The 72,089-nt window shown below is 43.6% G+C and overlaps 1 protein-coding gene and 1 long non-coding RNA gene across 4 annotated transcripts; both read right to left on the reverse strand.

The window, feature by feature from the left end:
• Positions 1 to 2,283: 2,283 nt before the first annotated feature.
• Positions 2,284 to 44,824, reverse strand: DOK5 (docking protein 5). 3 transcript variants are annotated; one of them, XM_064674172.1, is made up of 9 exons: positions 44,650 to 44,824; positions 25,213 to 25,320; positions 14,446 to 14,560; positions 14,226 to 14,345; positions 13,325 to 13,475; positions 11,869 to 12,004; positions 6,001 to 6,063; positions 5,658 to 5,778; positions 2,284 to 2,931 (listed from the first exon to the last, which is right to left on the reverse strand). In XM_064674172.1, the coding sequence occupies exons 1-9, from the start codon at positions 44,713 to 44,715 to the stop codon at positions 2,864 to 2,866; spliced, it is 948 nt and encodes a 315-aa protein (XP_064530242.1). In that variant the 5' UTR covers positions 44,716 to 44,824; the 3' UTR covers positions 2,284 to 2,863. The 3 variants fall into 3 exon arrangements, with proteins under 3 accessions (XP_064530242.1, XP_064530241.1, XP_064530243.1); XM_064674171.1 differs by having other exon boundaries at positions 13,325 to 13,514; positions 44,650 to 44,820; XM_064674173.1 differs by lacking the exon at positions 6,001 to 6,063 and having other exon boundaries at positions 13,325 to 13,514; positions 44,650 to 44,816.
• Positions 6,828 to 11,862, reverse strand: LOC135423681 (uncharacterized). Its single transcript, XR_010434882.1, has 2 exons — positions 10,623 to 11,862; positions 6,828 to 10,592 (listed from the first exon to the last, which is right to left on the reverse strand). It is a non-coding gene; the product is annotated as an uncharacterized LOC135423681 (long non-coding RNA).
• Positions 44,825 to 72,089: the final 27,265 nt, after the last annotated feature.

Raw genomic sequence — 72,089 nt, forward strand, 5'->3', positions numbered from 1 at the left:
CCAAACTCTCTCACTTCCTTCAGCCAGTGACCTTGCTAACTGAGCCAGCAGTGATGCAAAGAGAAATTAAATCTATTAGTATCAAAAATTAAAACAAAGCAGCTTCTTGATATCGTGTCATACACAAAGTAATTCAAAGCAAAGTTACTTTTAGGCCGTTTTTCCATCTTTCACCGACAGTTTCACTAGAAAAAATAATATCAGAGCTAGTTGATTTAATGACCCTTCATTTAAAGGACAAGGTTGGGGTGGCTTTTTTTGTCCTCTTTGTAATTGAACTGTTCAAGCACAGATAGTCCTGCTATATCAATCACTGCATGAGTGAAAGGTGAATAAAAGCATTTACTGAACTGTCATATCCATGACAAAACAGCAGATGCTGCCAGCTCCAAAGGGAACACACTAGCAGAAGTGAGCCTGAAAGATAAAGGCCTATTAGTCATAACATGTCTTTCAATCACTTATGTATGTTAGCAGTTCAGCTTGGAAATAAGGTGAACATAGTGCTTACTTACAATAAATTAAGTTTAACTTTGCACTATGGTGTTCCTTAAACAATAATGGCACACTGATTTTTTTCCTTCAGAAACACATTTACCTTCACCACACTCAGGGTTTGATTTCCTGAGAGCCTCTCTCACCTCTAGTTCTGTTACTACAACCCTCCTGGATGTAGAAACCCAACATCTTACCTTTTTTCCAGTGTTTTACTCCACAATTGATAACATGTTTATTAAACTGGTAGATCATAAGTCTAAAACCAGATCTTGCTGGAGTGACTGGTTACTTCAGGATGCTGCAACAAACAGAAAGGCTGGACTGGCTTGGAAACATCTGCTTCTTCCCTATTCCTGGTGAGGAATTCTGTTTAGTAGAGGAAGGTAAAGACATGAGAGAGCACACAGGGCACTTCAGGAGCTGGAGTATCCCACGGTGTCAGCTGTGACCAGGCACAGCTCTGAGCACATCCTGACTCCAGCCAAGACCTTGCCAGCCTAAAGCAGAGCAGAATTGTATCAGCTGCCTTGAAAGCCAAACCCTTTTACCTTCCCTTATGACACTTAAGTTGTTTAGCAGCAACACAGCCTTGTTGCCTCATGTTCCACTTGCAAACTGCTACAGCCCCTACATCCCTTCCAAAGAGCTGCTCTCTTGTTCCCCTTCCCATCAGGTGTTTGGGTAGTCAGTTAAGCCTTGCTTAGAACCACTTGTCCCTATTGAATTTCTTTGAATTTACCCAGTTAATTTGGCATTCTAATCTTGTGGTCCCCTATCTTTCCTTCCCATGTTATAGATCTGCAGCTTTAATAAGCACACTGCCCACTGCTCCCTCCCACAGTAACCACAGCTGGGAGCAGACACTGGTTACCCTAATCCAGCAGGAACACTGACATCACCTCTGAGCACAGCCCACTGTGGAAGCAGAGTTTGGAGATCTACTTTTAGTCATCATGTGGGTCACGATCAACACCACATCCTCCTAGTCTGCTCTAAAACTTCATATTCATATTAAAAGCCAAGTTATTTGTATTTTTCACTCCAAGACCATTACCTCTGTCCTCTGAGAAAATTAGCCTGTGCCAACTCATTCTCCATAAACGTGAACAAATGAGGCTCATTCTCTACAAACCTACTCTGGGCCACTGCGTTCTTTTACTTCTCTTCTGGGATATCTGCTGAAAAATGAGCTGCTGACATTACACATGCCTGGATAAATGCAATTACCATTAGGTTTTTTGGTATCCCATATTTTAACAATTAAAAATATGCAGAGCCCATACTCCCCCTTAGTCCTTAAGCTTCTTAGGTGAGCAGGAATGAGGGGGTTAGGGATGATCAGTCTGATCTAACCTGATCAGGCCTTCTTACCCAGAGCTTGTTAACGAGCTGATTTACCTACACCTCACTCATTCACTAGCATTTAAGATAATCACAATTTTCTGTCCACAGCTGTTCTCCAAGTCTGACCATTTGGCACAGCAACAGCAATCAAATGTGCTATTTCTGAAAGTCTGTTTGCTGTTAAACTGAGACGAAGCTATGAAAGCAGTGTCTAACATGGATGCTGTCACAAAACAGAAAAAATCATCTTTCTGCCACAAAACGTTTGTGGCATTGTGAGATTCCTGTTGAATCTCCTACTCTGCTTCCCCAGAAATCCCAACAAGTGGTTGTGTGGCTTGGATGTCAAGGAAACCACTGTCCTTCCTTCTAGTGCCCTAATGCCTCCACAAGAGCTGTTTGTGATACTGCCAGTGATGACAAAAAGCACTGCACCGCAAATTCAGTGGGACTTTTTTATTTTAAACGTTTACAGAGATGGAAATAAATACAGGAAAGAGAAGATAGAGAGGGTCCTTTTAAAAGAAATCAATCAAGTCTTCATCAGGCTTCAAACAGGAAAAATTGTATCCGAGAGCTGCTTAAAACTGGCCACCATTCCAAAGGGCAGGGATTAGGTTAACAATAATGTAAATAACTAAAGATAAGCATTGCCACAAACAAGGGTGACACAGCAGTGAACACACAGCTGTAAGAGACAAAAATGGGACCACACTACCACAGGAGAGTCTCATATATTTACAACATACCTATCATACAAAATCATTTGGAAGTATTTAGGGAGTGGTTTCTTCTCTGTCCAACTGTAAGATATAAAAGATACACCAGAGGGTTTGTTGGGTTTGTTCCTCTCCCCAGTAATAGTTTCCGCTTTTGTCAAAGTTTAGAAAATCCTTGGTATTGCAAGAATCTCTCATCCATCCTGGACTTCTCCACATTTCCATCCTTATCATCATCATCACTGTCATCCACTGGGGCAGTTGGTCAGGAGACAAGAGTTTGTGAAGTTCTTTACAGTCTTTTATCGATGGTCTGACCTGTAGGTTGGAAAAGTGTCCGTGCGATGAAGCTTCACTGGGCTGGAAACATCTTCACCAAGTCAGATGTGAAAAAACAGAAGAACCCTCAGTAAGACACAGGCACCTCAGTCAGTGTTTTACACAGGACTACGTGAACTTCACAGAATTTTAATTAAACCTATCCCTGCTTCATCTGCTGCTCCATCTCAGAAACATCTGCACTCAGGTTTTCTTTACCATTTCTTTCAGAACAGAAATTTGTACAAAGCAAATTAAGTTTTTTAAAGCTCTGAATTTGCATTTTTAAATGAAAAATGCACATTAGAAAAGAGGACAAGAACCAATTCAGAAATCACTAGACCAGGTTGCTCCAAGCCCCATCCAACCTGCCTTGGACACTTCCAGGGATGGGGCAGCCACAGCTTCTCTGGGCCACCTGTGCCAGGGCCTCCCCATCCTCACAGGGAAGAACTGCTTCCCAATATCCCATCTAACCCTGCCCTCTGTCAGTGTGAAGCCATTCCCCCTTGTCCTGTCACTCCAGGTCTCCATCTTTCTTGTAGCTCCTTCAGGCACTGGAAGGCCACAATCAGGTCACCCCAGAGCCTTCTCTTCTGTAGGCTGAACAATCCCAATTCCCTCAGCCTTTCCCCATAGCAGAGGTGCTCCATCCCTCTGATCAACTTGGTGGCCCAGAATTTGGGAACCTGATCTAATTAGATACCACTGAAGAAGGAGCCCTGACTGCTGAGTAACATGAGGCCTTTAGTGTCTCTCTTAATTCCAACACTAGCTGCCTGACTGACTTATTCCACAAAGACTTTGACCCCCTTCTCATGACAACAGACTCTCCTAAGGATCCTTTTTTCCCAGTTTAGCAAGCAAAGCTAATTTTCTAAATATAAACCAAGTGGTTTGTGCCCATACAGTCTATTTGTCTTGTGTCAACTCTGAATTACTGTTTTAATAAAGGTCTCCACAGTAAGGCACGGCAAGCCCAGTGCACTGCCTGTGTGCCACAGGCTGCCACCAGCAGCTCATCTTCCCGTGCCCTGATTTATTGAACAAATCTGAACAGCCACGTAAATGCTGCTTTTTTATTCATCCCTCCTCTGGTTAACTGAGGCTTTCCACGTGCTGCCTGCCCCCTCTAGTGTTGGAAAAAAGGAACAAGGAAAAATATCGCCTTTCAGGGTTTTTTTGTTTGTTTGTTGTTTTGGTTTTTTGGGTTTTTTTTAGTTTTTTTTTTCCTGAAAGCCAGAGGACCAGACTAGAATATGGCTACATGTGTCAGGGCTGTAATTTTTAATCACAGGTGGTGACATTCCATGTCGTGGAGGTGTTAAACTCCACAGGATTTATTTAAAAAAATAAAATAAGTATTTATCACCCATTATTCCTTGAGAAATTCCTGGAATATGAGAGGAGGGGAAAAAAGAAAGTTCTGGCAGGTTCTTGCTCCCTCCACTCAATACTCCAGGCTGCTGCATTCAATTGTTTAGCCTGTTTTCTGCTGGCTTTTCCAACACCCTGATCCTGACCCACAACTCACTGATACCAACTGCAGCACCAACACGAACTCAGCCAATCCATGGAGCTGACAGTGGAAGAGTGTGCTTGAAATACAAATGGGGTTTTGGTTGGAGTTTTTAATTCTAAAAACACACAGAACCATACAATGCTAACTTTGGTCTGAGCACCAGCACCTCCTACTCCAGGTGCCTCTGGGGAAACCAGCACAAAGTATCAGTTACACACGAGGTGCTGTGGTTTCCACTCTCTCAGGAGACTGAAGTTCAGATTCTAAACACTCTCTGAAACACTTGGAGGGTAGAGATGCTTCCCTGACAACCTTCCTGCCTGCAGGAGCAGTGGGGTCCCTCCCACCCCATCCAGGCACTCAGGAACCACTAGATGTCCCTTGGTGACAGCGGAGGGACCACTGGGAGCATCCCTCCCTCTCTGCAGACCCAGGGGGTGCTCAGGCATGAGGGGACTGAACTGTGCTGCCCCTTGGACTGGCAGCAAGGAGGGGATTTGGAGAAGACACCTGCCCACCCCTGGGCCACACTGCAGAGCACTGCAGCTGCTCAAAAAACAGTTTTCTAGAATTACTTATCATGGCCATTTCCTTTTACTTTCCCTATTCCAGCTATTTTTGAGGATATGGCTGCATCACTCTTAGCACGAGGCAGCCACCCAAAGGGGAGGGGAGCCAAATGGGTTTAAGTCTGGCAAAAAATCAGGTGCAGCTAAGGGTTTGGTAGCAGAAAGGATTAGGCACATTTGGTAACTGGCCATCCTGTAGAAATGGTCAGAAAACCTGTCAAATGAAGGATCCCACTCCAACAGGAAGTAAGAAGAGGAGAACATACTGATGACAACCCCTGTGCCAAACTGTCCATCCCAACAAGGTTCTCTGAGTTCTCTATATATGTAAAACTCTCACATCAGCCTAGTTGTTGGTATTTCTCTCTCTGAGGGGAAAATGGGAGCACTTGCAGGGGGACAGGGTGAGGGGCACAGTGTGACTTCCCACAGCACTGAGCCTCGTGCCCCAGCTCAGAGCAGCATCACAGAGCCTCTGAGCACAATCCCTTGGGTTTACACCCCCTGTCTGCCTGTCCTGTCCTGCCCAGGCTTCAGCAGAGCCTTCCTGACCCCGAGCTGAGGGAACGTGCCTTCTCTCCCTCAGCCCGACAGCACCGGCTCAGCCTGGACGTCACCCTGCAGTGGGATGGACAGACAGGGCAGTGCCCCAGCAGTGCCAGGAGCTGTGCCCTGACCCCCCCTTACCTTGCAGGCCGTAGAGCTGCCCCGTGCTGTGCTGCCGGGTGATGTGGTGCCAGTAGGCGCTGCGGGGCAGGGGCACCATGGCACTGAGGGACACGGCGCGCTCGCTCAGCTTCAGCTGCAGCTGCAAAGGGACACGAAGGACACGGTCTGAAACAGCACCACCTCTGCCTGCAAGAAGTTCTAACAAAACAACCAGCACAGCCTCTCACTCCCTCCCTCCCTCTGCCCCCTGCACAGCAGCAATGACTAACTGGTTAGTCTCCACAGCAGCAAGGACTAACTGGTTAGTCTCTAACACACCATGGGTTAGGAGGCCACGCTGCTGTTTCACACCACAGCTCACCTTGGTGCTCCCCTGGTCCTGGGCAAGCCCTGCTTCCCCCGAGGGGAGTCCTAACCCAAGCAGCTGAAAGAGAAACTGGGGATCAGCAGAAGGCAGGGCAGTGCTGGTGTGTTCCCCCTTTGGCAGCACAGCCAGCAGAGGGTCTTCCCAGCTACACAAGCAACTTCCCAAAGCTAAATACAGCCTCAGCACACTGAGAACCCGACTGGATACGTCCCATGTGTGAGGACAAGTTGTTCTCGTTTGTTTTGAGGCATTTTCTATTCATCTCCCCTCTCCTACAGCCGAGGACCTTGCCAGCTGGATGGCACAGGAGTCCAACAGGAGATGGATAACTGCATCCTTCACCAAGATTCCTCAAATGAACAGCACATCCAAGTGTGCTCAGGAGGGCACGTGGGCTGCAGTGCACTGCTGGGAACCCCATCCCACACTTCCCCCTGCATACAGGGCCCTTCAGCTACATTTTCTTACATAATCACAGCCCCCTGTTATTTATACTGGATTTAACACAAAAATACATGAGAACTGACTACTTCAAGGCATTCTTACATAAATTCAATAAGATATATGTGCAAGCTGATAAAAATATTTGGATTTTATCATAAGCTTCAGAATAACCCTGAGATAAGCTCAGTTAAAGCCTGGTGCAAATAAAGCCAAGGTTGTGGGTTCGATCCCTGTGTGAGCCATTCACTTAAGAGCTGGACTTGATGATCCTTGTGGGCCCCTTCCAACTCAGAAAATCTGTGAACCCTCTGAGAATACAGGTAAAATTCTCCTCCCAAAGCTCAAGGAAACACCATTCAAACATACCAAGGCTCAACTAGACTTTTCTAATTTATGAAGGCAGTTTTTTACAAAAGAGTAAGTTTTACATTTTAGTTTCACAAAACCAGAGGTGACAGCACCTTTTACAAGAAAATTAGTATATTTTGGAGCAAAAGCAAACAGGCAAAGCAAGCACAGAAAAGGGGTGAGGGCTGAGTGTATCCGAAGAGACCAATTTCCAAGTTATTCCGAAGTGCTTTCTACCTTCAACCTCCTCTCTGTGCAGTGGACACCTGTGATGTGAAGGTAAAACTAAACCAAATCAAGCCCAGCTCTGAAAACACCCACCTCCACATCAGCTGGATGTGAGTCACTGCACCAGGACCCACCTACACCATGTTCATCACAGTTCCCTTGCAGTGCCACCACACACACACCTTGGCACCATGGAAACAACCAACCAGGGATCTTGTACAGGGAATACCAATCAGGGATGATGGCATTTCTCAGCTGTAGGTATCTCTTGTGGAGGTTTCATTTACTGGTGAGTTGGACAGCGAGCTAAGGCAGTTCAAGCAATAGTTCAGCTGTCAGCAGGAGTACAAAAATCAACAGGCTGGCTTGGGAGACAAAAAACCAGAGACACAGCCAGGGAAAGACTAAATAATGACACAGAAAAGGGCCTGAACTCAATCAGCAGGGGAAGAAGTTAAGAAGTCCAGAGTTGAAGATAAGAATTACTGTGTTCTGTGCTGAATGCACAGCGTCTCATCAAACCACCTCAGCCTGCGAGCACCGGCAGCTTTAATGGTGATTGATTCCATTCCCACAATTAACCTACTGCATCTCTGTGGCAACACAACGAGGAGGGACAAGTTGCTAACGCCCTGGCTCTGTGCCACAGGAGCACCCAGAGCTGGGAGCAGGTCCCACAGCCAGCATTGACATGCTGGAGCACGTCTGGGCACAGGCTGGAGCCAGGCGGGACGTGCGGTTCCACACATCATTAACACGGTTAATAAACTGATAACCAGAGGGCACCAAATCTCCACCCTCACCCATTTCTGCTCAGAGGAGGAGGAGAACGAAGCTGAGCAGGGATCAGGATCCCCAGAGAGACTCAAACACAGCACCCTGCACATAAAGCAGGCAGCAAGTGATGCTCGGTCACGCTTAAACCCACACGGCAAAGATGGGAGGAGCTGCGAGGGACAACCCAAAGCCACCCCACATCTCTGGATGCTGCAAGAGACCCATGGAGGAAGGGGATGGAGCAGCTCCCAGCCACTGTCAGGAGCAGCTGGGGAGCTGCTGCCCCACCTCTTGACTTCTTGTCACCTGGATGGTGACACCAGCTCTGGGCCAAACCCAGGGTGTTGGGTCTCAGAAGTCCTGGGGCTTGCAGAGGAAAGATTAAGTATTTTCTTTCTTGGATCCCACCTTAACAAATCGGCAAAATTGCATTAAAAATTACAAAAATTTAGAAAAAGTACTGAAAAAAAAAAAACACAAAATCAGAAAAAAACCCCAAACAAACAAAAAACCCCAAAAGCAAAGAAAAAAAAAACTAATAAAAAACCTCTGCACACCAGTGTTCTCTCAGGTTAGCTGTAAACATGGCTCCAAAGGGAAAGAAAATAAAGATGATTTAAAGTTTGTTAGGTTTGGTTGGTTTCCTCAGGCTGGACAACCTAATTTTCAAAGGTTTTGCAGGACAACTAGCACTTGAGGCAAACCTTCCTCTTGAAACCTCCCCCTGGAGAAGACTGCACTTGCTGTGGTTTTGGGGGGGATTTTCTTCCCAGCAAATCGATCAAAATCAATTTGAACAATAATTGTTTAAGAAACATTTGCAACTTCATTATAGGAAAACTACAGACTGATCAAGTAATAGCAACAACTTCAGGTATTAAGGGGCATCAACATATTGCTGCTGTTTTGGCTGCTCTCTGTCTTGCACTAATGGTAAATATTCTAGAAGTTAACTCTGAGTTAATTCTGAGTTAATTCTGAATTTCTGTGGAAGTGGCCAGAGCTAACAGAAGCTCCAGCCTGGACAGGGACACATCAGATGGAACAAGTGCAAAGTGCCCACTTCAAGAGGGAAGAAGAGTCAGGGAAGGCTGCAGGAAACTGGCTGATAATCTGTTTCCATGAAGCACTGAGCTTTAGCTGCCAAGACTGGGAGCTTCACAGTTATTATTTCTTAGTGAGGTGTCAGGTTCTAATGTCTTTTTTAAAGCAACTTGAAGGGAGAGCAGTGAAGTCACAGCACTTGCTCCCATCAGTTTTCATGGCAACCAAATCCTCACGAAAATATAACCTGAAGAGGTATTTTCTTTCCATTGCCTGGCAAGGCCAAAGTGAAAGGAAAGAAACATTTGGATGGGATGGGTTACCAAATGACCAGAATGATTTCATGCATCACTAAGCATAGCCAGCTCATTCTTGCCTTTAGAAGAGAAAAGGGAGAGAGCTGTGGATACACCCAGAAGGAAAACAAGCGACCTGCAGTTGTGGAAGTGTCCCAGGCTGGTGAGCACGTGCTCAGACCCGGGCATGAAGCAGCAGCAGCAGCACGTGTGAGGGTGAGGTTCTATCCCAGGAACTGCTTTGCACCCACTTCCCATCTCGGGAGCCAGAGCCAGCTCCAGTCATGCTCTGAACCACGTACTGGGTGTGCAGGAGTGACTGCCAGGGAGGTGACAGACACATCAGAGCCCACGTTCTCAGCAGAACTTGGCAGCTTTATTTCACTCTGTCAGCATGGGATATTCAACTCTCTTTTTTCCTTTTTCTTGCACAGGCTGCAGGAGCCCTCAGGTAGATTAATAAAGCCTTCCCCTCAGCCTTGGATAATCACTCCAGTGATATGGCAGTGGTCAGGATTCCAGGAGCAAACAGAACACACTCAGCATAGACTTCATTTCTCACCACCACATCTCCTACTTTCTTCTTTTACTTACCCTTTCTGTAAATAACAACTCAAGCTTCACTAATACAAAGAATCCACACAGAGTAAGTAAGTCTTGGAGACAGAAACAATACAGAAAGCTGAGGATGAGATGCAAGCCCCTGAAATAAAGTCCTCGTTGAGGTGTTCAAAAGCAGAAGAAAAATACAGGGGAAATCAATCAATTTGAACAAAGAGGTACTTTACAAATATTTTGTAATCAGCAAAGTAAGCCATGGAGTTCTACACTGATATAACAGCCCTCTGCCTAAATTTTTAAATCTGAATCCCAGATTTAGAATCTTGAACCTGAGAGAAGCCACTGAGCCTTAGTGAGTATTTTGGAACCAGGCAACATTCCTATGGCAGGCTTGGGAAACTCATATTCAGGGGCACATGGACTCCTCTGAAACAATCGTATTCTGCTACTAAATTACAAGACTTTCAGCTCATCAGGAATATGTTGTTATTCCCTACTTAGGAATCTAGGATCTATAAAATTAGATTTAGGGATTGTGGTCATTCACTGAAAAAGCTTTGAGAGGTTGTGCAGCTGCTGCCTATTGAAATCTACAGCAGCTCTGCATCTGTGCAGTCTGTTGGCATTTCTAAGATGGGAACTTTACAGTGCAGCATCAGACATCATCTATTAAAGATGCTATTTCATAAATGCAAAGCCAACAAATATGAAATTGCCTTTAAAACTATTCACTGTTGCTTCAGAACTGATCCCTGCTGCTTGAAAATGAAGTTGTGCTCTCAACAGGTTACTCCATCACTTCTGATCCTGGTGGATACAAATGTTAGTTAGTTACACTGACCTAGCCTAGGTTAATTTTAATCTGCTTAATTTAGTCACTGTTGAGCACTTATCTATCTCAGTTTTGGATATGCTCACTGTTGAGCACAATCTATCTCAGTTTTGGATATTTTTCAACTAGAACTCCTTTCGTTAATTAGAACTAAAAAGTTCTTGGTTTTAAACAAAAGCCAAACCCAGCAAAGATTGTGGAAGAACAAAAGAACACCAAGTACTTAAGACAGTTTGTTCCCTTCTCCATCCCCTCAACATCCACTCTCATCTTTACTAAAATTTTCACAGTAATAATGGCATTTTCTGTTTCATCCCAGCTGGTTCATCCAGTTAATACTGGGATAATTCATTACTACAACTTATCCCTGAAACTAAGACAGTAGAATTACTGAAAGGATTAGACATGGATAACAGCAGTGCTTATGTTTACAGCAAAGGAAAGAAGAAAGACTTGTTGCAGATTACTACTGCTTGGAATAGAGATGTTGTTTATAGCCAAGTTCTTCCACAGCTGTCCTTTCTGTGCATTCTATATATTGCAGAAAACCTCTTATCTTCAGGATACTAATTTTGCTGCCAGAGTCACCCTGTGAGTCCTGCAGTGCAGAGACCAATTGAGAAATGAGATAAACAAAACACTCCTTCTCACTCTACAGGCTTCATAAGCAAACAAAAAAATTAAATTAGAAGTTAATAAGACCCTGAAACACATTTGTGCAAGTGCCACAAAACTGCCTTCCTTAGACATAAAGCTTTTGGAGATCCTTCACTATTTTTTTTGTTAGTTTTGCATCTTCCACTTCTATATTTCCTACCAGCCATGTGTGTCATAAACCAAGTTTTAGATACAAAAAGCACTTGTGGAAAACAGATATTCACTGAGAGATCAGGCAAACACCTAGTCCTCTCCATGGTTTAATGTGAACCATATGACTCTTCCCAAATCTTCAGTATAGACACTGATTAGGAAATGGAAAATTGAGCACGAGCCACAACATTTTGCAAATGAACTGATAAGAAATGCTTCCAACCAAACTCATGATGCTGATTCATCAAAGGAAACTAATGAGAATGTGCATTTATCTCTGCATCAATTCACACTTATTGACAGCTTTGCAAACATGAAGATCGAGGACTGAAAGTTTCCCTCTTGTTTTGATTCCTGAAAAGGAATTGCAGTTATACATATTACCCTACAGTTTATAACCAAGCAGAATTTAATAAGAGCAATAATCAGAATCCTTATATCAAAACTTAAAATTCCACCGAAGACACACATTGGTGGTTGGATATTCCAGCCTGGAACACCAGGCCTAACAAGCAGCCGTACCATGGAATTTTTCACACTCTGCAGCAAACGCTCGTGTTGTTCTGCTATGGCCAAAGCAGCTGAGTGAACCTTCTGATAGATTGCTTCCCCATCCCTGGTCTGAAAGATGAACAGTCCTTCTCCTGTGTCACACATCCTGCCAAAGCAAGAGCAGAAGGGATCCAGGTGTGAGATGGAAGTTTACAGGTCGCCACGAAAAAAGCAAAACTTTCCCGTGCTGCTCTAGAAGTGTCACTGCACAGGCAGTGAGAAACAACGGTGGTTGAAATAGGGAATAAAGTTATTTGAAAGTCTTTGCCCCTGGTTCTTAGCAGCCCTGGTCCAATCTCACTGTTTCAGGCCATATTTGTGTTGTCCCAGCCAGGGACTCAGCTCAGCACTGCTGATCTATCACAGGCTCTGGAGAGTTCACACACCAGACCCAGATTTTTTATATTTAGACTCCATCTAGAATCTGTGCCAGGTAAGATTAATTTGTCTTTCCCCTTCAGACTTTTAACATTGCCAGTAATGAGTTTTGCACAGCTTTATCTTCCACTTGAAACAATAAATACAAATCCTCTGTGTTCCAATTGCATTGTCCTGATGCATTATCAGCTAAATGAAAACGTATTCCTTCCCCTCCCCAAGAGGGCTAAATCCTGCATAATATGGAGGATGGAAATCCAAATGCCTTTTCCCTGCCCAGATAAGTTAATTGTATGATCTGTTTCTCTTTTACTATTGTAATTCTTTAATGTGCTGATCTAAAATAAAGCATCCATATCCCCTGAGAATTATTTGATAGTTGAGTTCAACAACCCCAGTGCTCCAGCTCCAGCCAAAGTCTTCAGCTCATTACAACAGAGCTGCAGGAGCAATACAGAACATCTCTAAACCAAGGAATTGCATTTCACATTTCATATAAATCCATTTGTTGAAAAACAAACAAACAAACAAAAAATCAGTGGAAAACAGGAGTTCCTTCTCCTTTAGTTTGCTTTTGGGAAACAACTTGGCACTCACTGCCCTCAAGACCAAACTCCACTTCTCCTGATACAGACCCCATAACTCTCTGCCCAAAGGTGAACATTGTACAAATTCTGGAATGACATTCACCTCTTCTTCCCAGATCTGTCCCTCCGGTTCTCTGGCTCATATACTGCTTTATTTAAGTATAACTCTATACAGTAACATCCAGCACTGTCCCCCTCCACCCTGCCATCCCCTGGGATACCTCAGCTCTCCCACACCCACCCTCAGGCACATTTATTTGGCAGCTGCTTCCATCCAACTGGGATTAAGATGGTTTTTGTTTGGTTTTATATTTGTTTCAATATTTTTTTGGGTTTTTTAGGAGCGTGTCCAGACTGGCCTCTGGCTGAAGGTCAACACCTTTCAGAAGTGGCCCAGAGCACCACCCAGCAGCACCAGGAAATAAAAGCAATATATAATAATAAAATAAACCCAGACCTACCTCCCTGCTTCAAAGGTGAACCACGAGGGGTCCCGCCCGTAGCGTCGGAGGGCACTTAATGGCCAAGAGACGAGTTTAACTCTGGGATTCTGGATGTCCCAAAGACAGATATTCTCAAATGTTATCTGCAAGGTACATTCCCCATGCACATCTAAATTAGGGGATGGCATCAAATACACATTGAATCTCTCTGGGAGAAAAACAAAAGGTTAGTCTAAAATCCCTGCCCGTTACATGTGCAAGTCATTCAAGGAATTTCCTATTTTCCAGCTCTAATACATGATATTATTTCCACTTAGAACAACTAATTCAGAAACAAAGACTCAGTTCCTTCCAGTACTCAATGAACTGCAGGCTTGGGGCAGTCAGAATGCTGCACTCAAACATTTGTGCTTTCAGAGCCCGAAGAGATCTGCACCAGCACAATCCTGATATTTGCAAACAACTACTAAAATTGTGTGCAATAATAAATACATTGCTTGTGCAGGTAATTAGTTAATTTGCATAGGAAAGTGAAGTAGCCATGGGCTCAAGTTTTGCATGCAATTACTATTATTTATTACTTTCTTTACAATGTTGCCAAAGTGCCTCCATCACTGACATCATACAAGAAAACACACAACAAAAGACAGTTCCCATCTCCAAGAGCAACTAACTTGTCTGAGAAAGAAAAGTGCTGCTCCAAAATAATTCTAGTTACCTTACTTATTATCTCTGGCAGCAATTAAAAACAGTAGTCAAAAAATAACCCCTCAGACAAACAAAACCAACCCCCCCCAAAAACAGAAGGAGGGCTTGGAAAAGCAATTTGTTCCTATTTATTTCTAATATCCACATGTACAGTTCAAAACTTTAAAACAATGCCATTAAAAGGTGAAAAGGTCAACATTTATGTACCTACCACTCTGCTCCCTCTCTACTCCAGATGCCAACAAGTCAGGCTCTCCAAGGCTAATGTCATTAATCCGTGTTCCAAGACACTCCATCTGCAGCACCTTGCACCACTCATCTGCCTCAAGTTCTGTATAAATGCCCAAAAATCTGCGTGTAGGTATATAATAATTTATAATTCCACGATTAACGCTCTTATGTTTTCTAATGTGTGTTACCATTTCACCCACCTGACTCACAAGCAAAGGTTTTGGAGGTGTCATCACTGAAATAAATCCCCACAGCGTGTTTCTTTGTGCTTTTTGGCATCCTTAATATATTCTTCACATTGTTGAGCTCTGTGACCTGAAAAAGCACAATTTGGAATTTTAATTAGGAGCTTGAAAAGAGATATATCCATTCCTGACTGGGCAAGGAGAGGAGAGAATTATATCGTGATGGAAAGGAGAGAGAAAAGGTGAGACAGCACGAACAGGCCTGTGATTGCTCTTAAAGAAAGGCAGCCTTGGCAGGAATCACCTCAGACATTCCCCCTGAAGACCCTGGAATATGAAGTAGCCACGTCCTGCAGCCTCTCCTGTCTGCATATAAGCTTCAGTGTGACACCATCCCCGCAGAATTTTAGCCAAGAGGTGGAATCAAAGCTCCCTCCAGTCTGAGAAGTATTGACATGAAGGGCATGAGAAAGACCAGCCTGATGCAGCAGAAGCAAAGAGAGGTGAAGATGAAAATCCAAAGGATTCACCCATTTGGAGGAGCAAGTTCTAGTACAGCTTTCATCGTGGGGGACAAAGCTGTAGAATGGTGAAAGCTGCTCTCTAAATTATTGTTTGATGGAAAGTTGAGGATTTGTTAGAATGGTCCATTTAAAACAACAAAAAAAATCAGTTTTAGTTATTAGAAAGTGGTTCAGATTTAAAGATTCGGACTTGTAAACAAAGACTTCTGTTGCCAAATACTGTTTGGAAAAACAGCTTTCATACCTCAAATAAATAAACATGGATCTGTTACCTTGTATACAGCTTTGGTAAATACACACCAGGTGCCTTTATATTCGTAACATGCACTTTTCACCCTCCCAACCCAAAAACAATGCTCTTAAATTTGACTGAGGAGGAATTCTTCATTATTTAAAATAATTTTAATGTAAGGGCTAACTCTCAACAAGGGAATCAGGAAGTTTCATTTAAATAGTCATTATCAGAAAATATTTCACTGATTCTTTTACACAGTAAGGGTTGGGGGGAGAGAGAGAAAGGGGGATAATTTAGCAGAGCTGTGCAACCCAACAACTTCACTCCTTTGGTTTGTTGGTTCTGTGGACTAGTTTCATATCCAGTTGTAACTCTAAACAAAGAAACCACAGCAATTGTCTTATAAATAAGACACAGGAATTATAAAGAGTTATCAGTGCTGAAGGTTTCAGCAACAAAAAACCCTCCTCTAGAGCATCCTGGGGTCAATCAGCATTTCATCCTAAGGCACTTTCTTCTTGGAGTCACTTTATATGCCCAGCCCCTTCGAGCAGCAGAGAACTGACAGCCAAAAATCACACTTCCAAGCAAGACCCCTGAAAAAGGGGTTCTTACTGGGAATGGAAGGAACAAAGAGCAGCTCATGGGCAACATTTCTCCAAAATAAAAATAAATGACAGATCCAATGGCAGGAAACTCATTTTATGGGCAGAAGCAGAAGGACATAATGGAAGGAACAGCCCATGGGGAACACACCAAACCTTCTGCAGAGCTGCCAAATTTAGAACTCAGGTTTTTATAGCCTCCAGGTTGAAGATTTTGAGAAGTGTCAAAAGGGAGACTTCCTAATTGTGCTTAATTTTGCAAGAGGATTTTTTGCTCTTCCAGAAAATCCTGTGATGGGAGCACATCCCCCAGTGCTAACCAGACACCAACAAATTCCTTGCTAAATATGATAAATCTGTCATAACCTATTCCCACCGTGCTCAGTACATGACAGGTCAAGCACAAATTGCCAGCTGCCAGGCTCCAATATATTTTTCTCAGATGCCAAGAAAGGATTCAAATGCAAGAGGAAATAAAGAACCAGACTTTTTCATTCAGGACAGCAACTACCTTGACATTTAGACTGAGCACATTTACATTTCCTGCAAGGGAATGTGCTAATGAAGCTTTGTACCTTCAACTATCAAAGTCAGCAGAATGTAGTCTTACATTTTGGAAATGAATCATTTACCTACCTTGGATTTTAGCTAATGGAAAGCTCCATTCTGAAAATTAGGCACATCACACTCCTACTGCTGGATATCCCACTGTCTCCAGCACGATGAATCCTGAGGATGCTGACAGGGCTCAGTGTGATCAGGAAAGGTTTGCACTGGTCAGAAAATAGGGAATTGCCTCTCTGTGCTGGCTCAGGAGCCAAAAGCACTTTCAGCAGTGTCAGAGGCACCAAGTGAACCCCATCAGCCCTGGGCTGGGAGATATCCCACATCCACAGTGAGGGAGGTGGGATAATGAAGGGACTTAGGACAGAGCTTTAAAAACACAATAAATAAAATAATTCATAAAGAGGCTCCTGCACAGGGGTGGGAAAGGAAAATAACCCACCCAAACAGAATCACTGCTGCCCCTGTGTGCAGCCTGAGTCAGGCACCTCCAGCCCACATGGGAGCACATTCATCCCGCTGGGAGTGAGAGAAAGACAAGATTAAAGCATTTGCTTTGTCTGCCCTGCACTACAGACACTCCTGATCACTGTTTCTCTTACTGTGACTCCAGCCTCATACCTTTTCCCTTCACCACTCCCAGCATCCCTAAGATCACAACCCCCAAGTTGACGTGTTTTATTCTCCCTAAGGCTGTGAGCTGCAATTCCTGCCCTATCTCCTTACATGAGCCCTGGTACAGAGCATCCACCACCCATTTTCTCTCATTTCTGTACCACTGGAGACATTCTGGACTTTCCAGTCCCTGCACTCCAACCTCCAGCTCACCCCTGCCCACCCAGAGGCTCCCAGCCTTGCACACTGCACGTGTCACATCCACCTTGCAGCTCTCCCAGGACTGTGTCAGCTCTGAATCCAGCCATGGGGAACGAGATTTGCTCTTGCCATACCTCAGATACCAGGATCTCCCTCCAAGAGAGCAAAAGCCCTGGCTTACAGCCTGGTCAAAGGAAAGGGCACATGATTTCACCCCCTGGGTGACGTCTGAAATCAACAGTATTATGTCATTAATGTCACTGATCATCAAATCCTTTGCAATTCATGTTTTAGCTGTGAACTGGGGGAGAAAAAGAAAGGGTATTTATATTTGGAGAAATCTAGCTACACAATTTGGCAGCTCCTGAGTTATTTTGTGCTGCACTGACTGCCTGAGAGCTCTTGTATAATGGCATTTCACAGGGCACAGCCTCAAAGCCTTCACATGCATCTCAAGGCTTCCTGGTGGCTTCTGTTGAGCTGCACAAGATGCCACCAAAGCATCTCCCTTTGGAGGGTGACAGCCAGGCAGCCCCTGTTCTGACCCCTGACCCAGGTCCAAACGTCTGCACCAAAATGCACATACTCTGGGCTCCTCCCAGAGAGTTCCAGACTAAGGCTTCCTTCAGCACCAGGCACAGATGGACAAAACCTGGCACTCTGGGGCTCTCTCTGAGGCCGGTGGCACAAGTGGTACCCTGCACAAGAGTCCCCAGAACCCAGCTTTCATACCTTCTGTCCTGGGCACAACCTTGTGGCACCTGATTTTTATGTCTGGCAAAACAACACTCAAGCACCTGCCCTTTCTTCCTTTGGGGGCTGAAGTTGCCTTCACCTCTCAGAGGCCCAGAGATGCTCTCCACTTTGCTAATGGCTCTTCTGGCAAGATCCAGCTTTAGCCAAGAAGCGATTCCTGCAGGAAGGCTCCATGTCACACCTGCACCCCTGAGGGAGATGTCACCTAAAGATCACAATATTTGACCTGCTGTGTCACCCACAAGGGGCTCCAAAACACCCTTGTTATCCCAGATGACTAAACAGCCTCCCTGTTGCTCACCCTTGAGCAACAGATGGTTCCAATTGTCTGGCACATTCGCACCCAATTCACACCGAGGAAGTGACAGGCTGCAAACACCCCCTCACCAGCTCTTGGAAAGGAGTCAGGAGCAGGCATCAAACACCTGCAAATATCTCAGGCTCGAGTTTTCTTTTTTTTTTTTTTTTTTTTTTGCATTTTTAAATAACTCTCCTCCTGCCAGGCTCTTGCAAAAGAAGTGTTTTCATGATTAGTTCAATTCATGTAGGTTTTATTTATAAGAGATTAGCAAATAATGTATATTTATCAACATAATTCTAAAATTCTAAACCACAAATATCAGATCTAAGACCTTGTTAACAGAGAAATCACAAGAAGAATGTTTTGTAAGGGGTTAAAGACCTCCCTTTGCATACTTGCCCCCTCCTCTTTACTCTCAAGCCTCCTTTACATTAGGATGACAATCCATATAATTGAAATACATTTCATTAGATTAAAAACTAAAACGCTTGCAGAGATGTGTGGTAAGAGAGTTCTGAACCAGGAACAGGGATTCATCATTCTCTTCCCAGCTGACAGAACAAGCAGACAGAGCTTCACCCTGACAGATGCACTCAGACAGAATTCTTCCATCTCTCCCATTCCCTTCAAAAACATGCCAAACACACAGTTTACTAAAAACGATCTTTAGCATTCAAGCTATTGTTTGAATTAGTGCATAATTCTCAAATATGGGGAGCCTTTCAGAACACAACACAAGGGAGTATATTTATTGCCTACACACCTGTCATACTACTGGTTCTCACGTACCCTGGGTTTTAATCTTAATTAAGGACTCTGGTTCTGCCTTGGCTTACTGAAAATTGCCCCCATGATGAGTATACATCTAACATTTCCCAGGACACCCCAGGGGAACATTTAATGCAAAATGCTACTGCTCAGTTCTGCTTATAAGATTTGCCTGCACATATCTAACTTACTAATATAAATACCATGCTAAAATTTTATATTGAATCACAGAATGGTTTGTGGAAGTGATCTTAAAGATCATCTCATTCCACCCTCTGCCATGGGCAGGGACACCTTCCACTAGCCCAGGTTGCTCCAAGCACCGTCCAACCTGGCCTTGAATGCTTGCAGGGATGGGGCAGCCACAGCTTCTCTGGGCAACCTGTGCCAGGGCCTCCCCACCCTCACAGCCAAGAATTCCTTCCCAATATCCCATCTAACCCTACTCTGTGGCAGTGTGAAGCCATTCCCTCTTGTCCTGTCACTCCAGGCCCTTGGAAATAGTCCCTCTCCATCTTTCCTGGAGCTCCCTCAGGCACTGGAAGGCCACCATTAGGTCACCCCAGAGACTTCTCTCCAGGCTGACCAATCCCAATTCTCTCAGCCTTCCCTCCCAGCAGAGCTGCTCCATCCCTCTGATCATCTTGGTGCCTCCTCTGCACTCGCTCCAACAGCTCCACATCCTTTCCCAGAGCTGGAGGTAGCTCTGCAGGAGGGGTCTCACCTGAGCGAGGCAGAGGGGCTCAATCACCTCCCTTGACCTGTTGGCTTTAATATATTTATTAAAACATATATATATGTGTGTGTACTTGTGTATATATATATATATATATATAAATATAAATAAAATGTACAACCATACCTATATCTCCATTTTTTCAGTGGGAAAAACCATCAGCTGTGAGTTCTCCCTTGCTCACACACAGAACTGCACACACTGCCCAGAACCCCAACACTGGCTTGGAAATGAAAGAAAACTCCAAGAAATCAATGCCAGGAACAACCACCAGATTTAGAGATTCAGTTTTTCCACCACTCTCAGAGGCTGCTCCTTCCCTCACAGGAACAAGGTTTGTCCTTCCATATGGAAGGACATGAACCTGCCCCACAGCCTTGCCATGAACCTCATGGCATTAGAGTGAAGACACCAAAATCTCCTGACAAGTTACTTTAACTCTTTTAAAGCCTTGAACTTGACACTTCATTCATAGCTAAGCTGTGGTATTCATTAAAAGAAATGTTTAACAGCCAGTTATTAGCAGAGTGGTCATACTTTAAACACTTCGTTTGCTGCTGATACAGTTTTGCCTGGAAAACAGTTACAAATTACAGAATTCAATTTTCCAAATGGATTATTCCATAACTAGACAGAAAGACTGGTTAAATTACTTCTGCTGTTTCAAGGCAAGATTAATACAATCGGATTAAAACTTAGATCCCCTCAAGGAACTGGTGTATTCCTGTCAGCACTACACAATTAGTTGGGTTTGTATTGGAATATTAAGGATTCTTCTGGTACATTGCAAAGTCAAAAAAGTAACCTGGAGACATTAGAATTTCTTCCTTTCTCCAGTATTGTTAAAGCATGTGGCAATATATGGTTGCTTATTTACATTTAACAAGTGAAAACTAGAGAGTTACCTGAAAGGCAACTCTCTGCATAGAATTTGTAGCCTGGGTTCTAATTATTTTCTCTCCCTTGTGGGACCCAATGAATTAAGTGGGCAATTTGCTTTGTGTATGCAAATTCCCAGTTCTCCTCATAAGCTACAGATGACTGTTCTCAGACAACCTGTATTTTAGGACACGGCAATCTTTCCACTTTTAAAAAAAAACAGAACAAAATTAGAAAGTATTTAAAGGTCAATATTACACCAAAAAAAAAAAAAAAGGTACTTTTTTTCTGTTTTAACTCTTCCAGTGGTGAGGATGTCCAAGTTCAGGCCCTGGTGCAGGGCTGCAGACAAGGATACATCCATCAAATGCAAACCAACTGGACTCTCCAAAATACCACTGAGACGCCTCAGAAACACTTCTGGGGATCCAGAATTCAGATGGATAAAGACAAGACCTTGATGGATCGAGGTGCCAAGGAGCTGCTGGATAATCTTAGCCCAGTGACTGGTACCCCAGTGCTCCACTCAGCCTCTTTCTACTGATAAATCAGAGGAACATTTGCACTTTAATCCATCATAAGAAAAAAAAAAATAGTAACAGAATGAAACACTTCAGTGAAGGAGGCAGGTGCTACTGAAAAATTAGCTCCATTCATCATTTTCCTTTTTCTACCCTTTACAGTTTTATGATGGATTAAACCTCTCCCGAGATCGATGGGGTGAGCAGGGGCTCCTCAGTCTTCCATATTTGATGCTGCTTTCAACAGCATTTGAGAATCACTTCAGAACCCAGGTAGGAAGTTAATGACCATTATTTCTGAAACACTGGTAATCTGTAGGTGAGGTTTTCCTCCTGCAGCATCATCTTTCAGAACTGAACCACGTTCGCCCTCAGTTTCATTAGCACAAGTTTATGGCACAGTGACACTTGACACGTTAACAGGACTGGCTGGGCCTCTCATTTGCAGGATTAACTTCATTGTCACAGACAGTGACAGCAGTCTCTGTCCAGGAGTGACAAAATGAGAGTTGTCACAGCAAAGCCTCTCCACACCATGGAGCTGTTATCACAACAGCTGCTCTTGCTGACAAAATGTGTATCAAAAGAGCAGTGACTATCCCAGACCTGTGGATGATGCCTTGATACCATCAAAAGCAGGTGACAAGTAGTGATAGTTGAAGGCTCTGCCATATTCAGTTATTTGTTGGAGGTTTTATTAATAATTAACTATGGTTTTTATCAGAGGGGTACAGAGCAGCACTGACATGTTCTCTTTTTTCAGCAGCTCATATTTAACACTGTTAGAAGCTGTATCATTCACCACCTTAGAATTTCACACGTTTACAAGGCTTATTTTAAAAAGAAACTCATTTTTATCCACCTGTGCTCTTTGTAAGTGAAGATATTTTGCCCAGAAAATGCTGTTTAATATTCATTAGCTCCCTTTCAGCGAGGTTTGTTAAAAATAAACGGGGACCTGTCTGCTTGGAGAGCTGATGATTTTACAACCAGAAAGCAGTCTTTCCATCACAGGGAACAAATGGGGACACTGCAGAGCCCCAGAGTCACTGCAGAAGGGACACCCCACTGCCCTGGGAAATCCCATCTCAACCTCCCCACAGCACTGAGGCATCATTCCAGTGTGGCCAAGAGGGGCAATAAACATGGAGAACAAATGCCAGTGGCAACATTCCCAGGGCAGAGATCGCTGTTCAGCCTCTCAAGCACATCCACAGCATCCAGGCCACCTGGATGCTGGGAAGAGAGATCCCTCTGGATTACACAGCAGGATTACAGGCTCCCCTGGCAGAAACCTCAGCAATTACCCTGTAGTTTGGGTCTATGTACCTGGGCCCTGAAGCAGAGAGAGGTTCAGGGGAAGGGGTGATTGGAGTTGGCAGCTCAGCCAGACACCAAAAAGCATCAAAGCTCAGACTGATCATCTGGGGTATATCCAGCTCTAGACTCAGACCCCAGTTGCCTCACATGAGCCCCCAAAGGAGATTTAGGATCCAATCTACCAGTTCCCCCTGCTGGAACCAGCGCTGTCAGGAACACTCGCTCCATGCTGTGCTTTACTCCCTCCAAAAGGTAAACATTTCTCTGCCCACTTCCCCTCGAGACATTTGGGTTCAGACCTTCTTCCTGCCTGAAATAACCCCTAGATTTTGGTGAGTCACTGCCACAGGTTTGCCCAGAGAAGCTGTGGCTGCCCCATCCCTGGAAGTGTCCAAGGCCAGGTTGGATGGGGCTTGGAGCAACCTGGGATAGTGGAAGGTGTTTCTGCCCATGGCAGGGGGTGGCACTGGATGATCTGTGTATTTGGGCTTAATTACATGCTGCTATTTTTTGGTCTGTGTTTGGCACAGCCACTTGTGAGAATCTGTTCTTTTCCTGCCAAGTTATAAGGAAACAAGCACTGATAAACGAGAACTTAGTCCTTGAAGGAAGCATTTTGTATGAACTATAATTAATTAGTACCTCACTATTGGCTGATGGCCCTTCAAGGGCATTTGAAGGAGAAAGTGAAGAGGAGGAGGATGAAGTAAGCCCCCAGACTCATTCAGGAAAGACCCCCTGAGGTGCAGCACGTGGGCACAGGGACATCCCAGGGTACCCACGTGTGTGCAGAAGAGATGCCACCTGCATAACAGGGGGAGGGACTGAAGGCCTCTGGCTGGGCAGTGCTGGCCACACCTGCCCAGGCAGACATCACCAATTAATTGTATAAAAAGCAGATGGCTGGTGCTGGGAGTGGGACTCAAGCTTCACAGGAAGGACAACGTTGCCTTTCACGGGGACGGCCGCTATCGTGTGAGCCTGCCAACACTCCGAGGGGAATTCTAGGCACTCATAAGTACAGCACCTGAGTGACTGGGGTGTTGTATTTAGGGCTTATTTCCCTCCTTTTCTCTCTCTCTCTCGGGTTCCTGTTTACTTGGCCACTTCTTTGTAATAAATACTGTTTGTGTTAAGCTTTCATCAGTGCACTGGTTTTTCAGGTTTGCCATCCTTCCCCGCTACAATCTGCAAAGTCCCTTCCCACCCAAACCATTCTATGATTCTATGACTGACACAATTCCTACAAAAAACAGATACAATATGTGCATAAGATGTCTTACTGCTCTGACAGTGTTTCCCAAGACTTCAGCCAAGACTAGGGTTTGCTTTAATGTCTATAACTATTAATATCCCAGCTGTGATTACACACTGTTACAGCTTTCAGAGGAAGAAACCATGATCTGTGCAGCCACTAAGGCAAAGAGTCGATTCCCAGTGACTGACTGTGGAGTCTGACCATCATTTACTCCTGTCAAATAAGCTACCTGAGAAACCCAGAAACTAAATTCATAGAAGAAGCAATAATCTCAAATTAAATAACTGTTAAATATAGACTAAGCTTGACTTATAACTGAAAATCCCTCTAAGCCAATGAGACTTTCCATGGTGCTTTAGTCTGCAGGCCCAGGCTGCTGGTGGGTTATATACATGCAAATATGTGTTAACCTATAGAATTCTTTGAAAGAAGAGAAGAAAGTTCAGCCTCTTTTAGATTCCTCTTGGATTTCATATCCATTACCCAGTGTGAACTCCAAGTCAGTGTGTGCTGCTAAAATATTGCATTAATACAATGGAAGAAACAGAGATTTGCAGCAATAATTGACAGAGTCAATGCTGGAAATTCTCTCACACACTGTGCAGCCCTCACACACATCAGGTGGAAAATCACCACTCATTACTTGTGCAAGTTGCTTAATGTAAATGTGAATGAACTATTTCTGGGCCTGACTTGTTAGAAATAGCCACAGGTTTTATGACCAATCAATTACACATTCCATGCCATGTAGACAGACAAGTCTGAATTCAGATTCACTATTCTCTCAAGATTTCCTCTTAAATGTATGTCAAAGTGAAGCACAGATCACCCTCAAGCTGAGCTTGCACATAATTCCTAATCTTCCAATATATTAAACTTTTGCCAGCAATGATTATAAATTAAAGGCTTTCTTATTTTCATCTCCATGCCCAGGAGAGTTACACATGTAAATTCTCAGGTGAATATGAAATATGAAAGGTGCACAAAATTCTAGAGAAGTGACTGGAGGGAAAAACTTCATTCTTTTAACACCAATTAATTTAAGAAAGGCTTTCACATCATTATTACAAGAAAAATGTGCATGTTGTCTTTCATGTCTGTAGCTGGTACTGTCTTCCAACAGATGCAAAATCCTAGTAAAATGGGAACCTTAAAGTGCCCAGCTTTTTGAATTCACATGTTCCTTTGGATCATTGTTACTGTAAATATGAAGAGCAGCAGCCATTGCAAAATATTTCAGATCTGGGTTTAAAGGCCTGAGGAAAGGACAGCTGCTTTAAAAATACAGGTATTTTCCACTTAGCGAGATGTTTGTACAAAGCAGAAAATAGAATACTTACTCTGCCTCTAGTTCACTGAGTGAAGGAACATACAAATGGGTTTAGGACCTTGAGAGTAAAAACAGTTCCAATTTTCAGCCCAATTAATGCATGTAATCTTGAGGTTTTATTCTTGATATTACATCAAATAACAAACTGAGAAACAACCTCGTGTCTTACCTTGTGGTAGCATCTGAAGTAAGCAGCTCGTTCATCTGAGAACTTCTCCAGCCTCTTTGGCCCTTTGCTTGAAGCTTTTTTGAATACCAACCAGCATCTCTGGTAAATCTGGAAACACAAGAGAGTACACTTGGCATCTGCAATGGCTTGAATATCACCAGTATTCATACAGGAGTTAAACTCATAAATCAGCTGTAGCTCTGGAGCTACAATTAATAACTCAGTAGCTTAGAGCAAACATAAAACTAAGCTAATGGGGAGTTACATCCTATTTCTTTGGAATTATAATGCAACCAGAAATTCTTAGGAAGGTGCTTGGAAGGAAGAGCTGTAATTGTGCTTGCAAATGAATGCAGGGCTTTCTAGGAAACAGTGGCACACTTTTCCATGTGGATTTGCTCCTGCTTCCTGTCTTGCATGCCTAAGGGAGATGTGAGGAAAGCTTGAGCAGACAGGTAGGAATGGACCTTCCATCACACAGGCATGAGAGGTGACACTGTGTGTTTTCTGTGTATAAGGGAAACTGAGGATACAAAAGGGAGAAGGAACTGAATTACTGGTAATGAAGAAGCAGATCGTTTATCTGCAGAACCAAGGACCATTCTGACACCTGGAATTTTGCTTCCAGGGTCTGGCTGAATTTATATTCAAGTCATTTGGAGCAGACTCTGTGCAGAGTGGTTGAAAAAACACCTTTCCATCTACAGCATTAAGTCACTTCATCTCTCCAACTTCTGTCACCATTTCTTGCAATCTTCCCACCCATTCTTTAACTGTGGTGCACTTTCTACCATCCTCTTACATTCAAACCATGGCTCTCAGCTCTGCTAACATGCTGCCTGTATAGAAGGAAAGAATTATAAGCCTTGCCAACTGTTCACAGCCCACACTTAATCAGTAATTCCAAAGTAACACCTGGTAAGTTAGAAATAAATCAAAACTGCCACCAAAAATCAGTGTGATTTCAAAGAAAAAAATCAGACCAGCCATTATCAAGTAGTTCACAGCACAAATCCACTGCAGTGATAAGTGATGAAGACCCATCAACACATCTCACTGCCCCAGCTAAGCCAGCACCTGACAGGTAACTCCCAGACAAGGCAGCTCATCCTCTGAACCCCTGATGGGTTCTAATCAACGTATTCAGCACAATTATGTTCATAAAAAGTGGCTATAATTTCATTTCTGCGCCCAAAAAGCTGACTAGCTGTGCTTCTCTCACCAGTTTTTAGCTGTTTTTCCCAGCTGTATCATTCTCCCCCAGCTTTTCCATCCTGCCTCACACGTGGGCACTCACACTCCTGGCCCACTTGGCTGCACCAACATTTAACATATGGACAGGCTGCTCCCATGCCAGGCACCAGCTGAACCTATCAAGCTTTTCTTCCAGTTTTCCAGCTTATTGGCCACTCAACCTGTTATTTTTCATGCAAGGGTCTGAATTGAATTGTTCAAAAATGACTAGACACTGACCACAATGACAGCTTACACCAAAAGCACAATTTAAAAATGCACCTACTTCTCCTGAAAGAGTCTTTCTGCAATTGCCTTCAGAGGATTTTGTTCCCCACAGCTGAGGAAAAAAAAAAAAAGGCAAAACAAAGCATCCCCCCCCCAAAAAAAAAACCTGGCACATGTAAGTACTTCCAAGGATGCAAAAGTCAAATCAGTCCACAGCAGAAACAGCAGTCTTTGAGTTTTGGTTCCAATCCCACACTGCAACAATTCTCTAAGAGAAGAGTCCCAGGGTTGAAATATTATGTCAGAGCCTGAGGAAAACATCATCACAACCCAAGTAACCAAACCTATAAAGGACAAATGGCCTTTTTTTGCCAATGAGCAAACTGGAAGAAAGGCAGGTCAGGGAGGTCCCTCCCCTGAGCTTCCTCCTCCCTCTGTAGGAGCTGGTCAGCTCTCTCCTCTTAGGGAATCTCTGGGCAGAGAGATCCTACCACAACGGCAGTTTAAAGTAGAACAAAGTGTTTTGATTTGAGATAATTAACGATTTTTTGTCTGAACACACAATTAGGAATCCCATTAATGTTTGTGAGGTGATGTTAACTCCTCTCTGCTGAGTTTCTATAAACAAACTTAAAAGAATAGAAACCCCCTCACTGGAAACCCACTTAGCACCCTCAAAAATGAAGCAGTGGAGCCCTCAAGAATGGGTGCTATTAGCACAGTCCCATTTCTGTGCTCCCACAGGTGAACAGCCAGCACCATCTCAACAGAGCATAAACTACATGATGCTTTAAACCTCCAGAAATAAAACAGCGAGAAAGGGGATTGGACTGAGTGGCCTTTAATGGTCCCTTCCAATCCAAACCAATCCATGATTCTGTGAATAACCAATTTGGCAGCATCTGCCCAGAAGCCCTGAAAGCCCTCCAGTCAATGCACAGGAGAGATGATGCTGTGCCCAAGACAGGGAGCTCATCACGACCCCGTTATGAGCTACAAAACAGAGCCAATAATTAGGTCCTTGATGCCACCACGGTCTAGCACGTGCCTGAGACTTGTCAGTGTTTCCTCGAGTTGAAGACAGCACGTGAACTGTTTATGTTGCTAATGCTGTTTTGACAGCAGCAACAAGAACCAGCCCCAAATGCTCTTAGGTGCCTTTTCCATCATGAATAGGGAGCTCACTTATCCCTCAAATCAACACTTTCACTACTTTCACTACTCCATGAATAGGAATTAGTTGAAAGTACTGCTGTAATTGCCTCCACTGCAACCACTCGGGCTGACAGTGATTAGATAATTCAAACAGCAACTCAGGATCTGATGCGCTGAGAGAGAACAGTAATAGCTGTCATTTACATAACACCTAAAACTTACCAAGTTTTCCCCTCGAGATCTTCTGAAAAAGTCTAACTCGGGATTTGGGTATAAAAAATTAGCATCTACTCCCTGTGGTCTCTCCTGAAAATTCCAGATTCTTACAGAGCAGGTGACAAAGCAAAACTTGAGGGAAATAATGTGACTGTTCATGAAGTGCAATACCCCAAATCCAGGGAGGTGATCCAATATCCATGTCCGAGGTCAGGCCAAGACAGTTCTATTTTTGGCTCTAAAGATCATCTGCTATAAATCATTACCACAACTGAAGTCAAAGGAGTGACTCCAAAGGAATGATGCAATCTGAGTATCTGGATTCCTGCCCCTCATTCCCAGGTTCCTTCTGGTGCTGGAAAGACACCATGCAGCAAAGGAGCTACTGACCTCAGCTGGAACTGGTCAGCATGGAATCATGGAATGGTTTGGGTTGGAAAGGGCCTTAAAGACCATCCAGTTCCACCCCCACCATGGGCAGGGACACCTTCCACCAGACCAGGTTGATCAGAGCTCTGTCCAGCCTGGCCTTGGACACTTCCAGGGGTGGCATCTGGCTGAGTAAAGTGGAAAAATTTCTTCTGGCTTTCTGGGCTTCATGGTTCAGTTGGGGTTTGAGAATATTCTCATGCAAAGAGGGAAACTGAAACCAGAGTCTTGCTGTCCTACATGATGACCCAAACCCTGGAGTGTCCTGGAAACTGGGGTGGGGAGGGAGACCTGTCAGTCCTCACCACCTCCCATCTGAGCAAGATCACCAAGAGCTGGATTTCTTTTTACATGAAGCACAAATTATTCCGGCCAAGAAACAAAACATTTGAATTTAGAGACTAAAATCTGCATTTCAGCCCAAAGCAAGTTTACCCCACCCCTCAGTACTTTTGTTCAGGAACCAATCTAAAAAAGTATCTGGAAATAGCCAAATATTTCGAAATTGGATGGGGGGAGGCTACTTTTCAGATTATGAGGCAGGGGGTTTAAAACTGGCTGTTTTTAAAAACTAAGATATGTGGCTTCCACCACATTAGGGCAAAGCAAACCTATTTTACTTCAGAACCAAACAATCCCTTTTATTTGGTTTTTTAAGAGGGATCTAGAGGTCAGAAACAGCAGCACAAAGTCTCATCTGGCAAATTTGTCCTCTGTGAACAAGTGAACCTTCAGGGAAAGCTGCCCTGCTTTATTCCTGTGTTGTGTTTTTCTGCACTTTGCCCTAAAACAAAGAATTCCAATGAGCTGCATTTACAGGGACACTGAACTTGCTGTCAAATAAAAACAAACTTTGCTTTTTTAAAAGCAGTCGCTGCAAGTTCTCTCATGCAGCTTGGGATGCCTTCCAGAAACACTGGGCTACTGCCAGGAACCTTTTTGTGACTCTGATGAGTTCTAGAAACAGATAATCCAGTAAAGGCACAGCACAACAGCTTAAGAAATTTCTCAGTCTCTTCTGAACTTGGGGGTTTTTTGTAGTAAAAGAATACTGCACTTTACCCAAGGCTGGTAGGAAGCTCACACACTGAAGGACCTCGGTTGCACATGCAAAATTATTTGAGTGTTTTGTTGGACTTTCAGGGAGTCTCCAGTGGGCTGGAGCTCCAGGTACAACGTCCTTCCAACAGGGAGTTGTTCACACAGGCAACCAGCCAACATATGCCAAAGGTTTGGGTCTTAATTCTTCTATTTTAAAAATGCCTTAACATCTCACTTCTGAGTCAAAAGTTAAAAGAGCCCTGAAATAGAACTTTCAATTCAAAGGAAATCTGTGAGGAGACTGGATCTGGAATTTTGCTTTGCTTCTAGAAAAATGAAAGAGTGCCAACAAAGGCAGATTGCAGCTCATATATTTAATTACATTCCCCCCTCAGACACGTCTGAAGCAGCAGATCTCCATCAGGGAGCTGTTTCCTCACAAAATGCTGGAGTACTGCTTTCTAGTAAAGAGGTCTAGGCATCAACAGGTATGATGCTGAATGGGACTGTGTGGCCCTAGGGAAGACCCCACAATCTTTCCACGAGTTCACAAACAAGAGCTACTTAATCTGAATCTATTTCTTCCATAAGATTATGACTTTTCTCTGTTTTTCCAGCCCAGTTTTGCTCCATACCCACTTCATCCCCATATTGACAGCAGAGTTCAGCTGTATTTCATTCTGACAAAACCACAATGTAAGTCTAAAAGTGAAACTATTACAAGTAGACAGATCACTAGAAAGAATCACATCCCTACCTTGTACTGAGCTGTGTTCAGCAGGACTTACACAATGCATGTAGACTGGATCACTGGCTTTGTAAAATCAGCAGCAAAATTGTCCAAGTGTTGTCTGTAAAGATATCTCTGCACTTGGCAACAAGACAATTTCCCTTTCCCTGAATACCCATTTAATGTGTGTTATGAGTAAGCAATATTGCATTATTCATTGTGATCAGCTTATAATGACTACATAAATCAAGGTTGGTTTACATCAAGCTGTTCTCTTCTCCAGGGCACTAAAGAAAATCATCTAGATTTCTCCTTCCCCCAAGAAACACATTTGTGGAGAGATAAAACTCACTCCTTCCCCTCATTCAGTCTTCACAAACAATATTTTCCACTAGGAAGTCATCCACAGCTGCTAATAGGGAATGAGGCTGTAATCTTGTCTCCCTGATTACATTCAGAATGTTCACAATGCACAATATTGCTTACTATTGCAAAGTTTTCTCATCAAGTTATAAAATCCAGCTTTGGGACTGGCCAGAACTTGCTATAAGCCCAGAGCACAAAAAAAAAAAATGCCTGGCAGATCTTTATGAATCTACACACCTTTCACTCTTGTTAATGCAGGTCAAAACAGATGCCTGCTGCTCTCAAATATGAGGCATTTTAATCAGCCTTTCTTCTTCAAAAACTCTACCCTCCCACCTGGAATTGCATCAACCAGAAGTGGGATTTTTGTTAAAAGCTCAAGGCTTAGAACTCAAAGCCATTCCACCAACCTTGGTTTAAAACACCAAACAGCTGGATGGGAGCCTACAGATGCATTCCCACTTGGCACACTGCTTAGAAGGCAACTTTGTTCTAAATCTTCACTTATTTATTTTTTTTTTTTAGTCCTCCATGATTACATGAGATTCACTCCACAGACAAGATTTACTGCCAAAATATCCTCAAGAGAGGGAAGTCTGTGTGCTGTGATCTGAGGCACATTGTCCAAGCCATGCAGGGTGCTGAGGAGCAGCATCTCAGCACAGCGAGCAGAACAGCTCACCCAGGATTATCTGACAGCTCAGTAATGCAGTCTGGGCTTTATTTCGTGTCCATGCTGTGCCCTGTGACAAGGGACAGTGACAGGGAAACACAAGCAGCATTGTACAGGTTTTGCTTGTAACTGGTACACATTAGTCACTGGTTTAGACAAAAGGGGGAAAAACGCTCAACAAAACTGCTGCTGGCATCTTGGGCAGATCTGAGAATGGAAAAGAAAGACAAGAAGGAATTTGCTGATATATTCCAGCCTGCTGGAGGATTATTCACTATAAAAAAATAATTTTAAAGGGAGCTTATGAGAGCCCTTTAGAGTGAATCAGTGCAACTGTCAATACTGCAGTTTAGAAGCAATGCACCCCTTCAAATTTCTGATGCACTCAGCAGCTGGAGGGCTGGAGTTCAGAGACATCTTAATTACAGATCCTGGCCAGGTGATGAATCACTTTACCAGTGAAATCTCTCTGATATACAATCTTTTTTTGAGTGCTTTGGAAGGACTCTATGGTTCAGTCCAGACAGGGCAGGGGAGACAACTGCAAACAGTCCCATGGACTTCCAGGGGCAGGGAACGGGCTCCAGGAACACGAGACACCTGGGAGGTTGGTACCTGGAACTGGGCACTGAGAGCTGCTGAAGAAACATGTCTTTAGGACAACAGGGCTTGGATTTAGACCTGGCTTATCCCCCAAGTATCATAAGTGTTCTGCACAGGAGTATTTCTTTCCCTTCTCTGCTCAGTGCCTTGAATCTGCACTGGCAGGTGCTCCTCACATGCAACTCGTTGATAAACTAATGTGTAAATAAATGACACTGTGTAATAAACTAGACAGGAGATGAAAAGGATAAGCAGTTGTGCTGTTTGATGTGAGCAATACAGAACCTGACTCCATTTCTCAGTTTCTGACTGTCTAGAATTTCAGGACCTAAAAGACATTAAAAGTGAGACTTCAACCTCCATCTGCTCTCCCTGCAAAAATGATGAGCTGGATGCAGTATCATTAGAGAAAGCACTAGCTGAAGTATCCTTCCACTTCCAGGACCTCTTTTATGGACCTATAGCCTTTAAAGTATAGGACTGCCAGTTTGTTGTTTTTTTTTTTTTTAAATCATACACAGAAGAGGTTATAATTCTGAGCTCTGTAAGGCCATTAGAGAAAAGCCATTCCAAAAGAAGAGCCAAGAAGCACTTACAGCAGAAACCTTCTCTTGCCAGTGACAGCTTAAAAAAAATCCAGGCTGGAGCTAAGTATCCGATTTGGTTCCTTGAACATTTGCTAAGCTTTATATGGGCACAGTTAATTCTAGGCATGAAACTGGATAGGAGAAAATCAGCCTAGGACTGTAACTAGGAAGAAAAAAATAGTAAAGGCTCCACTGCAGGCTAAAGGCTGACTCTGTGCAGCCAGCTCATGCTGGTAGCAGCTGGATGTGCAGCTGGATGTGTCCTGCTGGGTCAGGCCATCAGCACAAATCCTGGGAATTAACACCATTAATATCCTGTCCGAATTAGGGAACTGCAGAATAACTTACAATGACCACGATGAATTATGGTTTGGGATTCTTCTTTTTTTTGTCACTAACATCTGACTTGGTTACTTTAATTACACGGGCTATAGGGGGAAAATGGCATTGATGCAGCTCATTAACACTTCCAGAGCTCACTAATTAGCTCATCAGATGGAAGAGGCTGCGGAGCACACACGGTAACCCTGGGTAACAGCAGCTCACAGCTCTGACAAGGACACAGCTCACCTGCTAAAGCCATGGCAGTGGGATGTCTCCTCAGAAGGCACAGATGGGATTTGGAGACGAACTGTACTTGCTCACAAACTCCCAGCAACAGGCTTTCACTGCACTCCAGAGCACACACTCATTTGTGGGAGCTGTATTCCAGACTTGGACTTATATTTCAGAGTGGGACTTGTAACTTTACACATAAGCAGACCAAAAAAAGGCAGAAAATGCACATGAATCAAGCCTTTATCTCTGCAGAGTAATTCCTTCAGCAGTAAGCTGCCAACATCCAAAGCTAGACATGGGAAAAGGGCTTTAGTTTCTCCATCCTCGAACAGTTCAGCTGTACCTGCTGCCATTTGCCCACCTGCAAAATTGGGTTAATGATGCCTGTTATGTGCTGCTTGGAGGGCCAAGGGTGACAAATGCCCTGCAAGCCCTCCCGACCGACAGATGGGGAGAACTGCCCAGTTCTGGCCTGCTGTCATTCTTTGCTCACCAATTAATTCACCTGCAAGCTTCAGAAAGCAGCACAGATTTTTCTCTAACAAACAGAGTATCTCCAGACACCTCAGGTCTCGAGGTATTGTCTCAGCACAAGGTAAACTTATCTCATTCCTTCCACACTTTCCTTTCAATCCTGACATCAAAGCCATGCAGTCACAGGTCATTCCCCCAGCTGCTCGGGAGCTTGGATCAGCTTTAAAATCAAAGTGAATCTGCATGAAAGAGCAAATAATGCTCCCGTGTGAGTCACTTCGAGCTGGACTTCACCAAAACACAGCGCTTTGTTAAGAGTGACAGATTTACAGCCCATTAAATCATGGTAACAAGCACTTCAGCGCTGTCTTACAGGATTGCAGCGAATGATTGAAGTCATTTGCCTAAACTGCTCACCGGGCTGATCCTGCGGCCAAAGCTGCTCCGGGGACAAGTTCCCCGGCAGTCAAAATGTATTTCCTTTTAGAAGCACTTCAGTGCTCCGGCTGCCAGCAGGTCAGGGAGGGCATCCTGACCCTCTGCTCAGCCCTGTGAGCCACATCTGGAGTGCTGTGTTCAGCCCTGGGCTCCTCAGGGTGAGAGACGTGGAGCTCCTGGATTCCTCACCGAAGATGATGAAGGGACTGGAGCATCCCTGTGACAAGGGAAGGGTGAGGAGCTGGGGCTGTTCAGCCTCCAGAGGAGACACTGAGAGGGGACCCCATCTATGTGTGTCAGGGTCTGCAGGGAGGGGTCAGAGCATGGACCAGGCTCTGCTCGGGGGGCCCAGCAATGGGACACGAGGGACGGGCAGGAACTGATGCCCAGGAAGTTCCACCTGGACATGAGGAAGAATTTCTTCCCTGTGCAGTGACCAAGCACTGAACAGAGACCAGAGGGAGTGTGGAGTCTCCTCACTGGGGATGTTCCAGAACCATCTGGACACAATCCTGTGCCGTGTGCTCTGGGATGGCCCTGCTGGAGCAGGACGTGGGACCAGGTGACCCTTTGTGGGCCCTTCCAGCCTGACCCATCCTGGGATTCTGTATCCTGAATTCCTGCTGGCAGGTGCACAGAGGGATCTAAGAGCAGATCCCACAGGGCCTGGCATCAGCAGCTGGAGTCCATCCTGGGCATGAACTGACGATCCTGCAGGATCTGCCACAAGTTTTAAAGCTACCAACCAGATGAAACGTCACCAGTTTGCCCAATATTTTAAAACCAAAATTCAGTCAGTTCTCTAGGAAAGGTGCAGCTGAGGCTGGAGGGAGAGGGTTGGTTGTTTATTGTTGGGGTTTTTTTCGTTTTGTTTTGAGTCTGGGAGGGACAGAATAATATTGACTTTAAAAACCCACAGATTAAAATGAGGATTCCAGAGCCAATATTTCCCTGTAGACTTCAGCTTTCCACCGGCTCTTGCAGTCCTCTTGCATTTGCTCAGGCCAATCTCCACATTAGTTCAAACGGACAAACCCAACTCGAATTAATTTCTCATGTCCCAGCTGTGCAGCACGAATTAAAGAAAGAGTTCAAGAGTTCACTCACATTTAGGCAGACACCATCCTCAAGAAAGCTACATTAAAAGTGCCTATAAAAGCACTGCCTTAATTTGCACTACTTCATTTAACAGAGAATAGCCACTTATATTTGACCATAAGCACCGTGCCAAGAGTCTGCCACTCAATGGGATGCATTAATTCAGAACAATCAGTTAACATCCATCCTCACCGTGTGGAGACATTAGTGAGAGCATTAAGAGGACATTTTCCTTTGCCAACCACAGGGCATTGATAGTTCCCCAGACAAACATTACTTGGCAAGTAAAGGGGCAATTTAACCTCCTACATTATCTTTACTGGGGAAAAATACCACTGATTTTGCCCTATTGATCCTCTGAATTGAAACAAGTTACATTACTTTCAGTAAAGGAAAGAAAAGCACTACTCATTCCAATAGCTTGAAGTTCCACTGGTATTTCTGACAGCACTTGATGAAGTCAGACAAAAAGATAATAGAAACAGTCCATCATTTTCCATGGTATACCTAAAACTACACAAACATCAAATTAAGATGTCAGTCTCAAATTAAGATGTCAGTCTCAGGAGCAGACCTTGCATCTGTTGCTTTCTTTCAAGTGTTTCCACAAACACTGCAAAATGTTAATTTATCACTGATGCAACTTCAGGGCAATGGCCACATGCACCAGCAGGAGAATTACCTTCACACTGCGAAATGATTTGATGATGAAAAGGCATCCAAATCACCAAAGACTAAATTTCACCTGTTTATAATTGGGTTTTCTTTTTCTTTCACTGCCTTTACAATCATTCCTGACATACCCTTCTCTGTGTGGAGCTGGTGCAGTCACCCCCAGGAACCACAGAGACTTTCATCTACCAAAGGAACAGCAAAGAGGGAAAAGGAGAACTGGGACCCACAACTGGCAGATCAGGGAAGTGTTTGAGATAAAAGCAGAAGAAAAAAGGGTGTTCTGATCAGGTTTGCATTCAACTTCTTAAAATAAAACATCTTTAGAACAAGACAGCAAGTGGATAAGAACCACTTGTTTACTAGTCATTGTTTTGCTTCACAAACTAAGCCCATCTTCCAAAGAAGAACGTGGAAGGTAATTTATCAGAAAACACATGCTGGAAAGCACCAGAAAATCTGCTCCTGCTCCTTAAATGGGCCACCATCAAACCAGGAATTTCATACTCCAAATCATGATCTGCATAATCTCTTGCAGAAAAAGAGGAATAGTTCTTAGGTTTTTAGATTTTGGTGGGGTTTTTTTGGAACCAAATTAGGACCCTTGCTTCTCCATCCTGTTCCCACAAGGCAAAAATCAGGATACCTTAGGAGAAAAACAAAATGTAATTGCACCATGTGAGTTGCCAAACCTCCTTGTAACTCATCCAGAACAGTGCTGAGCACCCTGGTCCTGCAACGTGCCCAAATGACAAGCCCTGCTCACCTTTCTCCAACCCAACCTCTTTGCTTCAGTTCCAGAGGTAACCCCATAAATATCCCTGTTGCCTTGGACTCAAATCCCACTAACAGAGGGGATCCAGAGGGGACTTGCCCACAGACCCTGTGGCAGTAACCAGATGGAGCTGCATTAGGCTTGAATAACATTTACTGCTTATTCTTCCCCTTGTCAGCTCAAGGATAAAGCTCAAACTTTCTAAGCAATGTTCTGGATCCTTTCCCTGCTGCCTCTGACAAGTTCCAAGCAGTAAGAAATCTTAATATCTGTGAATATGTTCTAACACCTTATTTAACAGTTTGCTAAAACTATGAATTTCCAGTGGGTTTAATATCTTGCAGGTTCAAGTTGGTGCACGAGAAATCTGTTCAGTTTTTCCCTGTCTTGAGGCTTCCAGATTGAAAGGAGCTGCATAGGTGTTAATAAAACACCAGAGTTTTATTAATAAAGCTGCTTCAAATTGAGATACAGGCAGACAAGTTTTCCTTCTCCTCACCCCCTCCCCCAGCCTTACATCATTCTTCTTTCCAGTTTTCACAGCTCATGCTCCAAAATCCTCATATTAACTTCCTGGCACGCTTATTCAAGCACCAATCTCTCCAACCATATGGTTCTAGTCCTGCAGATTGTCTCTCCCCCACTTTACCTCTCCTCCCACAGGGTTTCACAGCAACAGTGCTATGCAGAACTTGTAAAAAGTATATGTCATTTGGAACGTTCCACACCAATCTTCTCAATGAAGTTTCCACAGAAGTCAGTTTAATTAAAACCAGGAATGGAAAACCATGAAAGCTTCATCTCTTTTCAGCCATTGACAATCGAAAGTTTCTGCTGAAGTGGACAAGTCCTAAACTTTACACAGAAGTTTTTCCAAACTTCTAAGCATGAAGCAGAGGTTTTTCCCATCTAGTACTAAAACAAATATATGCAATAAGATTAAATTATATGCTTCCTGAGGAACAGTCCATGGCACAAAACTCTTGGATTTTCCCACTTCAATCTTGGCCACTGTCCAACATGCAACTTCTCACCCCATACTCAAATACATAAAGATTAACATCCTCCTCATTTCAGGTGGAAGTTTAATATTGCCAGTAAAGCATTAATCAAAGTAAGAAGCAGGCAGTCTAGAAACCTAAGAAACTTTTATTCCTTAAGTTTTTTAATTCATCCAGAAATATTTGAGCACTGCTTACGTTACTCCACTTAAATATTTCCTAGGAACATGCAATGGGCTACAAAGCTGTGGCAGTATCAGCTCCCTCCTGTCACAAGCTGAAGACTAACTAAACCCTTACAAATTCCTACCAGGGATTGGCCAGAGTGCCCTATTTCTGTGTTGGAGGACACCTCTAACACCACATTCCTTCCCTCTGATGTGATTAAGACATTTTGGGTCAGTCAGACCCATCAAGCAAAGAAACTGGACACGCACAGATCCAGTTTCTGTCCTCACGAAGGTTCATCCTAAAGAGGGAACAATTCCACTGATGCAGTTCCAGCAGCCACATCATTCACCAGAGACCCAATCAGTATTAATTTTGATTTCCCAAACTTCACTAGGCTCAGGACTTACCTGAATTTGGTTCAGGTGGTTAGATCAGTGTTAAACTGTGTCCAGAACACAGGCACCCACACAAACTGTATCCACTGTATGTTAAAGTGATCCCTGTACTACTGAGATCAACAACACCAATGCAGTTGCTTCCAGAAGCACAACTACTGATTTCTCTCCTTCCATCCACCTGGAGATTGATTGGAGAGCTGCAAAAAACCAACTGATGCTGCCCCATCAGTGAGGGCACTGAGGACAGGCTGGATCCCTGTCCCACAGGGCCCCAGCACAGGCAGAAAGGGCCCTGCAGGAGCAATTGGAAGGAGGAGGGTCTGGGCTGAGCTCAGCTATCTTCAGCTCTCCAAACTGCCCTGTTGCCAGATGTCTGGGCAGAAGTTTGTCAACCTTTAGCAAAGGTGGTGAAAGCCATCATTTAAAACTTTCTTCTACATATTTGATCCCAGGAAATCTGGCCCCATCAGAGGATTATGACAGAATCCCTCCCAGGCAGGACTGCAGGGACACACCAGGGGCTGGACAACCTTGTGTGTGGCATGACTGACACCCTGGAGGACGATGGCTGATCTCCATGTCCTCAGGAAACACCCATGGACAAACACCAGCCATGGCAGAACTGCACTTTTGGGCTTCAGCTGCTCAAACCCCACTAACCCTCACGTGGGGTGCTCAGATCCCTTTTCCTGGATCCAGCCCAAATTCCCAAGGAGGACCCTCTCTAACAGACAGATGAAGCTGATCATTCCTTGCATAACAAGGAGGTGCCTCCAGCAGATGGGGTTCCAGCCAACCCCAGCACAGGCTGTGGATTTAATTAGAAGTGTTGTTAAACAGATAGGGCTGCGAGAACAGCTCTGTGCCTCATCCCCCAAGTGCCAAGTGGAAGGTGCCCCATGGGACAGGATTCTGCAAAAATCTATTACAGCACTTCCTTCTCCAGACAGAGGTACAAGAAGCAGATTGCTAGGTATAAAAAAAATCCCACTTTACCCCTCTGTCCTTCCTTATTCTCTGACAAACAGATCAAGGAGTCTCTGCAGACCTGCGTTTTTAGGAACAGACATTTAGCTCTTTGCACAGCTCCATAAAAGTCAATGGATCCTCCCAAATGAGTCGTTTTAATAGCCTGCAATAACTTGCTAGTAATGCAAACTTGTGGAGCACATTCCCAGAACTCCATGTGCAGGAAATACCTTCATAAAATCCTGGCAGTAATGTAATAAATCAGGCTGCCTGTTAATAATGTCCAATTTTGAGAGTTCTGCACATTAGTCTTAGTGTTCAGATTGTTTCTCTGGGTTGTAAACATCCAGTGTGTCTAGTTAGTGACAGTATATGTTTTAGAGAGATAAATATTTTGTAAGGCTTTTCTAACCAACAACAAATTGCCAGGACTGTTTGTTTTAAGCACTTCTGTCAGGCAGCAGCACTAATCTATGTATATTGATGCAGCAGCACATGTTGTCCTGGACTTTTCTAATTTTAATAACTCTGCTTTCTGTAAAGGGAGAAACTTTTGTCCTCTTCCAGAATACAGGTCACCTTAATTTTCAAATTATTTCAGCATTTCCTATTCTGCTTTTATAGACCTGTGAGGCTTGGGAAGGCTCCAGCTACATCTGTGAGAGCCAAAGTTGTTTTACAGACCCAATTCTTGCAATTCCACCATGAAATGAAGAGAAAGACAAGCTGAAGAAACGTGTTAAAAATAGCCAGGGAGCAGAAATAGTTTCAGTGTTAAAGAGAAGGGCAGAAAGCATCACAACTGTTGCACTTGTTTTGTTTTATAAGGAAATAAATATACAAACAACTGCACATTCAAATTTTTAACCGTAATTCATTACTTATTTCAACCTGGATTTATATGGGATCATGGCACAGACCTCTTATATGAAAAGTCTTCCAGAATATATCAAAAAGCTTCCAGAATAAAGATATTTTAAGAGTTATTAGCAAGACAGATAAACATTGCTTCAGCACTGAGAAGTTTGTGACAAGAGGGAAGAGCACAAGAGCACAAACTACTGTAGATGGCTCCACAACTATTTTTAAACCTCAAAAATTTAAAAGATGCTGCCCATCCTTGCAGTGGGATTTCTTCTGGCAGATTGTTCAGTAACTCAGTGCACACACAGAGCTTTGAGCCACCTTGTACCACGTCAGCTCAAACACCACAGCACACAGAACAGAGATCACATTCTGATAAACTGGTTATACTGATGGGTTTAAAAGTGATGGTCTCTGAGAAATGGGGATACAATGGAAATACTTGCATGCAAGCTTGGGAGAAAAAAATACTGTCCCATTGGTCTTGTCTTAAGGAATGCTCAGAAAGGTGCTCTCTCCCACCTGGAAAGCAGCAACACTGAGTCACCACAGCCAAACTCTATAAAGACACCTACTTTCCAAGAAAGTCAGAGAGAATGTTTCTGGAAGCCAGTATTTTCTAGTCAGTTGAGAATTGTGCAGAGCCAAACCAGACTCTACAAGGCTTGGCATAGCTGTGAACATGAACAAGTCCTTAACAGAGACATCTCTGCTGGCCACCAGCCCATCTCAGCTGGTTCTGAGGCCCTTCTGTTTGATCAGCACTATTTTGCTCTCAGCTGCAGACACAGCTCAGGGCAGTTGTTGCTCCTCCAGGAGATTGTTTCCCTCTGACACCAACAGAACCTCATCACTTAATGCAACGAGACACTCGGGGTGTGCTGCTGGCATTCCAGAAACTCGGAGCTGACAGCCAAGCCCACGGCATCTTGCTCCAGCAGTGCCCCATACATCAAGAGGCAGGGACAGGACAAATGCCTGCAAACTCCACAGGGTCTTCCAAGGGGAATGGCACCATCTTCAAATGCCCTGCACACAGAACAGCCAGCACCCTCCTGGTGCCACACCACCATCCCAGCAGTGCTGCCTGCATCCCGAGGAACGGGCTTTGGGAATGTCACCTGCCATCCCTTGGAGCCTCCAGCACTTCCTCCTGCCCACACCTCAACAGCAGCAGCAGAGGGTTCCCTCAGAGCAGTTGCTGTGCTCCACAGTCTTGCTCCAGTTGACAGGTGGCTTCCAGCAAAGCTGAGTTTAGGTGTGGACACAGGAATAAAACTAAGCCTTAACAACAGGGAGTTCAGTAAAAGTGTGGGACTGGAACCAGCACACACCAGTGGGACCCTCCCAGCCCATGAGGGAGGTGGGCTGGCAGCATCTCAATGAAGAATATCAAGTGCATTTTTCCTTGTAAAGCTCTTCAGGCTCACCAGTGTTATAAAGAGCATCTGTTTCACAGATTTGTTCCTCTTTTGATTTTTAATTGTTATTTGTGCACTTTGTTGAGCCAGTCCAACCTAAAATGAAAGCTCAAGCATGTTAATAAGCAGTGCACATCCACCCACCCTAAAAACGGAAAGACAAGAACTACTTTTTTCATTAAGGAAACATCTCCATAACTTACTCCCTCTCAGAAAGGTCACATCTGTACCACAGAGAGAGACATGATTTGAAAATCATAAGCTAAAAAAAAAAAGCCTTTTTAGATCCAGAAGCCACAAAACAAAGCCCCTGCTTCATATATAGATATAAAGCACTTAATCAGCTGAGATGTGACTGCAAAAGCACAAGTGTCTTCTTTCCCAAAACACAGGTCCAGTGGCTGCTGGTCACTGACAGAAGCACTTCTCACAAAGCAAAGCTGATTTTTTTCTGTTTTAAAGAACTCTGGAAGGTTGTGCTTTTCCACTGTCAGCAGTTTTCCAGCACACAACCTCCTCTGTGTCACTGCTAATGACATAACACACAGAGACCATTGGCTGAGGGAATTATTTTTCTCCCTATAAGGATGGAAAGAATCAGAAAGAGTGAGCTTTCTCCTGAATATATTTGGCTCTGCAGAAGACACATGTGATACAAATGTTGCTATGGAAACTATTCTATTAAATAATATTAAATTAAATTTACATATTTAAAGTGCGCAGAAAGAGTTCAGGTACAAAACTAATTAGCCTAATTTCAATCTTGACATTACAAAGTAGGGCCTGCCAGAATTGTCATGTTTCTTTTAAAAGAGCTTTGGATTTGAACAAGCTGCTTCTCGGCACCCCTTCCTTTCCAAATGAAGCACCTGCACCCCAGTTATTCAGAAAAGTCATTTTCTTGAGATAATTTCCAGACACAAGCTCTGCTCCCAGTTCCCTTGGTGATGGAATTACACAGTATTACAGAGACTAACCCAGAGCTGGATTCAGTCTGAACAGACAATGCACTGATTACAGCTCTGCCACCACAAAATGGGAATGTATTTTAACAACTCCCACTTACACCTCACCACACATGGTGTACTGAAATCCTTCTCAATTAAACACAAGTCCTGCATGAGGCTGGAGCAGATTGTTCTTCCTAATGTTTTCACAGCATGGGGAAGTTTTTTGAAAGTTAGTATTTTAATGTCTGAACTATTTTTCTTGGGTTAATCACAACTCCCCATTTCTAACTGGGCATTGTAAATCAGGGCACTGGGCTTTTAAGCAGCTCACAGAAAATGTTATAGGAAGAAATCTGCACCCACATTTCAACTGTCTGTTCTTGAGTCATGGGCCAACACCCCAGGCTGGAAACTACCAGGAGAGAAAAGCATTATCCAACAATGTATTTCCAAAGAAATGGAGCAGGATTTGAACAGGTCACTGCTCCCTCATAGCACAGGCATCCCGTACCAGATCTAAAGCAGTGACAGCACCAACCACCTGCCCTCCTCAGGTCCTCCACAGCACAGGAAAGCTGTCAGGGCACAACACCAAGAGCTCTCAGCCAAGGGCTCTTCATTTTAACACATCCACAGACAAAGGAACTCTCTGGGATTTCTCTTGGATTCCTTCACAAAACCACTTTTCATCACGCCTTTTGCACTTTCCAGCCACTGATAATGACACAGACCTTTGGAATTAGAAGGAAGGAGATGAAATAAAGAAATTGTCTTTTCAAAGAAAACATTTAACATTTGTTCCATTTCCATGCACTCTCTGTCATTATCCATTTCTCCCCTATTTTTGTGTTCAGCTGTCACATGCACATCTGCTGAGAGGGCATTGAACCACCTCCACCCTCAGAGTGGTCTGAAAAGCCTTAGAAAAGGAAAGGCACAGACATTAACAGAATTTACAACTGTCTCTGAGTTTGATGCACCTTATTCACATGTCCATTGAGTTTCTCTGTTACAGTATGGAAAGATGTATCATAGTTTAATCTTACTCATCGTTTATGCTGGAGCAAACTGAACACTGATATATATCCAGTAATGAAAAGGTAATCATGATACACTAATTCTGCCAAATTTACTACAAGTCCTCTCCTAATGACTTGTCCTCCATCTGCCACAGAATCACACAGTTCCTACAGAATGAACTGTGCCTGCAAGTCCACATATGAGAAAACCAGCCTGATGGGATACTTTTAAATGCCTTCCTGTTTCAAAAAAAAGCCAGGGAGACACAAGTTAGCAAAACTGCAGAGAAGTCGCTGACCGTGGATACAGCAAGAGAATGGAACTGTAATTGCAATGAGCCAGCAAAAGCTTTCAGAGGATGACACACTTCTCCATAACAAACCCTGATGCAAAACTCACACTACTGACAATTCAGAATTGCCAACCCATCAGTTCTCAGCAAACACAAGAAATTAATTCCTTTCCAGTTCTCAGAGGCAGATATACTATTAAAAGATTTTTGCATACACAAAACCTCCCTCCAGGTGCATCCTCTTAAGCCCCTCTGGCTCCCGAAGGGAGACAAGAGGTGTGGAGCCAGTCCGGTCACCTGAGCGGCTCCGGTAGCTCGCTCAGGGAGCAGCAGCTCATGGACCGGAGGAACAGAGCAGGATTTCAGAGCACATCCCATCCCAGATACAGTGGGGAACTGCCCTGCCACTACCGACATATCCAGTGCCTACAACCCAAACTAGGGACACGCCGTGAAAATCAAAGAACAACCTTCAAAATAAGTTTAAAATTAAATACGGAGCTAAAGCGGGCTTTGTGGATTTCCATTTTGCGCAACTCGAACGAACTTAAAAGCCTCGAAGATACTGCAAGGTCTTCACCTGCCTCACGCAAGACCTTAAAGCCCTGATTTGCAGCAGGAGCAGCAGCACCTGAGCAGCTCTGAGCCCTCACCCCTGCCCAGAGCTGCCCCGCACCCTCAGTCCCGGCGGCACAGCCACCCCAGCCCCGTGTGCCCCCCGGGCACCCCCAGCCCCGCACGGCCCCCGCAGCCCAGGGCGCTCGGAGCGGAGGGAGCGCCGGGAGGCGGAGGCAACGCAGCCCAGCCTTGCGGGCAGGCAGCATCCCCGACTCCCGACGGGAGAGACAGGGAAAAAATATATATATATCTACATATAAATAATCTACGTTATATACTATGATACATTTAGGTGCCTTTATTCTCCCCACCCACCCACCTCGATCTTTTTGTTTCCTCTCTCCGCGCTGAGCTCAGTTTGCAAAAGGAGGACAAAGGAGTGGCAGGGGATTAAAAAAAAAAATAAATAAAATAAAAGAACCACACGCAAAGCCCCGAGGCAGGTGGCGGCACTCACCCCGAGCCGCCGGCTCCGGATGCGGACATAGCCCTGCTTCACGATGTCGTTGAAATTGGAGGCCATCCTTCCCCGGGACAGCGGCGGCCGCGCCGCTCAGCCCCTCAGCCCGCCCGCATGGCGAGAGCAGCCGCCGGAGCCGCGCCCCGCACCGCCCCCCGAGCACCGCACCGCCTCCCGGGGAGCTTCGCACCGCCCCGCACCGCCCCCGGACAGACCCGCACCAGCCCCGGAGTGACCCGCACCGGCCCGCACCCCTTCCTAGAGAGCCCCGCACCGGCCCTGGAGCGACCCGCCCTGCCCCGCCCCGCACGCCCCTCGGAGCGACCGCACCGCTCCACCCCGCACCACCCCCGGAGCGACCGCACCGCTTCACACCGCTCAGCGGAGCGCCCCGCACCGCCCCTGGAGCGCCCCGCACTGCTCCACCCCGGAGCGCTCCGCTCCGCCCCGCCCGTCCCCTCGGAGCGCACCGCACCGCACCAGCGCTGAGCACACCCCGCATCCACCCCGCACCCACCCCGCACCGCCCGGGAGCGCCCCGGGCTGCGGGAAGCGCTGTGGCAGCGCCCGCCCGCCCTCCTGCACCCACACCCCACTGCCCAGGGATGTCCCCTCCAGCTGCAGGTGGCTCAGCACAGAATAACCCGACCTGCCCCACCGTGACTCAGACCCCTGGTTTTCCCCAGGAAAGCGGGTTTCCCAGAAAGTCTTTCAGATGCTTGACATTCTGCCAAGACTCTCCAGAATCCACTCCTGAAGACAGGCAACCTGAGCTGCTGCCCCGTGGCCGTGCCTCGTGTCATGGGAATGTCACACCAGCCTGTTTTCTAGGCAATCTGCAGTTGCAGTGAGGGCTGACTTTGTCTGGCACTGGGCCCTGGGGTTGCCTTCTGCAGCTCCCAAGTTCTCCTTTTCCAGGAACGTGCAAATATTGCCAAGTACACCAGCAATCCAGCAGAGAGGGGCTCTGGTGACTCTACATGGGTTACCTGTTAGTGGCGTGCTATAAATACTATGTCCTGGAAAGAGGGACTGCTCGTCTCTTCATAACATCTTTTAATAGCATCACAAATATAGGCCCTCCGAGGAGGTCAGCTAGATGGATGACTTTGACTTTGGGAATTATCCTGCCATGGAAATTATAAACAGGGCAGTGAGGAGGAAAGCAGAGCAGAAAAGCACCACGGAGCACACAAGGAGCACAGGGCCACGGAGAAGTGATGCCCATGTTTATTTAGTTGTTCAGTGACCACAAGAGTCACCTCTGATAAAACTGGCCCTTTCCTGGTTTAAATATGTAGTTCCTCCGATTTAGGAGCAGCCAGAAATAATGGTGGTTGCTGTGCTGCAGTAACAGTGTGCTGCTCTCAGTTCTTGCTTGAAGAGGTGATTATTTTGCAAGGCTTTGCGAAATATTAATTGATGGAGTGGATTACGGAGTGTAGGACTCTCCAGCTGAAGGGCTAATTCACTCAGGATAAAGGAGACAAGCCTGCAGTCCTTACTTTGGTATTTTACACTTCCTGTTCCTTTTCACTGAGCTGTTGTACAGAATGCATAAAATGGAACAGCTTCAGCCATGTGGAACCTTCCACACCCATGAACGAAAATACACCAGAAATGAGAATATTCTGAGGCAAATCTGTCTGTTGGATAATATGATCTTAAGGCCACCAAGGTGATCAGAGGGATGGAGCAGCTCTGCTTGGAGGAAAGGCTGAGATAGTTGGGATTGATCAGCCTGGAGAAAGAAGTTTCAGAGTGACCTAACTGTGGCCTTCCAGGACCTGAAGGAGCTACAACAAAGATGGAGAGGCCCTATTTCCAAGGGCCTGGAGGGACAGGACAAGGGGGAATGGCTTCAAACTGACAGAGAATTGGGTTAGATTGGATATTAGGAAGAAATTGTTCCCTATAAGGGTGGAGAGGCCCTGGCACAGGTTGCCCAGAGAAGATGTGGCTGCCCCATCCCTGGAAGTGTCCAAGGCCAGGTTGGACAGGGCTTGGAGCAACCTGGGCTAGTGGAAGGTGTCCCTGTATGAGATGATCTTTAATGTCTCTTCCAATCCAAGCATTCCATGATTCTATGAAACCAACACACAAGTTGCATAGGACAAAACCCCCAATAACAAAAATGTATTTTTGTTGAATATATTGTAGAGCCCCAAGAACAGTGGCAGTGCCAGTTCCACAGTGCCACGTGTTAGTTTTCATTGCTGGTCCAAACTTAGAAAAGTTCAGCCCCCAGCCTGCTTCATCTCTTATGGAACCGTGTGTTCAGTGCAGAGACGTGTTTCACTGTCTTAAGCACCATAAAACTACTAATGCTGGAAGCATCAAGTATGTTCTAAACTCAGGATTATTAAAAAAAAAAAAACAGAGAGGCTTATTTTGGTTTCAAAGACATTTGTAGCAGGAAAGAAATTACATAGCCACTTTAGATGTCTTTTCAACAAGTTTAGACGGTTCTTCTAATCCCTTCCAGTACCTAAACACACGCTGCTGGTTTCATTAGTCACTGGCATATTCCTGCAGGTAAACACATTCCTAAGAGCTTTGCTAAGTAAAGGTGGATTTAAGCCTGTGCTTATTCTTTGATGAATTAGGATATTAGTGTCCACTTACATTTTCACTTTGAACAACATAAATCCCTTACAAATGCCGTGGTTCAAAGACAAAATGCATTTTAATTCCCACGTGTGCAATATGTTCCAAGAATGTGCCAGAAAATCTCATTGTTCAGGTTTTCAACTCAATGCTATCGCCAGAAAAAAACTTGTTTACCACTTTTTTAATATGCTAATGTGTGCTCTGGTTGTTTTGACAGACTCCTTCTTTCAGCTCATTTCTATTGACCATTAGCCCTCACTACCAGGATATGCTTTATTATATCCATGTTTATCTATATTCAAAATTGTCTGCAACCTTTTTTATAAGCTTTCATTGAAATTCTTTTCCTTTTTAATGACAATGGTATTGTAATTATTTCTTAGGAAGATAAGAGTCAAAGGTCACTTTGAAGTACCAGCCTGCTGTTAATAATTTAAGTGGATTATTGTTATATTCTAATCTCATAATAACTATCATTGTGCTGCCCTACAACGAGCTCGTTTGCTTTTAGCCCTGTGCAAGCAGAAATCACTGTTGCAGATTTTAACTGGAAATGAAAGGAGAGCTCAGATTTTCCCAAAATGCCATCCTGACATTTTAAAAACAAGTTACATTCACCTTATTATATCTGCAGCACATCATCCCCTGTGTCCTTGGTATTATTTCATCACAGTCCACGGGTGGAATTTGACAAACATCCCTGAGACTTCCCAAGTTAAAGGATAAGAAACTGCCGAGGCCATTTTGAGGAAGCAATATTTTCTGTGGAAGTTATTTCCTTGAACAGATGGAGCTGGGACTAGTCAAGCATTTCCTGACAAAAAAAAAAAAAAAAGAAGTTTCTTATTTGATCACCCTGAAATGATTTGCTGGAAATCTATAACACACGTCAATACTTTTTTATGAAAAGCTCCCATAATGTTTTGTCTCCATAAGGTCAAGATGCCAACATTTCTCCACTATACTTTGGGTTTTTCAAAGTAGTTTAGAGCTGATAACATCACCAGGAATTGTCCTGACCTTTTCAAGTGCTTTGAGGTTACTGGAATGCAATATTTCAAACACAGTATCTCCATGAAAAGCTTTTGGGCATTCCTATGTCTAATTTTGTTTTGGTGTGAGATACATTTTCGACATTTCCTTCTGATTTTTGCAATGGGAATTCTGAATTTGGATTAGTTCTAGCTGCAAGGGAATGCAACAGATAAGGAGCAACATTAAGTGACTGGAATTCTTTTTGAAAATTGATGATTTGTCCTGTGTTACTGCGACTTGAAAAGTCCTTATTCTCCTTTTTGCAAAGGCAGACCTGCAGTGCTGCTTTGGATCATTTAATTCGGGAAAAAGAAAAAAAAAACCCTCACAGTTTATTCTGAATTTATTTCTTTCACAATGCAGAGATTTGATCAGTTTTACCTTATAACTGTGGCTTGTTCTGCCACCGGTGCAAACACAAACCAAACACTGGACACACAGTACAAAAGTGCTCAGAAATTCACCATTTATGTGTCATTGTGCTACTTAATTTTGAGTGAATGAATTCTGCTGAAATGAAGATTTTCTCTGCTGTTACATCTTCTTTTGTACATCTCTGTCTGTACATCATCTAAATCTTTGTTCCTAAGATGCCAGTCAGGCAGCTCATGCAATGTCCAGCTCTCAGGCTGAGGAATAGTGTGTTGGGTCACAGAATTCAGGAAACCTCCATAAAATATGTGCTTTTTGAGGCAACCTCCCTGGTGAAGTGAGGGCAGGGCCCTGGGTTAAAACATCCTCGTTCGCTCCAGGGATTTTTGAATATATTAGTTCTAAAACTGCATTAGTGAAATGCACACATAACTCACTGGCAGAATTACTATGCAGATGTCAGTCAGTGCCAAAACATGAAAATTCATGAGACCGAACAGTTAACTTAAAAAAAAACCCTCTCCCATAACAGAATGGAGGCATTGAGCTGCTTGTGCAGTAAACAGGAAAGTGCCTGCCAGCATAAGCCACTGATAATCAATATTTAATGAAAATAAATAATCTATTAACCAGGCTAACATGCCATTTTGCACAGTGCTATCCCAGTATCAGGCACTGAAATTACCTTCCCTCTGCATGATTCATTCAAATCATTCTGCTTCGTGTAGAACAAGGTGGTGAAAGGCAAAGATAGTGGATGGGGGTTGGGCAGCAAATAAAATACACCCTTTTACTGGAAACTCTGGTTCTGATTGTAATATTTTGTCCCTAACAAAATTACTGTCGACACAGTGAATGTTAAGATAGGAATAAATATCTGCTGACTGAGTCTGCAAGCCAAGTGAATCCAGGGGAACATGAGCTATTGAAAACCCAACATTCATTTCGCTTGCTTTGTATTTCTGTGACAGTTACAAGCATTTAAGCACTTTTTCAGCCTCACTCTCCCGAAGACACACATCAAGGGACCTTCCTGTGTCTGCACAGCATGGCTAGGGGGATTAAGCAGGACTGAGTGGTGGGTCACAAGGTCACCATCCATCCTCCCTGTTCCTGTGGGTGAGTTATCAGAGCCTGCAGTGTCTCTGGGACCAGCAGCTCGCCCAGATCTGTGGCTGTGGCAGAGCTGGAGTGACACAGCCTGTGCTGGTACAGCCTGTACTGATACAACCCTGTACTGATACAGCCTGTGCTGATACAACCCTGTACTGATACAACCCTGTGCTGATACAACCCTGTGCTGATACAGCCTGTGCTGATATAGCCTGTACTGACACAGGCTGTGCAATTGCATTTTCCCTGCCTGTCTCTTTGATATTTCCTGTCTGAGCCAGCACAGGAACATCAATCCCAGAGCAGGTCCCCAGATAAGTGCCTGTGGTCTTCACGAAGCCGTGAGCAGGCAAAACAGTGGGCTTTGCTCAACTCAGACTTAAGCAAGGGCTGAATTTGGATTGCACATGAAAAGACTCAGCCACGTTTGTCTGGGGGGGTTGGGTTTAGCTGTGCTGCTTGAGGAGGTGGATCTCACTCCACAGCACACATGGTTGTCACTGGGGCTGCTCCAGCTACACCCCACAGCACAGAGAATAATTGCTCCAAGAGATCCTTCCAAACGCAACCTACCACCACTGATGGCAACATCAATGTCTCTGGAATGAGGCAGCATTTTCCAAGATGTGAAGATTTCTGCTAAAGGGCATCTCAGGACTCGAGTTGCCAACGCCAGCCTGTGAGATTTAGCAGCCAAAGGTGTAGAAATCATACCATACATTAGTGTTTTGCCAATTGTATGTTCACAAGGCAACTTGGTTGGGAAACTATTAGTGGTACCCAGGGAAATATTTAAGCCAGGACTTGTATTTAATGATATCTGACATTTTTAAGGACATTCTGTAGGAATCTAAACCTTCTAGAGAAAGGGTTTGGGGTTACCACCAGCACAGGCTGTGGTGTGCCTTGGCAGTGCTGGAACAGGATGCTGCTGGTTATTACACTAGATTTAAATAAAGGATTTACTATTATCACACTACAAGAAAAGCATCAGTTAAGTTTCAGTTGAAACCCAAATGTTAAGGATTTGGCTTGAAAATTCAAATAGAAACTTCTTTGCATTACATCACAATTTTAAATGTGAGAAACTGCTTCTAAATCAGACTTCAATGTATACATTTATAGATACTCCAGTACCCACTGATTCCATTGAAATTTATTTTCTATTGCTTTGTCCTAAATACTCATTCCTGAGCCAATGTCAGGCTAATTTGAAGTCTGTGTTAACAATAATGGCTACAAGGCAAATCCTTATCTCGACTCAGCCCAGCTTTTGGCATTTATTGCTGTGTCTTCTGAAAATTTACGCCTAGAAGTTTTTTTGTTGCTGTTAAATGAGTTAGGAAAAAAGTTTACACTCTAATTATAGTCTTTGCAGATGGCATTTGGAAAAGATATCAAATAGTGTCAGTTTACAATGCAGTTTGTTATTATGTGCTGCCTTATAAGCAGTAGATTTGGGGGCTGGATTTTACCATTTCCTTGTGCAGTTTCAAGGCTAAATTTCCACGAGAATTTACCAGAACTGGGCACCTGAATAAAATGAATGAATATGAAAACAAACAGCACTTCCCACTGCAGCAGGACCTGCAGGTAGGAAAAGCCAAAGCTCTACCAGTGCCCTGGAGCTGTTGGACAGGGAAGGTGTGAAGGGTGGATTTTGTACTCCATGTCATTCTCCCAATGTACCCCTTGCATGGAGGTGGTTCAGGCAGAGCTGTGCTTTGTAGAGCACTAAAAGGCTAAAGCAAGTTATTTCCCTTTAGAAAAAAGAGAAATTACGGGGAAAGAATGATGACTGATCTCAGTCCCTTCCCATCAAAGCATTAGGAAAGATGCCTGGCTAAGGTGTAATTTCTGACTCTCCTTAACTAAAGCTGAGACAAACAACTGCATCAATCACCCTCCTGAACACTGGAAATGCATGGTTCATACGTGGAAACCTGCAGGTCCCTTTTTTTCTTTGAAAAGGCACCCCAAATTCACAGATGTTCTTTGCTAACTTTGAAGGTGGAAATTGAAAATAACCATTATAAAACAAAAACTAACTCAAATAAGGCAGTCACCAGCAAGTCGTTCTCTTTATGGCATGCGAGCAAACATGGGATTTTTATTTCAGTATGGAACTAAAAATATTTAGAGTTTCAGAGTGGTAAAGGCAAATGACAGGCTCTCTGCTCAGGAATCATCAGAGCTAATGGAAGGACACTGTAACACCATGTAGTAAAAGCTCTGTGTAAAACAGAGGTTGTGTAAACTCCTGTTAAGTGCCCAGTAATGTCAAGTTTGTTAAACTGAGTCACCTGTGACCTTTCTTTGTGAGATGCTGTTTATTAATTGCATTTGCACTGATGAGGAACTTAAAAGTCTTTCTGAAGATGTCGGGGGACTTGTCAGGGTTCAGTCACGGTGCTGCCTCATCTCTTGCTAAACTGAACCAGCAAGTCTGGCATAAAATGGGAAAGGATTCTCAAAGGCTAAAGGATTTCTCAGGGAAATAGCATGAGAATTCACCTCCTCAGGGCTACCAATATTGTGCTGTTCAGTACTTTGAGGAGCAGATTCCAGCATAGGTATAGGTTGTCTAAAACAGGAAAAGTTTGCCAAAGGGTTGATTTCAGCTTAATGTCAGGTCACTCAGAAGCAATGCAAAAAGGCCAAGGGTGTTGACTGTGCAATACCTCAGTAAAAGTATTTGTTTACTGTTACCCACAGTTTAACAAGTTTTCTAACAAAGCTATCACAAATTGAACATCTGGCTCTTATTGGATGGAACTTACAGACCTTCCTCATGCAGCTCCTTCCCCCAGGAATCGAGGAGAATGACTTAACTCCCAATTATCCTGCAATTTACACAGAAAATATTGTAAATTGCATCTCTCATGTAAATTATTTCAAATGAGGATTCATTAACACAGGTGACTTTGCTTGCCAAGGCTCAGCTGGCTCTGGGGACTCATCAGTTGTCCTAAATGGGGGATACACACACTGATCAGCAGGAACAGAGAGGGGGAGAAAAGCACAGGCATAAATATACAAAGAGCACTCATCCATAAACTGAAACAACAAAGACAACCTGAGAAACTTGCACTGCCCAACATTAACAAGTCCTGTCAGCAGTGCCTCTGCTTCCTCACTGATATTTAAATGTTAGATTAATTCAAATTTCACTTTGCCACTGTTTATGTTCATATCCTTTCAGTAAGTAATTTATAACATATTAAAAATGTTAAATGAACATTAATAATGTGAATTTGGGTGGCAAAAAGCACTGAGCTGAAAGGCAAAAAGCTGTTGTAAAGCACAGTGCTGCAGAATTCCTAACACACTGCACAACCTGTGTGCTCTGTAACCCATAAAGCATTTGCTGAAACTTCCAGCACTGTGTTAAAACGTCAGAATATCTTTATTATGGGACTCTGCAGGGTTATTTCAGCTAAGTCAGCTCATTCTGAGCCACACTTCCAGCTCCCACCTGTCAGGACAGGAACCTTTGGTGGAGGGAAGGTGAGGAGCAGCAGCCTGGACTGAATCCAACCCAGTTCTTTGCAAAACAAGTATCTGAAGGCTGAGGATGAGCATTTCCTCTGTGTACCCTGCACTGTTTTATAGTTTTGCTCACTCTTTGACACAGGTACAAACCAAAACCACAGCTCATTTTCCTTTAAATAGATTATTCTGATTTTCCTTTTGAATGATTAACTGGTGTGAATTGATGACCAGCACAGGTCAGTAGGATGTGGGCAGTTCTCTGCTGTTTGCTACTTCAGCCCATCCTGATGATTATCTGCTCAGCTTTGCATTGATCTTTTTCCATACATTCGAGTAAACAACAGGAAATTGGATAGAAGAATTCCATGTACAGTTTATAAACAAGTTAAACCTGCAGTTTGTCTTAAAGTATTGAAATTCAATTTGTGCTCATACAGGGTGAGTCCTAGTGAAATTATACACTCAAGGAGCCTTTGCTCTCAAAACAAACCACAGCTAAAAAAAAGGCAGAAGTAATTTTTTAATTGTAACTAATTTTGCTGCAACAACATCCCTGTTCCTTTAGATTGCCAGAGCTTGAAGCAGGAGTGAAAAACTGGCAGCATTTCTGCTCTTGGCACTGTTGCAGGACTTCTGGGCATCGCTTTCCTGCTTCAGAAATCACCTGTGTGCATTGGGCTTTTCAGAAGAGCTTAAGGAAGCCCAACTCTTAATGAATTTTCAGTGGGGTTTGGATGCCTACCTCTGTCAGAGTCCTTGGAGAGATGCTTTATTGCATTTCAAAGGAGGCTTTGCAACGGGCAGGAGGAGCATCCGAGTTTATCATTTTGCTGTGAACTGTGAAGGTTTCAGGCAGGGGCAGAAGGTGCAATGAAGAGGGCAAAGAGCAAAGCTGCTGCAGAGCTCTGGGGCTCCTGGCAGCAGGGAAAGCAGATGCTTGCCCAGGAGGTTTCAGTGTCCTTAAAGCAGGTGCCACACTCCCCTCACCCTTCCCCTGCCTCAACTCAGGTCAGATTAGGGGAAGAATTTGTTCCTTTCCTTCAATTCTTGGTAATTTTTGACCACAAGCACTAAAAAGCTACAGCCCTGACTCATCAGAGCCTTAACTGTTAACCTAAATTAAAGCACTTCCCTAGTGATGTTATAAATTAATGGTCTTACTCATGTAATAATGTTTGTGAAGTGCTCAGGCAATGGCTGTTCCAGGGCCTCGTTCCTTGAATGATGGATGAGTAATTCTGAGGCCCCAGTTTTACTCTTTTTCAATAACAGTGGTTATGAGGGTTTTTTTCTGGAGAAACTGGTGTCTGCTCATTGTAACTTTATTATGAGCCTTTGGTTGGAGTCTCAGTAAATCTAAACTGGCAGGATTTCATTGTCTTCAGCTGAATGATGCCAGTTTGCACAGTGGACACATCGGTCTATCCTTTGCCTTGGGAATTTTCCTCATGGTCTCCAAACCCCACACATCCTGCAAACTTCAGATGTCACAGAATCATAGAGGCTGGGGTTGGAAGGGACCTTAAAGATCATCCCATTCCAATCCCCTGCCATGGGCAGGGACACCTTCCACTAGCCCAGGTTGCTCCAAACCCTGTCCAACCTGGCCTTGGACACTTCCAGGGATACAGGGGCAGCCACAGCTTCTCTGGGCAACCTGTGCCAGAGCCTCCCCTCCTCATAGGGAACAGTTTCTTCCTAATAGCCAATCTAAACCTCCCCTCTCTCAGTGTGAAGCCATTCCCCCTTGTCCTGTCCCTCCAGGCCTTTGTAAATAGTCTCTCTCCATCTTTCCTATGGCACCTTGAGGTCCCAGAAGGCCACAATTAGGTCACCCTGAATCTTCTCTCCAGGCTGAACAATCCCAACTCTCCAGCCTTTCCTCCCAGCAGAGCTGCTCCATCCCTCTGGTCATCCTGGTACCTCCTCTGCACTCGCTCCAACAGCTCCATGTGTTCCCTGTGCTGGGACCCCAGAGCTGGAGGCAGCTCCGCAGGAGGGGTCTCACATGTCAAGTACTTGTCCACAATTAACCTTTTACTGCAGGAGTTGACACAGGATCTAAAACATCCACACAGAAGGAGGGGGCAGCAATAATGACACCCAGGCTGTCAGGGCAACTCATTTGGCCACCAGGACAGTTCTGACAGTTTCCTTGTCAAGCAATCCCTTAATCTGGATAGATGCCACCAACTAATACATTTTTTCTGGCAGCTTGTCCCCTCTTTTCTGAACATCCTGCACCTACACATGAGGCCAGTAAGTACATTTGTCACTCGATGAAAATACAGACAATTTATCTCATATAGAACACATGGACCTGTTTGTGTCTCCTGGGGGCAGTTTGTGTCCCCAGGGCACAGCCAGGCTGAACAGATCAAACAGAGCTCTTTAGTTGATTGGAAAACCTACCTGTGAGATTAATGGATCACTGAGATTGATTATTGAAAGAAAACTCTAATTCCCAGCTGCGGTTCAGTTTGGGATAGCAAAAGGAATGCTTATATTTAGTCCTGGAAATAAATAATGGATGAGTGTTACCATGGCAGTTCAGCAGCATTTGGGTCTGAAGCAGGCGTTGCTGTCACCCCTTCTCAGTCTGCTCAGCCCTTACACTTTGTGACAGTTCATTTCCTCAACATTCAACTTGAACCAAATGTGATTTCCTCTTATGAAAATCAGCACTTTCTATTGCACTGACTTCGGGGAGATTTGCTAAAAAGCATTCCTCTGTAATATTTAGTGTCACCTGGAAGCAACCCATCACATTTTCTTCTTTGTTTCCAACTGGAGAAGGAATGTTTGCCAACAAACAAAGTGTATAGTCGCAAATCTAATTGTGTTTATAAATATGCTTCACAGTTGGATAGTTTCATGAGCAAAACACACAACTACTACTTTTAAAGGTCCAGATCTGTGCCTTTAAAAATGTAAGCAACTGGTGATTTTGATTAAAAAAGTTCCTCAGGAGCTTTTCTCCAGAAGCTTTTCTTCCTGTATGTATCCAACTTAAATTAAGGAACTTGACTACACTGCATTGTTAACAGATCCTTGAATACAGTGACAGGATAAAATAAAACATATCTAGTGGAATCTTTAAGTCCACTTTAGATATGCTCAGGTGATGGTGCCACCTCTCAAAACTAGATTACAAATGTGAAAATTTTAAGCTTTTTAAAGCCCCAGCCCCTTGTTTAATATCACTACGATTTTTTTTTTAATTTTGTAAATTTTAATTTCATGGTAATAACATGATCCTGAATAATGGTTTGATTTGAACCATCTTTTAGTTCCCAGAGTCAGAATCTGTATGACTGGAGTTCTGATTTAGTTCTGCACATTCCTTAATGGACATCTCAGCCCAGACAACCTCAAGAATCCCAGAAAACATTTTGTAACTGAGTCACTGTCATCCCTGGGCAATTTTTTGCTTGTACCTTCATTTCTGGAAGAAAGGCAGAAAACTTATTTATTATATTTATTTATTGACTTCACTTACTGACTTTAAGTCCTTGGAGTTAATGCTGCCAGCTAAGCAGGATGAAAAACTGATCCAGGCTGTACTTAGTAACCTCAGTGAACTTCGGCAGAAACACCACAAGCAACAATAAAATGTGGACTTTCTGGTCTAAAATTCCTAAACTAATCCAAAAGGAAGATTATCCTTTCATTCAACAAGTTGCAGGGGGGAAGATAAGCAATCATGCAAGAAGATTAGAAAGACTCCAAAATATCCTTGTAAAATAAACTATTAAGGCTTTGATGTTCCCTTATCTTCCAGTGGAAGATTCCCCAAACATTACAGAACATAAACAATTGCACTTCAGAACTGAAAGGCACTTTTTTAAATGCCTGTGTGCACTTTAGCCTTTAATAACTGAGCCACTGTAAAGCACAGTCCAGCTTTGAAGAATGCAGTTTGAATGCAACTCTATGGTTTATGCTTTTACATTAAAAAAAATAAATCAATATTAAACAAAAAATTTGTCTCTGAGAAAGCTTATCAGAAACAAGAGGGATTTTTTTACATTTAACAAATACGAAAACCATATACATTAAATCAGCCCGTGTGAACTTTGCAATATTTCTGAGGACATTTGGCCAAAAAGGTTGCTCAAAACTAATGAACTAGTGCCCAAAATCCAGTGTGATGAAGCTCAAAGGCAGGTCTTGAAACAATGAATAAGATCAAAAGAGGGTTTCAAGTTTATTGAAAAGATCTGCTTAAATGAAATGGAATAACTGCAAATGGCCACATTGGCACTGCACTTCTTTTAGAGAAGATTTCAGATGGTTAATGGTAATTACAAATATGTGACAAATTAACTCAAAGCAAGTGAAAATATATATGACAGATAAGAGCAAATATTACACTACTGCTTCCAACTCCTAAGTCTTCCAATGACAAGCATTTTAGAATCAGTCAGAAATTACTTTTTTTAAAAAGAAGTGAGATAAAAGCAGTATTTTGGAGGATGAAGCCACTGGAGCTTCAAAGGAACCATCCGGTTTGATGTCCCCTGGCGTTATGGATCTGTTCAATCTTTGTGGCTTTTGGTAAAATTAAGAACTACAAAAAAGCCAAACAATCAGTAAAAAAAAAATAATCCTATTTGTGCTTCACATTCCTTCCCTGTAACTCTTGTCATCGTCACACCTGTCAGGTGTTGGGAAGAGCTGGGAGAAGGCCCATCACCATCTCCAGGGTTCCAGAGACAACAGGATTTGCAGGAGCTGAGCTGTCTGTGGCTCCATGTCCTTTCTTGATAGATAAAACCCACTGCCTTTCCTTTAAACAGTCACCTTATGGCATTTTTTTATCATTAAAGCTGTGGAATCTTGGCTCTTGTCCTGACCTCGACATGTTAAAACCGGCACAAACTCCAACAAAAGCGGTGCTGCCCCTTCTGTGGTCTGCAAAAGGCACTTCTGGTCTCAGCACAGCACATCATCTAAGAGCAAGAGCCAGAAAGGGGCAACATTTGGGATCTGCCACCACAAACCCACAGAGCAAACAGGCTTCTCGGTGCCCCAGAGCTTGCACAGGGGGAACAGAACGTGCACTCCCTTCCTCCAGCACCCTGAGAGGGCCTGGTGGCAACATCTCACCAGGGAGATGTGCCTGCTTTATGCTTCAGAGCATGTTTGATTACAAGAAACATGTTGCCTGAATCATTGCCAAAATAAGGAGCACAAGACAGTTAAAAACACCATTTGCTTAAGCCCCATAATTGCATTGAGCCCTATAATCCCTCTGCCATGTAGGTAAATAGCTGGGGGGGGTTGGGGGTTTGATTTTTTTTAGTTTGGGGCTTTTTTTTTTTTTCTTTTCAATTTACACGTTCTGAAAGGCAGGCAAAATGTTAAATCACTTTTTTTTTTTTTAAGCACAGTTTTACTCTTTTGGCATTATTTCAACTCTGCAAATGACGTTGGTGAGCAGACAAGGAGCACTGGGATCATGACACCCAGTCCAGACAACAGCTGGTGGAGGCTCTCACCTCTCCATAACAGCCAGCAGAAGGAAAAGCAGAGCAGCTGCAATAGGAAAATGATCCAGTACACCCTGGGAGTTTAATGGGATTTGCATCAAACCTGTAAATTGTTGAATAAAAGAGAAAACTATAAGACAAAGAGCTCCATTTGCCTCCTGGCTGATAACACTGGAAGCCCCATTCCCCAGGGGGAATTATCAAGATTCCAGTGATCAACATCCCTAGTACTGAAGAGCAGGTTATGAATGAGGGATCAAGAGGAAAAGATGTGGAGCAATCACAAAGAGGGCCATATTTTATTTAGCTAAAAGGATATTTGCATTTCCCCTATGGGGAAGTAAAAGCTGAGCGTGGCAGACAATTTTTCCTATGTAAATGGAAGTAAACACACATATGCATCAAGTGGATAAATCTGGCCTCTCACACCAGCCCTCTCTTACAATCACTCTTTCAAATGAGGCCATTACTGAATAAAAATGTTTCTTTAGTTTTGCTCCAGTTTTTCACCTGTGCCCGCAAAGACCTTCCCAACACCAGAGTTGGAGGTGATGCAGAACAAGGAAGGTGCCTCATGGAGCATCTGCTCTTCTGCACCACTGTCAGTCCACACTTTATACTGAAAACATGGACATCAGTGAGGGTGGGTGATGTGCAATGGGATGATTTAGCCCCAAAAGCTGGATTTTCCACAGGTATTTTAATACGGCACAATTATGGGCTGTCACAAAGTGATTAACACCACAAGGTACCCACCATTTCTTTGAGTCAAAGTGATTAACACCACAAGGTACCCACCATTTCTTTGAGTCAAAGTGATTAACACCACAAGGTACCCACCATTTCTTTGAGTCACACCAGAGCAGCCCTTTAATTTGAAATCTGCGTGGTCACAAGTGTCACTTGTTCCCACGTGGGGACCATGAAGATGGGTGACATGAAGGGGAGGGGGATTTCATTAAAATTAACAAATTTTTGGTGTGGCACAATGGCAGGATGTTAAACAGATGTTACAGTGCAGACAGTTCATGTTTTAAAAAATACTCATTACATTTTACCCTGGAGTAATGACTTATGCAATTAGGATGTTTTCTTCATCTAACCTCTCTCCCTGTTTTCAGGTTTTCTAACCATCTTCATTATACCAGAGCACTTTCAATGCAAAATTTATAGCAATAGCCAAATCCCCAGGATTTTTTTCTTCAGTACTTAAAAAAAAAAAAAAAGTACTTCAAATCAAGGAATAAAGACAATAGAATTATTTCCCTGCTCAACCTTAAAAATGTTGGAAGGACTAATTTTAAATCTCTCCATGCCAGCCCTCTGATCCATCCCACTGACAACACTGTAGTAAAGCTCCATTTCTGTAATGCTGTGTCTGAGCTACGTTCCTTAAGGACCACTAATGTATATTTTTTAGGGCACTTAAAGAAATTTTTCTCAAGTGAAACCTATTCCTTCTCATCCCACCGATTCTCAGTCCAGGGCACGTTACAAGGATGGTGCTGCAGGGAACTGGAACTGAATCACAATGGTGTGAAACCACAATCCACTGCCACCTTCCTTTGATGGATATGTTCATGAATATGGACCAGAAACCCAGCACTTGCCTGATGGGCCAAAGATGATCATCATGTGGTTGTCACACCAGCATCCTGTACCAGTTCCTAAGGAGAACTGGTACAGCAGCATCTGCCATCACATCCTGAAGAGTTTCAGAGAATAGAGAGACTGTATAATTAACAAGTCAGCACCCTGCAACTACCCTGAGGCAATGTGAGAGCTAAAAATGACTGCAGAAATGCAAGGAGTGGCAGAAGGACTTGTTATGTTCATTCAAATAATGAATTTGCTTCAAAGAATCGAGTGGAGCTGTTGTCTTAGTAACCCAGTTCGAGAAAGAAAATATCTCAGGAAGTTGGCATGAAGTCACATTAACATCTGCACACCAAGGCAGGCTGGCAGATCCAGGTTCTCTGGAAATACCTGGCATGAATTGTGTTAGAATTCAGCTAGTGCTGAACTAAACAGAACAAAAGAAGTTGCTTTTCCCCCCATACTCCCCATTTCCCAAGGAGAGAGAGAAAAAGTAAAACTGGCAGCTCAGAACACACCTCACTGGGCTGTGTTCTGGGTTTTAAAAATATGCAAACACACAGCCCAGATAAGAACAAGATCCTCCTCATGCCAAAACTCTCCATTCAGTCAATAGAACTCACTAGTGACCAGGTCAGGCATCACATGTGAGGGAACATTTGCTGCTACCCTGTTTGGAAGGATTTTCAGTGTTATCACTTAGAGCTGCAAAAGATAGTTATCAAAATATTAAATAAGAAAGTGTGTTGAGGCAATGAACTGTGCAAGAGCTCTCTGTCATGGAAATGTGTGTTGCAATTACAATTTGTTAAAAATACATAGTTTCCCTCAGGCTGAACCATCTGCAGTAGATTTACTTAACTTCCTGGACAAGCCGGGATGCCATGAGCCCAAAAAGGATTTGCATCAAGAATAGTGTGTCCAGCAGGACCACAACAGGGATTGTCCCTCTGTGCTGGGCACTGGTGGGGTCACATCTCCAGTGCTGTGTCAAGTTTTGGGCCCCTCAAGGCAGGAAAGGCATTGAGGGGCTGGAGCGTGTCCAGAGAAGGGAATGGAGCTGGGAAGGGTCTGGAGCAGCAGGAGCAGCTGAGGGAGCTGGGGGGGCTCAGCCTGGAGAAAGGGAGGCTCAGGGGGGACCTTCTGGCTCTGCAACTCCCTGAGAGGAGCGGGGAGCCAGGTGCAGGGAACAAGGGACAGGACGAGAGGCAATGGCCTCAAGTTGTCCTGGGGAGGGTCAGGTTGGACATCAGGAAGAATTTCTCCATGGAGAGGGTGGTCAGGCATTGGAAGGGGCTGCCCAGGGAGGTTTGGAGTCCTCATCCCTGGAGGTGTCCAAGGAAGGACTGGCCGTGGCACTCAGTGCTCTGGGCTGGGGGACAAGGTGGGGATCAGGCACAGGTTGGACTCCACGGGCTGGGAGGGCTTTTCCAACATAAATGATTCTGTGATTTTGAGATTTACAGAGGAAAAAAAAAAGAAAAGAAAAACCCTCCAATTTTAAAATCAATCCTCAATGACAAAAGTATTCTTTTACAACCCCCACTGTTATTGTAAAAGAACAATTACTGTAGCAAACAAACATTTAACTGGAGTGCTTGAAATGATCTCTGATGAACAATATTTCATAAACTTGTCCGTATTTCATCAGTTTGCTCTGCAAACAGCAGAGAGCTCTCAAAGTGGCTGCACAACAAATAATCTTTGCAGCACCACTTTGCTCTTCTAGTGATCTGAAATGATGGTGTAACAGCCAATAATGCATTTCAGATCACCTGGGATCCCTTGCTGGAATTTTAAATGTGGTCCCCAGCGCTCGTGAGCCTGAAATTCAATTGGCTTTTGTGGTTTAAATGCAAAAGGAAGTTAATTAGTCATAAAAAAAAAAAGATACATGATGAACATGGTACCCCAATTTGTATTCAAATATGACTTCTCCTGGTCTAAAATAGAAAGCAAAGCAATTAGCCAGCAAAGGCATTAACTGCTTGGGTTATTCAGTATATAATGAGCAAATGCATCCACCCTCCACTTTACTTTGCAATGCTGTTTTTCATTTAATGCATTCACAACATTAGGGTTTGTTTACCATTATGGTGATTAACAACAGGGAAATCAGATCAAACTCTGCTCTCAGTTGCTTTACAAGACCAGAAAATTTATTATAGGAACAGCACTTGGCCCACTGCAATTTCTGAATTTAAACCACAAACAATTTAGCAAAGAAGCAACTTGAAACATTGAAAACCCTCTTTAAAGTATGTAGACAGTGCTGTGTTTGACTTTGTGTCTTCTGAAATGTAAATAAGAGACTATCAAATATCTTCAGCTCATAGAATGTGTGGAAATAAACAATATTTCCATGGAGGGAAACGCAGAAATTATGAATTCAGCAGTGAATGACACCCACCAGGAAAAAAGGAGCCTCATGGCCTAAGACAGAGCCAGAGTGGCAAGGCAGGGGTATGAACAAGGACACTGAAAATAAACCCCCTGAACTGGCCACTTCTTTCTAGAGGCACAAAGTCAAGGCCTCTAGTCAAACAGGCACCATTTCACTGCAGCTGGACATCACACGTGCAGAATAAAACCTTAAAGAGCCAACTAAGATATTCAGAGGGAGAACTTCCAAATCCTAACTCAACTGCTTTATCCTAATTTGAATTGCATTACTTTTCTTCTCCCTCTCTGAATATTAATTGGGATTTTTGACAAATAAGTTTACTGTCAGTGAGATGAAAGATATGCCTGTCAGCTAATGTTTACAAGGCAGTCTTCAAGCTGGGAGATAAAATTAAAACCATTACCATACCACCAGTTTCAAGCCAAACTTAATATCACACCAAATACTTTGCAATTAAGCTGAATTCAAAGAAATTAAGCAAAGAATCTTTCACCTTAACTAGAATAAGAATTTTTAAGCCTCAGCACATTGTCCAGCCACACTTCCACCACAGATTTGGTGAAAGGGAAAGTGAGTTCACCAGAACATTAACATTTTTTAAGTTCACGTGTTCAGAGTCAGGTTCTTGCTCCAAACATATCAGGATGCTCTGCTTGGATCAGATGGTGCAGAGCGTGACTTCATCATCCTCTGGATGTTTTGGACTGCCCCAGGCATGTGCTGCCAATGGGAATTGTTCTCTCTGCTGGTTTTGCCCAAATTTTCACCCAGCTTTATTCTGGCAGAAGTAGCCAGACAATTTGATTGTCCCTTCTTAAAAAGGGTCCCTGTTCTCCAGTGAGGGACAACAGCAACCACAGACAGCCAGCACATCCTTCAGCTTCCTCACCCTCTGCCTCTTCCATTCCTGGGAAGGTTGAGTGGGAACTCCTGAGCTACAGGGACCACATGGATGGAACCTGTACCCACTCCACCACCCACCAGGGAGGGTTTTCCTGCTGTCCCTCAGCAGATTCCCCAGTGCCCCATTGGCACCTTCAGCCCCTGTTCCTGGGAGAAGGCACAGCTCGTGGCCACGAGATCTCAGTTCACCTCAAGAGCAAGGAATGCTCAGTAAATTATTTTGAGACAACGTGCCTGGTGCTGGTGAATAATTGGATTAGACAGGAGGAGCCTGAGGCACTTCCCCGGGCCCATCCGAAGTACTCAGACAAAAATAAAGCAGGGTGATTTGCAACACTGATTTATCTTGCAAGTGGTGCACATCAGCCTCAAACATTTGTCAGCAGTGACTCACTTCGTGGTGACAGGTAGAAAGGTCAATGTTTTCCTCTTCTTGAGCCCAGTAAACTGAGGCTGCTGACACCAAATCAGATTTCCAATTACTGGCTTTGCAAATAATCCTCAGTTTTATTCCACTTTTAGCACGAAAGACCTGAGGCTGTTGGGAATAGTGACCTGGGTTTTCAGATGCTGTGGGAAAGTTAACTATTTAGGATGTATTTAAAAGCATCCAGAATTAAGTGGGAAGGGCAGATAGGTGGGGGCAGTGGAGAATACTGAGGGTGAAAGGAGTAGGAGGAGACATCTTGACTAGAGATGGGACATCTGGAATAGAGATTTTAGCTTAGAAAAATCATAAAATGATTTGGATTAGAAGGGACTTTAAAGATCATCTCAATCTCCTGCCTTGGGTAGGGACACCTTCCACAGGAATATTTTCTATTTGATTATTGGTTGTAATTACATCCCAATTCAACAAGCTCCAGTTACTTTTGCTCCCATAGAGAATGACCTTACTGACATTTAATAGATTCTGTTGCCATATACTTTAGTAGATTTGTGTTTTAATTTCCACAAGACTCCTAAAACTAAAAAAGATCAGATAAAATCCCTCTTGTAAGAATTCAAGCCATTTAAAGTCAAAGTTGCAGCACTAAATACAGATAGAAAAAAAAAATCCATCAAAAGAGTTCGGGAATATAGAAGCAGAAGCAGCATCAGTATTTTTAGTCTAATTTTGGTAATTTTATGAGAAGAGCAGAGGGGCATTTTGTGGTATGGAACATTATTTTCCTAGCACCTTTTCTGCAGCCCTCTGGATGGATTAAGAGTTCAGACAACGGGCCAGAGAATGCCACGGGCCAACACTGAAACAGGTGTTAATTTTATTCTAAAACCTGTTTGTTTAGAAATATTTCAGTGTGGAGGTTTTCTGTGGGCAGACAGGCAGAAGAAGGTGGAAACCAAGTTGCTTCTGCCGATACAATGCCTGGCTCATGCATTTTCAGCAGCCAGCATAGGAATGAGTTCATTTGGAATTGAAATTAGCTTATTATAATTTTTTTATTACTGGCTTCCGACCAAGAGTGGAAGTGCTTTCTAATATTCAGAACACACTGTACAATTTACTACTTTACAAACAATTGTAGAAAAAAATATTATGATCAGAAAATTATACTCTAAGTTTGATTCATTTAGACCAGTAACAGAAGTTGGGAAAAATACAGAAACTCACAAATTTTGGTGAACCCATTCCACAAGACTTGTGTTCACCATGCTACCTGCAATATTTCAGTAGTAATTAATACAGTAATGCTTTATGTACCTGTTTGCTTTCTTCTAGTTAAGCTATGTTTTTTTAAAAAGCCATAAAAGCATTTATGAGGGTTTGAAATAACTCTAGCATAAAATTTTGCTTTGCACTGTAACATAGCCTAGGTGAGATTCTGACTAAAGAAATCAAAATTTAAGTTTTTGAGGGAACTTCCAATAATAAAATGGCAAAACCAGCAATAAAAGTGTTGGCATTGGAGGGAGAGGATGGTGAATAGATGGGGAAGGCTCTTGTAAGTCATGGGAAGGCCTTTGGAATGATTTAGGAGCTGAAGGTCTGGCACTGAGGGGCATCAGGGAATGCTCTAGACCAGCATCATTTCAGAACCACCAGTTCTGTGTGGCTTTGGACATTACAGAGAATGAGCATGAGCCAGAGAGGTCTTTTAGTTCCCTGCACCAAAAAGGGGGAGTGTGATTCCAAGCACATTTCCCACAAACCTGACAAACTCATGGACGAAATCCAACTGTGCAGCAGCCAACTGCCAGAGAAGGTGAAAGTTCCTGCTGTTCCCAGACTGAACATAAGCATGAACAGGAGGAATTCTGCTCCAGTCTCATTTCCACGCTGCTGCTCAGCCTGAAAATCAGCCTCATTTTTAAAGGAGGTGGGGTTTGATCTGCTCTTGGTCTTTGCTCAGTACAAAGTCCTTCAGAGGCAATTCCTGAGACTGTAAATAACATTGTGTTTGGTTCTTTTGGATAAGCTTCCCAAAAGGAACTGTCTCCCTGCTTGGGTTACTGGCAGCCCATGGGATGAAGTGGACCTTCATTTTTTAGTGAAGGAGCAACTCTGCCAAAAGAGTAACTACAGAGAAGTGCAGAGCTGGTTATTCACAGGTTGGCTCCTTGTGGTGGCAAAGGGGGAGCTGAATTTTTAAGCAACTTCACAATTTCTTAGAACTGAAGGTGGAGAGCCGAGACCTCATATTTGCTGGGTGGTGAGAATGTGCCAAGGCTGTTTACTTCACACCTTCTGGCACTGCCTTTTCATTTCCTACTGTTTTGTATTCAAATACGTGGCTTCCTTAGCTTTCTGGCCACATGAATATAGAAACAGCCCAACAAGTGTCCTGCATTTCCCATGTGCATTCCCTGCCTCCCAAGAAGCCAAGATCCAAACTGGAGATGTAGATGTGCTCAAACCAAAAGTGTCTTTCCATTTCTTCTGCAGGTCGAGAAATTCCCTGATGTTTTATAAACCCTGGCACAGCTTATGCCAAAATTGGAGCCCTCCACAGCTGTTTTGTTGCATCAAAGTCAGAGGTTAAAGGAAAGCAAAAATTCCTTATGGCTGGATCATCAGAGCCATGAGGTAATGAGGTAAATTCTTTCAAGGGACAACTGAAAGAATATTTAATTAGATAAAAACAAATTGTAGTTGTATTGAATGATTTTAATGAAAGTCATCTGAAACATTCATTTCAGAAGCAAAGAGGCTACATTAAGCTATCAGAAATGCAAATGGCTAAAAACACGATGGGACATTTGGGAAAAAGCATATTATCTTAGTATCATGTATCTTCTTGCAAAGTGCAACCAGCTTTAAGAGGAAAATAAATCCCTCCACCAAATTTACATTGAAATTGTCAGAATTAAGGAAGATCTATGAAAGACACTGCACTGTATCACTCTGTTTTCCTAGTCAGGATTTGACAGAAATGTCTTTTCTTTCTGTATTTGTGATACTTGAATAAAAGAGGCAAATTTGTACTTTTAGAAAGCCAGGCTTTCTGAGTCCCAGACTAGCTCATGTGGCTCTTGTCATGCATTAATACTTATACAATACATACATTGATATAATATTAACAACTGGATGTGGCACTCAGTGCTCTGGTTTAGTTGATGTGGTGCTGTTTGGTCGCAGGTTGGACTTGATGATCTTGGAGGTCTTTTCCAACCTTAACAATTCTATATTTATGGAATAATAAGTAGGAAAGCTCCCTTGCACGATGCACTTGAGAAGTGCACAAATTCTCCTCAGCCCAAAGCAAAAGCAAACTTCTGCCTTACTCTTCAGCTCTGTAACACTGCCTGATTCCCTCCCAGCTCCCAGTTGCCACATTCCTCAGTGACACCCCAGGTTTGTGACAGATAAGGCCAATATCCAGCCTGTATCTGACACAGATGTGATTCCAGGGCCCCTTATCACATTCAGTGCAGAGAAGTGATAGAAGTCTCACCCCTAATATTGGGACTGTTATAACCAATCCAAAAACATTTTCTCAGAGAATGTCAACACCATCTTTTCCCTGTCCTGTTGTTTTCCAGTCCAGATGAGGCCTGTGAACACCAGGAGCGAGGAATTTGATAAACTGATGATAAACAACCAACCTTCCCCTGCCTTTGTAAGGGATATTACCTTGTGCAATATTGCAGACAGGTTTGATATTGTTAGAAAACTGGACCATGACGAAAACCACAGCACCTTACACAGTAAATCTGTTTCCTCTCTATTTTTGATTCATATATTTGGGCTTCACTAAGGAAATGCATTTTCTCCTCTAGCACTTGCAGAGCTGGGATTTTTTTAAGGAGCAATGGATGACAGGAGCCACATGAGCTGTTCTGGGGCTCAGGGCAACCCGGCCTTCTGAAGTTAAAAAGTTGCCTCTTTCATCCAGGTATCACAAACAGTTCTAAGGAGCCTGAAAGAAGAATTTAGCTGACAATGTAACTAGAGGAGCCTTTTTTCTCCCCCCAACAGCCTGACTTTTCGATCCCAGCTGTGTTTACTGCTGTGGCAGAAAGCATTCTTTAACTTGTAAGCTGATTAAATTTGACCTAAAAGTTAGAGAAAAAAATGAATGTGGCATTCTGTTAATCCAATTTTTTTACTAAACACACAGCATTTTATAAACAGCCTAACACACAGGGCAAGTTGGAGAAGTTGGAATAGCTTAATAAAATATTACAGCTTGCATTTGCTCTGTGCTAAATCTAGGGAAATGCTATCAAAACTGCTACTCCAAACCCACAATGGGATCAAACCACAGCACATTTCAGAGCTGCCTCCCAGGATTTGCAGATATCACCAAAGGAAAAAAACACCAAAGTGAAAAATTAGCCAGTTGGAGACAGAGGTGCCTCCTCTGCAGTGATCCTCACTCAGCTTCACAAACTGGCCTTTCTGTCCCCTTACCTCCTTTATTAGGATCTATCAGTGCTTAAGCTACGGGTGACTGGCAAATGCTGCCCTGTGGGGACAGGGCCAAAGTATTTAACTCTGCCTTTTCAAGCACTGGTAGTGAGGGCCAGCCTGAATTCCAAACACCAGTGACACAACTCAACAGGATCTCTGGGACTGCGAATGATTTTTTCAAACTAAGGGTGTCACTCAGGCTGGAAATTGCACCTTCTCACAGCAACACAGCGGGCCACCTTTAGGTGACCCCTCTGGATAATTTCCATACCATGTGGTAGGATTTTGCCTGAGCCACAAAGTCAAGAGGTCTCTAAAGGGATTCACCAACAGGCTGAGATAGAATAATAGAATCACAGAATATCCTGAGCTGGAATGGACCCACAAGGACCATCCAGGCCAACTCCTGGCCCTGCACAGACACTCCAACAATCCCACCCTGTCCTGAAGAGTGTTGTCCAAACACTTAGTTATAATTCCCCTCTCTTTCCCTCTGTGGAACCAAATGGTGAAAAAACATTAACACACACAGGTATGGAAAAGGATTTGCAAAACAAATAACCAAGAAAATAGCTTTAAAATAGGCCAAGACATTCTGTAGTGACATTCAAGAGGAAAAAGCCTGTGTTTCATTGGAATAATAATCAAACACTCCATTGGCTGCCAAGCAAATACTCAGCCAAAAGAAAATAAACTTTTTTATGTTAGTCCTTCTGTCAATCCATCTGTCCCCTTCTTATACTGAGCTTCCCAGTTTCATTCCTGATACACCCTTGAGCTACAGTAGTTTACTCTACTTGCAAAAAGGAAAACGTTTCAAAATATTCAATTTCTTAATTTCTAGGGTTATTCTTGTGTGTTTCAGAACCCAAAGGATGTTTATAAGTAGAACTTAAGTGGATAAACATCCAAATATCAGCATAACTGGGGAAAAGTTTCTATCCTGGTGGCCACAGGAACTGAAATGTGGCTACATGAATTTGCAAATCCAGACTGGCTAAAATGCACCTTTTCCTGCCCCTTTCACACACACTGCTTCAGCCCTATAATCAAATTTAAACTCTAGATTACTTCAGAATCTTTCCTGCAGTCTTATTTTCCTTATTATGCAAGGTTTACTTATCATCATCTGAAGTTCCTTGTCTAGATTTGTTTTAGCTTCTGAAAATCCTAAACCACAGGAAAATAAACCAAAAAACCCAAAAGCCTGCATATGAATAAGAAAAATCCATGACTGATTGTTTTGAATGCTTTGAAGGCAAACTGAAGCTGTTTTTCAAAGTTAAGTCACTTTGAAATATTATCTCTTACATCTGTTGAGAAAAATCAACCATACATTCCATGGAGCACTGTGTTTTTTGACATGTATTTTCATTCTGTTTCAGAACAAAGTGAACATTGGATGTTCTTCACAGACTACAAATTCCATATTGTGTAATGAAGGGAATGTTTAGAATATTAAAGGTCAAAATTAATTATGACACATCCTATTCATTATGCAATTATTAATTTTTGTAATATTACAATAACTATTGTAATTCTTGCATAATTACATTTAAAATCTGAATCTAAACAAAATAAGAAATTAAAGATTATCAGAACTAAATAAAGAAGCCTAAATGGTGCGTTTTCATAAATTCCTACCAAAAACATTGATGCCAAAATTAACAGATCCTGTGAAATACTTCAATTCTGACAGCACAAGTTTTCTGTTGGAAAATTTATGATGGATAAAAATCAGAGCTTCATTTATGGCTTGTGTATTCTTCAATTTATGGGATAAAACCTCCACTGATCTATTTTCCAGGGAGGTAAGAGGCCAAAATACTCCAGTGAGGTGACACCCAAGGGCTCAGTACTTGTCCATGTTCCAGCTGTGCCATCCTTGTTCCCACCCAAACCCTCCCCACCTCTCTGCACGTGGAGAAGGTCAAAGGCAGTTCTGGAAGAGGTAAATCACCCCCAGCCCAGCTCTGTGTGTAAATCTGCCAAAATTGAGAGGAGAAACAAAACCCTGCTCATAATAACAGCGAGAAAACGAGTCAGGGAAGGAATGAACACGTGCAGTTGGACCCAGCAGGAACTTCCCTCCTAATGAAGTGTCTGTGCCTTTCCCACAGAACTCACTCCTACCTGCACTCCTCAGGTGAGGGAAAATTACTGCCAGGGCTTCTGTTCCTCTGCCTCGTGGCAATTAGGCTTTACTCAATTTAAAGACCATTTTTCTTTCTAGTTCTGGGGAAGAAGGGAAGGAAATGCTGCCAACCCCTCCACAGAGCTTTGAAACTGCATTTGAGAAAAGCCAAGCAGAGAAAGTTCCAATTGAATCGACTGCAGGACTCATTTTGAGCCAATCTTGCCCTTCCCAATTTCCTTCTCTTTTTATAACAGGCATCCAGCTATGAGAGCCCTAAATTGAGAATAATGAATCAAATAGCCTTTGTTGTGTAATTCAGCTGAAATCTTCTCTCAGCACAGCTCCCCTGATCCCATTAAACCTTGGGTGTGTCCCTGCCCTACTCCACAAGTAATGAGCTGTGCCATCCAAGGTGGTGGGATACAGGGGGATTCAATTAATGACATTGGAGAAAGCACAGCATTATTGACTCTTCCTTTGAAGGACTTTATCTCCCTTAACAGAACTATTGACAGCTAAATAATCCCAGTCTCATTATCATAGATTTATGAAATGGTTAGGGTTGGAAGGGATCTTCAAGATCATCTAATTCCACTCCCTGCCATGGGCAGAGACACCTTCCACTATTCCAGGTTGCTCCAAGCCCTGTCCAACCTGGCCTTGGACACTTCCAGGGATGGGGCAGCCACAGCTTCTCTGGGCAACCTGTGCCAGGGCCTCCCCACCCTCACAGCCAAGAATTCCTTCCCAGCATCCCATCTAACCCTGCCCTCTGTCCTGTCACTCCAAGCACTTGTAGTCTCTCCATCTTTCTTGTAGCTCCCTTCCCATCCTCAAACCTCGTTCAAATAAGCCTCTGGTAGCATCTACTGTTCTCTAGGAGCAGGATATCAATTGTACACCACCATGAGCTTTGCATGGCCTTCCTGGGGAATTTTCAGTGAACACAACTGGTGAGCAGATGCAGCTGGAATTCCCTGCAGGATGTTTTTATTTGCCTGATCAAAGAAAATAAGAATCTGCTTAGAAATTGCCAAACTGTGTCACTTCACAGCTAAGCCTTGGGTCCTGTGCAGTCACAGCAGAGCAGGTTGGTGAGGTTGTTGGAGCCACTGAAGTTGGATTCATCAACTCAAAGTCTTGAGGTTCATGGTTTATTCAGTGTTCAGCTGCCATGCCATTGCCCTGTCCATCCCAGATTGCTTAAAAAGGTTCCACCTAACAGTATGATCACAACAAATATTGCAGCTAAAGTTGCAACTGAATCACTTCAGTGATGGACACTTTTGTCCAAAACCTGGCTGCTAGTTGGGTAAAACCTCCCCACTTTTACAAAGCTACAAACAATTTAATAGATTGTTTAATACGTCTTCTAAGCCCCAAGTTTTTGCTGCAAACCCAAGTTCCCAAGTGTTTAAACTGAGTATT

The sequence above is a fragment of the Pseudopipra pipra genome, chromosome 17 (assembly GCF_036250125.1).
Source record: "Pseudopipra pipra isolate bDixPip1 chromosome 17, bDixPip1.hap1, whole genome shotgun sequence".
NCBI lineage: Eukaryota > Metazoa > Chordata > Aves > Passeriformes > Pipridae > Pseudopipra > Pseudopipra pipra.

Excerpts from the sequence above, each read along its gene's own strand:
- DOK5 (XM_064674171.1), bottom strand. The coding sequence starts at position 44,715 with ATGGCCTCCAATTTCAACGACATCGTGAAGCAGGGCTATGTCCGCATC. Across the intron at positions 12,005-13,324 it reads TTCACCTTTGAAGCAGGGAG|GATGTGTGACACAGGAGAAG; the intron begins GTAGGTCTGGGT and ends TTGCTTTGGCAG. Across the intron at positions 6,064-11,868 it reads AGAGTGTGAAAAATTCCATG|CTGCTTGGGTTAGGACTCCC; the intron begins GTACGGCTGCTT and ends TTTCTCTTTCAG.